We start from the raw sequence: 72,089 nt of genomic DNA on the forward strand, positions 1-72,089 counted from the left end.
TTTTAGCTGAACTGTACTTTGAGGCTAGAGTCAGACAAAATATTCCCCCGATTGCAGCAGAATTGCAATCTTCATCTCCTGACTTCACTCTAAATTCTAGTTTGTAGAACGATTGCAAATTTAGAAGTTACTGAAATAATTTAGCTTTCCATGTTCCCAACTGCCCTGTTTCTTAATCCATGATGGTTAACCACGTACTTGACATTCTTTTGCTTCAAGAGAATATTGTAAGTTTTGGTCACTTCTAAATTAGAAGTGACCAAAAATCTCTTTTGAAATATCTATTCTTGTTCATTTCCTCCATGCATTGACTAATGCAGCCACTTGAGGTCAAACAAGCTTCAAAATCTTCAGGTTTTTTTTTTTTTTCCTCCTGTTTTAAAAATACTCAATAGCCCCCCGGCCACTATCAATAGACAAGGAGTTTACAACAGATTATACAATGATTTAGTCTGTTTGCTCTTGCCTTGTATGTCAATGTGAAATGAATAAACCAATACCAATTCGTTTCTTCTCACCATTTTAGGGACTGGATTAATACATATTTGATTTGATTGAGTCACCCTTGATGTGGTCTAATATGTATCATCTTTAATTGGGATAAATGCTGTGATCTATTATATCTTGTTTTTAAAAATATTTTATTTATATATTTATTTGAGAGAGAGAGAATGCAAGAGAGCAAGGGGAGGGGCAGAGGGAGAGAGAGAATGTTAAGCAGACTCTGTTCTGACTGTGGAGCCCGACTCGGGGCTTGGTCTAATGACTCTGAGATCACGACCTGAGCCGAAATCAAGACACAGATGCTTAACTGACTGAGCCACCCAAGCGCTCCAAAGAAGTTTTATCAGTAAAAATTTCAGTGGGCAAAAGCCTTGGCTTCTTATATATGCTGTTTTTTTTTTCCTCCCTCAGAAAACCTTCTCTTTTTAGAATTTGATGATAAATGATCTTCCTAAAGACATGGTCTTTAAAGATTTATTTATTTATTTATTTATTTGTGAGAGAGAGAGAGAGAGCGAGCCCCACTTGGGGCTGGATCTCACAACCCTGAGATCATGACCTGAGCCGAAACCAAGAGTCAGATGCTTAACGGACTGTGCCACCCAGGTGCTTCTAAAAACGTGGTCTTTAAATGCAAATTTGAAAGTTTAGGCATCTTAGTTTGCTTTTATGTAATCTGAAGTTAAAAAATGTAATTGTCCATTTAATTTGCTATGAGATTATATACTTTTCTTGTGCTTTTTGTTTGTTCATTATGTGATATGTTTTTGTGCCTCCTTTCTACCCCCCCATTTAGTGTATTTTTTATGATCCCAAAAGAACAGATGCATTATTGAAACGTGGGACATTTTACTATGAAAATGAAAACTGGATTTCAGCCATACAAGATTTTACAGCTCTATTAAATATAGATCCCCAAAATTCTCAAGCCAGGTAAGAATTATTTTAGATGTGATTTTTGAAATTATTATTTTTAAAAAATACCTTCCCAGGAAAGAAAATTGCTTGAAATACATCAGACAGCTCTTTAGAAATAGTGAAGTCAATTTTCACTGCTACCAGTGAATGAAAATCTTTACCTATATCCTAACAGTAGTGGGTAATTTAATAGGCATAAAGTGACAATTTAGAGTTGTTTCATTTATATTTCCTAAATGCTAGTTACATTATCAATTTTTAAAATATTGGCCTACATTTTTTTCTTTAAATTTCTTTTCATATCCTTTTTATTAGCTGAGCACAGAGATTTGTTTATATAGATTTCTGTAATATCTTGTTATAACTTCAATAATAAACTTTGTTTTTCCAAACTTGTGGTGCGTAATACAGTTCTCATTTTGTTGCTTTTCCTTTCATCTAAGTTTTGTTTTGAAGAGATTTAAAATGTGTATATAGTCATACCTGCTCATTTTTTCACTCACAATTTGTTCAAGATTGAAATTTTTTATAGTAACATGAAACATGAATCCAGAAAAGTGTACAAATGTACAACTTAATGACTTATCACAGTGTAAATACCCGTGTAACGATTACCGGGTCAAGAAGCATTTCCAGCAGCCTAGATACCCCTTTGTGCCTTTGCCTCCCCCAAAGAGTAACCACTGTCCTGGCTTCCATTTTAATCATGTCCTGGTAGTTCTTTATAGTTTCATCACATTAGTATGTGTTCCTAAACACTCTTAGTTTAGTTTTGGCTGTTTTTTTTTTTTTAACTTTATGTAAGTAGAATCATGTGGTGATACTCTTTTTATGTCCAGCACGCTTCTTCACCTTGCACTTTGATGTTATGAAGATGACTTCTCTCCTAAACCACATGAACTGACCTCTGCGAGCTTCAGATTTTTCTTCTGCAGCTTCCCACCTCTCTCAGCCTCCACAGAATTGAAGAGAGTTAGGGCCTTGACCTGGATTAGTTTTAGCTTAAGGGAATGTTGTGGCTGATTTGGTTTTCTATCTAGACCACTCAGATTTCTCCATATCAGAAATAAGGCGTTTCACTTTCTTATCATTCATGCGTTCACTGGAGTAGCACTTTTAATTTCCTTCAAGAACTTTTCCTTCGCACTCACAACTTGGCTAACTGTTCGGTGCTAGAACTCTTGCACCAAACAGCATCAAATTAGTTGGAGAAGAACAAGAAGATTAATTCAAGGTATTGTAAGATGGTACAATCTTATGGAAGACGTTATATGCTACTTTAAAGAACTTGGTCTCCTTCCATTGCCGATAGGGTTTTGTTGAAAGTTTTTGAGAAAAGAGATCTTTATTACCTGATGATAGATTTTATTACTCTAGAGCTAGGAATGGAGTAAAATAGTAGCACGGGTGTGAGCTGATGAGGATCTGACGTATGAGGCAGTGGAAACAAAATAAGATAAAGATGTAAAAGTCAGTGTGTTTGAAGAATTGACATGACTTAATGGCATCTTACAAAAATATTACTAAAGGTTCATTCTGTAAATTTTAAGTTTGGAATTATGTATATGCTGAAAAATAATTAGGATTATTCTTAACAAAGAGAAATAATTAAAAATAAATATAAAATTCTTGTATTCATTAGAAAATAAATAAGACATCTCTTAAAGACGGGGCAAAAAACTTTTTGCTGCAGGATAAAATATCTTGGGTTTCAGGATGTTTAGGTTTTTTTTTTTTTTAAGATTTTATTTATTTATTTTAGAGAGAGAGCATGAGTAGGGCAAGGGGGAGATAAAGAGGGGCAAGCAGACTCCCTGCTGAGCTGAGTGTGGAGCCCAATGTGGGGCCCCTCTTGGGGCTCGATTGGAGATCAGGATCTGAGCTGAAGTCAGACTCTTTTTTTTTTTTAAATGTTTTTTTATTATATTATGTTAGTCACCATACAGTACATCCCTGGTTTCTGATGTAAAGTTCAATGATTCATTAGTTGCGTCTAACACCCAGTGCACCATACAATACGTGCCCTCCTTACTACCCATCACCAGTCTATCCCATTCCCCCACCCCCCTCCCCTCTGAAGCCCTCAGTTTATTTCTCAGAGTCCATAGCCTCTCATGCTTCATTCCCCTTTCTGATTATCCTCCCTTTCTTTATCCCTTTGGAACATAAGAACTAGGAAGATCGGTATGGGAAGAAAGGGATAAAGAAACGAAGTCAGACTCTTAACTGACTGAGCCACCCAGGTGCCCCTCTGGATGCTTAGTGCTTTTGAAAGACCTTTGTTACCAATCTGCCAACATACTGGCCGCACTCTTTTCTCCAAATTATCATTGGTTTCATAATATAACTTTCTGGAACATCTCTTTATCTCCCCTTCTTCCCCCCTCCAAACTGGATTTAACTTCTTCACAGCAGATAACCTGCTAGCTTATTATGCCTGTTTTTTCCTTAATTGTCTATTTTATTTCTAAAAGCTGATTTGCTTTACATTATTAAATGACTGAAAATAGAATTTTCAGGAATTGATATAGGTCAATGATAATTTCGAAATTGGAGTCAGAAGTTAATAGAGATAAAACCCAATCACACAATTGATGAAATACATTTCATCCATGTAAAGCAGCCTCCCATTTATTTGGGTGTATCTTCAGTGCCAGGGAAAAATCTAACAGCTCCACTCACTGAGACCCATTTCCTTCAAAATGAATTACTTGGTTTTTCTAGCAAACAATGTTATATAAATTAAAGTCTAAGATTTTGGGTACGCAAATAATAAAAATAAACAAATCTCATATTTATTTTATTGACACACCTCCCTGCTAAGTGCAAGAAATATAATAAAGTTACTAAGCATATAATTAGCATATAGCATGTTATTAAGCATATAATTATATATAAATAAGCAAGTATAATTGATTTATTTATAAAAAGTTTTTTGGTTTTTTTTTTTTTTTGCTCTTAACATCATCACAACTTTTTGGAAAACAAGTGGAAATAATCACAACTTGTTATTCAAATACAAAATTAGTTGTAAATGTTTGCCAAGAAGAGAAAATGTGTATTTTGCAATACATAGTAAAGTGAATTTTTTTCTTTTTCTAGGACATACAGAGGAAGAGCATATTTTAAACGGCAATTTTATAAGCAAGCAACTCAAGATTTTTCTGCTGCAATTCACTTAGATCCTAATAACTGGTTAGCTTTGTATTATAGAGCCTGCTTATTTAGAAAGAGCAGCCCTTTTAGAGCGCTACAGGATTATAGCGTTTCAGGTGCTTCACCTTCAACTGCACATACATAGGAATTTGATCTCAAGTTCAGCAGTTCACTTTCATAGAATGTAATACTAACATGGGGTGATTAATATGCTATGTATATTTTCATGTGGTTATATGTTAATACATATTTATATAATATATATTTTCATATATATTTACAAGCTACAATGGTTTAGCTGAAAGTATTCCTGTATGCCCTCTTAGTGAATGTGAATGTGTTTGTACTTACATGTGTGTGTAAATTTGGCAATGGGAGAATATCATATCAAAGACATCTCTTTCTATATTTTGAATTCTGAGGTTATTTCTGGAAATCCAGGTCTATTTTTTAGTTGGCTTTCTAAAATGGCAATGAATTTTCCTGGTGGGCTATGTCCTATTCCATAGGTCCAGCCCACCGATTAGTCAAATTCAGAGTTTTTTAACCCTTAAACTAAAAATGAGCTTTGAAAATCCTTAGTGATAGGATGCCAATAGTTAGAAGTGGCCATTTCCTCTTTACCCTATATCAGTATATTCTTGGTATATAAATATGCCCAGTACAATTCCAGGCATAGAGTAAGTGCTCAGTAAACAGTCCCCAGCTGAATAAATCAGCCTAATGTGATGGGATAATTCTAGCCAGAGACCAAGATTCCAAACATGGCTGTGTTCCCCTGGGTACAAAGCGCTAGACCCCATCATTCTAGGTGGGGCAGTGTCTAGAGATTAAGAGACAACTAGACTCTTATAAAGAGAATTGCATGGCTCCTCAAGGAAGGCAATATAAGGTGATTGCCTTCTGAGGCCACCCTTCCCATGAATACTCAAATAAGATAACTCTGAAAGTCCATTTTACGTGCTGAGAGGAGTCTGGTGCTCTCCCTTCTATTTCCAAGGATTTTTGGAAGGGAGGACTAAGTTAATTTTTTGTTTAATACTCTTTTAATCTTTGCGTCTAGTTTCTGCTCTCCCATTGATTCTCCATTTTTGCTCATCCACACAATTCTGTGGTTACTGTTCATGAACATCTTGGGGTTCGAAGGATAAATTTAGCAGAGACAATTTAAATTTGAAAGGCAGGCACGCCCCTATTTCCTTGAAGTTTATTTCTCTCTGTCAGCCCTGTCCACCTGCCATCTGGCTAAACACCTTTCTCTTCATTCATCTCTAAAAGCCTGTTTCTCATACTTCCCTCTTCTCCAAGTTGTGGACTCCTCATTCCCTCTTTTCTAGACTATCACAATAATACAAAATCCCTATTATTTAATTATTCAGAGCAGACAAGCTTGATTTTTGGCCTTAATCCTTTTCTATAGGCTAGCCTAAAGAGTTTTATCTTCCACAATCAAAAAAGACCCCTAAGATATTTTTCCAAATAATAATAATATCTAACATTTATTGGGCATTTTATTGCTTGCCAAACACCATTCTAAACGTTATATATAGGGTGTCTCAATTAATATGCAGAATAATGCTATGAGGTAGGTAGGTATTTCCATCCCTGATGAAGAAAAGTGAAGCACAGAGAAGTGAAGTAATTCTAATATTTTTTTCCTTAGGAAGAATTTTTTAATTTTCCTAGAGTAACCACCAAAACTGCAGCTGACTTGCTCCTTGCTGGCCAAGCGTACTGTGACTGGCGCAGTCAGATTGCCGTCATGTGATTATTTAATCTGCGTGATCATTGCTTACACTGGATATGCTTCCCAAAATCTAGTACTGTGACTCTTTGTGTCCCAGACTGTGAGCACTAAGCTCATTTTTGGCAAAACTTTCTTAGCCAGAAAGGGCCTGAGAAGCTTAGAAGACATGGATCAAATATTGTGGAAAACCCATATAATTCACTAACATGCTTTTGAAAGTGAAGGGAAAATTAGTAAGTGAAGAGACATGAGATGAACTCTAGACCAGTTACAGATGAGAGACATACATCTGGAGAACTGAGAGGAGATTCTTTTTGCCCCACACTCCTGTTATTTGGGACATGCATAGTCAAGTTGCCTGTCTTAACTCCAAGTTCTGCTGGCCTTGGAGTAGCCTTTTTGAGCTTCCTTGTTGATGGGTAGTATCCCGATCTCTGCCATTTGCCCCAGTCTGGAGTTGTACCAGAGCCTGTTTCACGGCCAGTGGCAATGCCCTCCTGATAATTAACAGGCCATCAAGGGCAAGGATGTCCTTCCGACTGCCATCACTGAAGTGAATCAGAGATTAGATTCCATCTTTGCCATTGACTTGCAGCATGACTGTGGTCAATGTACCTAGCCCCTTTGCACCTTAATCTCTCCATCTGTGAAGTGAGTGGACTATTTTAGATTACCCTCAGGATTTCCTCCAGTTTTAATGAGTTTTTGAACGTTGATAGCCACATTGCTACTTATAAACACATACATTTTTTATGTGAATGCAATTTCTTACTCACCAAATAAATACACTCATCATAGACGTGTTTTATAAAATGTTAAAATGTAAGAATAAGCAATAAGGGTGAAGACTAAAATATAACTCAGATATTTTTGTTCAGAACCTGAATAAGCTATATATTTTTATTTTTAAGCTCTCATAAATGATGGCTATGAGAATCTTGGTTGTTTTCTACATCGGGGCATACTCTATGCAGATCTCAAACTTTGGTTGCTGGCAATCTGTGACTTTGAAACTGTTATTTCTCTAGAAAGGTATGTTTTCCTTTTATCCTTATTGATTTCACTTTTGTATAAAGTTAAGAAAAAAATGAAAGAAAAAGCCCTTTCCCCTCATCATTAATAACCTTGTAAAACAATTGTAAAGCCATCTTAGAAACAGAATACTACCTCTGGAAATAAGACTACTTCTAAAATAAGACCTGTTCCCAACATCAGTTTGCCTCAGATACTTTTGCAAATTTTAGAGATTGAATGCATTTGAGAGGAGTCCAATCTGCAGATGACAACGTGAAGTTATTAACTACAGTGTGGGGATATCCAGGTTAGGGCTTTTTGAAGTTAACTTCATGAAAAACTGTCACCAACTTTTAAAATAATGAGAAAATATTCTGCTTGATGTTGCTGTGCACAACACATGACTCTATAGGAAGAAACTCTATTCGGAACCTCTGACTTCATTTTGCATAGTATAAAGCAAAAGAAAAAACCAATTCCATTAGAACGTAGGTTCAGGAAGAAACAAAGACTGAAAATTGCAGACATTAGTCAGAAACCTCAGCTCTAAAACACAGAATTAATTAATTTCCTTTCTTTTCAATGAAACATTCATTAAAATGAAAGGTGTCCAAAAAAGTAGCAAAGCATGACAATTACATGCCAACCAGCGGACTGTTTACCTAGCTTATATAAGGTAAACTTCAAGCTTGACTCAGGAAAGACGTGGAGAATGGCTCCGTAATGGCCTCAGTGGTTTTCTTTTGGGTATTTTTGAGCCAGTAAGGGAAGGAAAAGAGTTTCAGTTGCAAAAAAGCCAAAAAATGGGCACACGAACTTTGATGTCTTTTAGGCAAAGGGTCCAGGCTCCTAATGAAGCTGGGCTATAGCATATGCAGTTTTCCTCATTTTGAAATAGAGGCATCAGGCAAAGCAATTTCTAAGACCATTTCTATATTGAAAATTTTTTGATTCTAAGAGAAAAAATATAGCTATTCGACATAGAAAAGATGCTGGGTTATACCTATGTGGAGAGGATTTTTAACCCCAGGCTTTGAGAATATTACTGTTTCTCTGTTACTCAGGGTAAATGCAAGATAGCCTGAAGTGAAAATTTTTAAATTGAGAAAAACTAAGCTTGTAATTCAAAATAAGTCAAGATTAAGTCAAGGAAGGGTAAAGTATTGCCTGGGACTTCAGGAATTCTGTTCCTGGCGTCGACTCTGCAAATGTAGATTCTCTACTAAGGATTTTATAAAGGTGTTTATCCTTTTTAATAGAGAATAGTTCATCGATTTACTTTGCTTTAGTAAAACATTAAAAAAAACCCTGATATATATTGACGTATGTATTTCACTAGGTTCATTCAAAATTGAAAAACATTTGGAATAATTAAAATGTCTAACAAGATTTTGCTTTCTCATTTATTTTTAGAACTGTTATTTTGGCTTACATAAATATTGGCCTCATACATCTGCTGTACTTGGATAACTACTTCGAAGCTACTTGGCATTTTTCTGAGGCTATTAGACTTGATCCTTTATATATTCAAAGCTATATTTGTCGAGCAGAAACCTATCAGAAGGTATTTAAGTTTTGAAAACTTTGATTTTCTTAAAAAAAGTTCTAATTTTCTGGATATCTACCCGTTCAGTATAATTTTAGTTTATTAATGTATTTGTTTTCAGTTAATTATAGAGACTAATGCATTTTCAAGCAATAACTATTAAGTAGATATAGTTAACGATAATTACCTATGTATAAAGCCTCTACTTATGAGGCATGAATTTTTGTCTTTCAATTTTGAAAAATAATAACTTTTTTCCTTATTCCAAAAACAATATATATTTTTTTCATGTAATATATGTATCCAAATAAGTTAAAAGCCATCCATAATTTTATTCTCTAGAGACAACTACTGTTAACGTTTTACAGTCTATTGGTTTTGACTGTGTGTGTGTGTGTGTGTGTGTGTGTGTATAGTGAGCAGGTGGCTTTGTGGAATGGGATCCATGCATATAATAAGATCCTACTCATTCCACTTACCTTTAAATTTTGTTTAAATTTTATAAGTTATTGGGGCGCCTGGGTAGCGCAGTCGTTAAGTGTCTGCCTTAGGCTCAGGGCGTGATCCCAGCGATCTGGGATCGAGCCCCACATCAGGCTCCTCCGCCGGAAGCCTGCTTCTTCCTCTCCCACTCCCCCTGCTTGTGTTCCCTATCTGGCTGGCTGTCTCTCTGTCAAATAAATAAATAAAATCTTTAAAAAAATTTTTATAAGTTATTTAAATTAAAAAATGTAATTTATCTTTAGTGTTGTAAAGTCAAACAATGCAGTAAATAGTGTAAGTCCTCCCTGATTCCAACCAAATCTGACTTTCCAGAGATAAATACTACTAACTCTTCTTTCTCCCTTTCAAGATAGATATCCCTATTTACCGTTCCACCACTAATCATCCTGTCCAAGACACTGTCATTCCTCACCAGGATTATTGCAGGGAACTCTTGGTCTTCTTGCTTCTGTTCTTTACTACTTTTTGGTGGATTTTCAATACAGCAGCCATAATGATCCTGTTAAAACATGTCAGATTATTCCACTTTGCCCCAAACCCTTTGATAGCTTCCCTTGTGCTCAGGATAAAAGCCAAATCCTGCAAAAGCCAAAGGCCTACAAGAGCCACAGGAATGGGCTCCTTAATACCTTTCTACCCTTGTCCTCTATTTGTCCTCTAGTCCCACTGGTTTCAGTTAGGATAGTCTAGTTTGTGCTGTGGTTAAACACATACACATACACACACTAACACAAACACACACACACCCCAAAAAACTCCAAAACACTTAAAAAATCACTGTAATAAAATAACAAAGGTTTATTTCTTGCTCACACTGCTTGTCCACTGAGAGTTGGTTAGAGGGTCTTCTCCATTGTCCACATCTCAGGACCCAGTGTGACTAGAGTCCCTCCCTGATGATGGAGGTAAAAGACCCAGGGCAGACTTAGTATTGTCCCCAGGGAAAGTTTGCTCTTGACTATTGTTGGGGAAGGGATGGACATACTTGTGGTGTGTGGTCCTTTTGCTTAACTCTATGTTGATGGAGCTGAGGGCTTCTGGGGAAGTTGGAACTCCCTCCGGGCACACTTACAAACCAAAGCACCAGCATGATATCAGGGTATAAGGACATTATTCAAAGTCTCATTATTCTGAGGAGGAAAAAGTCTCTACGCGATAATGGTTGAATAAACTGTGCTGTATTCACACCATAGACTATTATGTAGTAAATAAAAATAGTAATTAGAACAATACCAGTCAACTCAGAGGGGTTTCCATGAGATATTGTTGAATAAGAAAAGCAAGATTCAGAAAAGAGTGTTAAGCATGTACAATATGATCCCATGTAAATAAAACAATTGCAAATCAAACCCTGTGCTTGTATATAGAAGAACGCACATTCCTACTATGTGGGTTCAGCCTCCGGAACGAACCTAATCTAAGGCTGCCTGGAGAAGTCCCACCCCAGGACAGCTTATAAAGATCAGACAGTGAGCCTCCATCTTTTCCAAACAGGGGTTCCTCAATGTGTAGGTTTCGGAACAGGTGGAACAGTGCAGACATAATAAGACTAGATGGTCTATTAATTACATCAAGCAGAGCAGGGTCAGCTTGAGAAGCACTGAAGTTCCACAGAAATTCTCAAATTTATTTAAACACATTTTAAACTCTCTACTTTTGGATTCCTTCTTTTTTTTTTTTTTTAAAGATTTTATTTATTTATTCAACAGGGATAGAGACAGCCAGCGAGAGAGGGAACACAAGCAGGGGGAGTGGGAGAGGAAGAAGCGGGCTCATAGCGGAGGAGCCTGATGTGGGGCTCGATCCTGTAACACCGGAATCACGCCCTGAGCCGAAGGCAGACGCCCAACCGCTGTGCCACCCAGGCGCCCCTGGATTCCTTCTTTTGACTCCATCCACTATTTCCTCCAAACAGCTTGTACATTTCAACAGACACTGCCTGCTTCTATGCACAAATGAGTTCTGTGCATTCTCCTCTTTGTATCACTATGTCAGTATTGTAAGAGGAGTTGTTGATGTCCCAGGTTCATTTTGCTGGAGTCTCTAATAGTCTTCTTTCTGTGATATTCCCGATGATAGTAGGTTTTTGTTCCCACATTTGTACAAATCCAGATTATGCTCCTGTGACCTGTATTAAGGAAAATCAATGTTTACTTTTCATTACGTATTGATTTTAAACATATAATTTCCATTCTTTTATTTTATTTTATTCATTCATTTACTTATTAAGCGCAAACTTGTTTTCCCTCACTTATTTTTTTTTAAAGATTTTATTTATTTACTTAGCAAGAGAGAGAGCACACACATGCAAGCAGGGGAGGAGCAAAGGGAGAGAAAGAATCTCAAGCAGACTCCATGTACTGAGCATGGAGTCTGATGCGGGGCTCGATTTCATGACCCTGAGATCGTAACCTGACCTGAAATCAAGAGTGGGTCACTCAACCAACTGAGTCACCCAGGTGCCCCATACCTCCCTTATTTTTAAGTGGAATTTACTTTTAGTTTTTATTTTACCATCTTTTGCATGCTAGTTTATTAACATAAGTAAAGCTTAGGGAAAGGTATTCTGGTTGAAGGAGAAAAACCAAAAAGCTAAATGAAAAGGGAAAACAAACTAATAAAGTATGATATAATCACATTTATGTAAAATTATATATATATAGATGTGTGTGTGTGTAATCATTCTTCAAAATTAAAGATAAATGGTTTTAAAAAACCAAAGACTTTGCATCGTAAACTTCTTTTTAACTTCTCTGTATCCTATTTGCTTTGATGATTCTTAAAAAAATATGTATTAGGAGATGTTCTTGAAAAATTTCTGTACTGAAGGGTGGGAGAGAAACATCAGAAGGGAAGCAATCAGTATTTATTATAAGCAAAGTTTCTGTTTATCACTCAACAGTTGCATAAACTGAAAAAGGCAGTAAGAGAGTTATCTCGTGCTATCCACCTTCAGCCAGATGGAATCCAATTATATATAATAAGGTATGAACATAGAAATGGAGTTCTCTTGGGATAACTTAGCACATGAGCTAGCTATTGGGATCTTTACTTCCCTCTTGATCCTTCTAGGGTCCTTTTTTTACATTTAGTCTCCCAGCAATGGCCGTCTTCCAACTAGCAAGTCAGATATAGCTATTGTATTTGTTAAATTTTAAGATAATTTACATTATAAAGTAACTAAATCTTTCCCTTTGCTCTATCCTTGCATCAAAACACAACTGTTTAAGCTATGCTATGGTCCAGTAATCCCACTACTGGGTATTTATCCAAAGAATACAAAAACACTAATTCGAAGATCTATATGCAGCTCTATGTTTATTGCAGCATTATTTACAACAGCCAAATTATGGAAGCAGCCCAAATGTTTCTCGATAGGTGAATGGATAAAGAAGATGTGTATATATACAGTGGAATGTTACTCAGCCACAAAAAAGAATGAAACCTTGCCATTTGAAACAACATGGATGGATCTAGAGGTTTTAATGCTGCAAAATAAACTAGCCAGTCAGAGAAAAACAAATACCATATGATTTCACTCATATGTGGAATTTAAGAAAAAAAACAAAGGGGAAAAAAGAGACAAAACAAAAAAACAGACTCTTAACTATACAAAACAAACAGAGGGTTACCAGAGGGGAGATGGGTGGAGGGGATGGGTGAAATTTTTATGGCTGAGTAATATTCTTTTGCACATATATACCACATCTCCTTAAAAATTTAAGTGCTGTTGACACACGTTACATTAGTTCCATGTATGCAACGTAGTGATTCAGTAACTCTATACCTTGTTCTATTCTTCCCACAAGTGTAGCTACCAACCAAATAATACTATTACAGTACCATTGACTATATTTCATATGCTGTACCTTTCATCCCCATGATTTATGCATTTCATAACCGGAAGCCTGTACCTCCCATTCCTCTGCACCTGTTTTGTCTACCCCCACCCCCTCCCCTTTGGCAACTGTTCTCTGTGTTTATGGGTCTGTTTCTGCTTTTGTTGTTTGTTCATTTGGTTTTTGGATCCCACATATAAGTGAGATCATATGGTACTTGTCTTTTTCAGTCTGAGTTATTTCACTTAGCATAATACGTCTTCTTTACCTATTCATCTACTGATGGACACTTCGATTGCTTCCATATCTTAGGTATGGTAAATAATGCTGCAATGACAAAGTGGTGCATATATTGTTTTAAATTAATGTTTCATTTTCTTTGGATAAATACTCAAAAGTAGAATTTCTGGATCATATAGTATTTCTATTTTTAATTTTCTGAGGAACTTCCATACTGTTTTCCATAGTGGCTGCATCCATTTGCATTCCTATCGACTGCACAAGGGTTTCCTTTTCTCCACATCCTCAATACTTATTATTTCTTGTCTTTTTGATAATAGCCATTCTGACAGGTATAAGGTAATATCTCATTGTGGTTTTGATCTGCGTTTTCCTGATGATTAATGATGTTGAGCGTCCTTTGGCAATCCATATGTCTTCTTTGGAAAAATGTCTGTTCAGGTCCTTTGCCCATTTTTAATCAGATTATTTGTTTTTTTTCTGGTATTGAGTTGTATGAGTTCTTTATATATTTTGGATATAAGCCCCTTATCAGATATAACATTTGCAAATATCTTCTCCCCTTCACTAGGTTGACTTTTCACTTTGTTAATGGTTTCCTTTGCTGTGCAAAAGCTTTTTATTTTTTAGTTCAGTATAGTTCCATTTGTTTATTTTTGCTATTGTTTCCTTGGCCTGAGGAGACAGGTCCAAAAAAATATTGCTAAGACCAATAACAGTTTTTGGTCTATGTTTTCTTTTAGGAGTTCTATAGTTTCAGGTTTTATATTGGATAAAGTCTTTGATCCATTTTGAGTTTATTTTTGTGTATGGTATAAGAAAGTGGTGCAGTTTCATTCTTTTGCATATAGATGTCCAGTTTTCCTAGCACCACTTATTAAAGAGACTGTCTTTTCTCTATTGTATAATCTTGCCTCCTTTTTCATAGATTGACTGACCATACAAGTGTGTGTTTATTTCTGGGCTCCCTAATCTCTCTTCTGTTGTCTGTTTTTGTGCCAGTACCATACTGCTTTCATTATATAGCTTTTTAGTATGATTTGAAATCAGGGAGTATGATACTTCTAGCTTTGTTCTTTCTCAAGATTCTTTGGCTACTTGGGGTCTTTTGTGGTTTTATAAAAATTTTAGGATTATTTGTTCTAGTTTTATGAAAAAAGCCATTGGTATTTTGATATGGATTGCAATTGAATCTCTAGATTTCTTTGGGTAGTATGGGCATTTTAATATTAATTTTCCATCTATAAGTGCTGAATATCTTTCCATTTATTTGTGTCATCTTCAGTTTCTTTCATCAGTGCCTTATAATTTTCAGAGTCCAGATCTTTCACCTCCTTGGTTAAATTTATTCCTAGGAATTTGATTCTTTTTGAAGCAATTGTAAATAGGACTTTTAAAAAAATTTCTCTTTCTGATTGTTCATTATTTAGTGTATAGAAGCAACAGATTTTTGTATATTCATTTTGTATCCTGTAACTTTACTGAATTCATTTATTAGTTCTAATAGTTTTTTTTTTTGGAGTATTTAGGGTTTTCTATGTATAATATCATGTCATCTGCAAATAGTGAGAGATTTATGTCTTCCTTTCTAATTTGGATGCCTTTTATTTCTTTTTCTTGTCTGATTGCTGTGGCTAGGACTTCGATGTTAAATAAAAGTGGCAAGAATGGGCATTCTTGTCTTATTTCTGATCTTAGTGGAAAACTTTTAGTTTTTCACCACTGAATATGAAGTTAGCTGTGGGTTTAGAGTATAACATTTAAAATGCAGATCATTGGAAAAAGATTTGAGTATTTTTCTTTCAGCTTCACTTTTTCTTAATTGTTTTCACCACATCTGCATGTTAATTGGTCTATTAAGAGTACATAAAATGTTCATAATTTTTGCATTGTTTTTATCATACATATGGAAGTATGAATAAAAGCATTGTAACTGTAAAAACTTTAGTGACTTGTTATAAGGAATTTTATTTAGAAAAATTATTTTTAACTGCTTAAAATTAAAAAGGTATTATTTCTTCCAGAGGACAGTATCTTCTTATGATGAAATGTTATGATCTTGCAAAGTTTACTATTTATCAAGTAGCAGAAATGAACAAAGGTAAATATAATTAATACAAAATTATAATTGTCTTAATTTTAAAATAAATACCTCCTAAAAATGTTTATACTGCTTGCAGTAACTATGTATGGATAACATGAAAGGTTTACTTCATCAGAGACAGACTTTGAAACTTTATATCTTCAGTTTCACATGTACATAGTCAACTATTAAATGCTTCATAATGAAGTGAGTTTTGTGAGAGATTATTATAGGAGATGCCAGGGTTATACTTTTTATACTTTTATTTTTTTGTTTTTGTTGTTTATATTTGGAATGTCTTATTGTTTTTTGGTGGTAAACAGATTTTAGTATTGTATTGTTTTATTAATCTATATTTAAAAGGTAAATTATTGAATTGCTTGAATTCTTTAAAATAATTATATTCTAAATCCTAAATACTTGGCAAAGATATTAATAAACTTTCTTTTCCTTTTAGGTCTCATTGAGTTGAGTCCTATTCAGCAAGCACTCATTTATTCATTTTGTGAAAACCATGACAAGGCCATTCAGGTCTTGGCTGGGATCACTGTGAACAGGCCTGAGCTCATCATGTATACCCTATTAGCAAAAGCCCAAATGAAGGCCAAGAGAAACAAGGTGAAAAGTTTTGCATAACACTCACTAAACCTACTAAGAGAGTTTTTCTATTGTGCTTAGAATGATGGCTTATGTGCTTTTTTTTTATAAAGTTAAATTATAACATTTATTTATTGATTGTCGTGTTAACATTTGGGTTATTTGTTTTCCTCTTAAGGGTAGGACGGCTATAAATATTCTTTTTCATGTATTCTGTTAACATGTGAGATAGTTTTCTAGGATATATCCCTAGGAGTGGAATTGCTGGTATGTAGAGAATGTGAATATCTAACTTTCAAGAAGTGACACATTATTACATAGGGTTTTACCAATTTATTCTCCTACTGTCACGTATGTGTGTGCCTGTTGATCTCTATCCTCCACTGTAAATGGTTATCAGACTTTATTTTTGTCAATTTGGTAGATAAAAACCGATGTCTCATTGTGGTCTTAATTCACATTTCTCTGTTTGAGCACAGATTGAATATCTTCTTATGTTTGTTAACCACTCATATTTCCTGTCCCATCAATATCCTAAACATATTTTTTGTTTGTTTATCTTGTTCTTAGTGATTTTAGGCATTAAAAAATAAATGCTGTATATTAATCGTTTGTTGGTTGTTAGGTTTGCCATGTATCTTCTTGCAATTTGTGGCTGGTTTTACAGAGGTTCTTAATTTTAATGTAGTAGAATAAATATATTTTTTGTTTTATTGTCTTGGCTTTAAAAAAATTCTTGTTTAAGAAGTTTTTCCCTATCCCAAGGTCATATGGATATTATTCCATATTTTCTTCTAAAAAAGTTTTGCTTTTTCCATTTAAGACTTTACTCTAACTTAAATTGATTTCTTTGAGTGTGAGATAAGTGATAAAATATCAATTTCCCCATATGGATATTCAAGTGTTCTAGTATCATTTATTGAAATGTCCTCTCAACCCAAAGATCTGAAGCGGTGCATCTATCATATTATAAATATTCATGTACATGCAGATCTGACTTTGGGCTTTCTATTCTGTTCTTTTAGTCAGTTTTTCTATTCCCGGCCCCATAGTGCAAGGTTTTTATTTTTATTTTTTTAAGATTTATTTCTTTATTTTTAGAGAGGGAGAAAGAATGAGAGAGAGAGAGAGAGAGAGAGAGAGCGCGGGGGGAGGAGGGGCTGAGGGAGAGAGAGAAAATCTCAAGCAGACTCCCTCCTGAGCATAGAGCCTAATGCAGGCTCATGACCCCAAGATCATGACCTGAGCTGAAATCAAGAGTAGGATGCTCACCCACCTGAGCCACCCAGGTGCCACTACAATGTCTTAATTACTATGATAGTTAATTATTATAGTTTTTTGTAATTCTTGATATCTGGTAGAGCTAGTCCCTACACCATATTCTTCTCTAGGAAATTCCTGGTTATTCTTGGGCTTTTACTCTTCTATATACATTTTAAATTCAGCTTGTCAAGCTCTGTTAAAAACTCTGTCAGAATTTTGACTGAATTATATTTAACCTCTAGGTTATTTTAGGGAGAATTGACACCTTTATGATATTGAATTTCTTTTTGGAATACTCTTAGATTTACTTTAACCTTCTCTCCCCCTACCCATCGCTCTGTAGAAACCTGGAGTTACCTTTGATTGCCCTCTTCTGTCCAATCAATAGTGATGTTCTCTTGGGTCTTTCTAAATATCTCCTAATACTACAACCTTTCTCTATTTCTATGGTCATTATTGTAGTCCAAAGCATATTTTTATTTTGCTAGAACGATAGCAACAGCGTTGTACTTTTCCAAGCTTTTATCCACACAACAGATGCTGTACTCTACTTAGAATGTAAATATGCTTTACCTGTAAGCCTCTCCAGAGCTTCCCGAGGAGTCTTTTTTAGAGTAATGAAGAAGCGACAGGTAGGACATCAGCTGCAAGAGGAAGCAGGAGGAAGTGAAGATGTGTTCACTTTAATTTAAATGGGATGGAAGACTTTATGGACTCAAAGAGATAGTGAAGGGACAGTAATCCAGAAGAGGAAGACAATAACTTGTGTTCAGGCAGGGCTGAAGGAGTTGAGGTCAAGGACACAGCTTGAGGAATTAGCTCTGAAAAGGAGAAGAAAGGAAGCCATTCAAAGACAGGAGAGAAAAAAGGTGGAAATGAAGGAAGATACAGATACATTGAAAAATAAAAAGGAGGGAAATGGAGAAAGAAGGTGATGTCTTCTTTCTACTGCAAGGTCATGTGCTTGAGAGTGAGGATGGAAAGATGGACGTTGAGGTGGGCTGTAAATATATGAAGTAAAACCTAAGTGGGGGGCACTAGGACACTTAGCATATCCAAGCTAAATCTCATGGTGTCTTTAGTAATTTAATATAATTAAGAAAATGGGCTAAAGAGTCACAAATATTTGTATTTCCATATAGATAAATATATAAATAAATACATCTATTAGTTTATTATGAAAAGTCATTTCTATCTGGAAAAATGAATTTTTTTCATTAATGAGTTTCAACTATTTTTTTTTTTTTAAAGATTTTATTTATTTATTTGACAGAGATAGAGACAACCAGCGAGAGAGGGAACACAAGCAGGGGGAGTGGGAGAGGAAGAAGCAGGCTCATAGCGGAGGAGCCTGATGTGGGGCTCGATCCCAGAACGCTGGGATCATGCCCTGAGCTGAAGGCAGACGCTTAACCACTGTGCCACCCAGGCGCCCCTGCTATTTTGACTAAATAGTTTAAATAGGTGATTTTTGATGTTAGTTTATTTCCTGGTGCCAGTGAAAACCCATTAAGAGCACAGTAGGACAAAATAAACGTTGATTAAAACCACATCAGATATTATCATTAGAAATCCCTTACTATCTAATAGCCGTCCAATATTTCTTCCAGGAAAATTACTAAAAAATTGGTCATAAACTAGTCTATAAATTTAAGTTGATTATAGACTACAAGAAAATAACCTTTAGAATTTAGAAATTATAGTTTCAAAAGTGCACATGTATAAGCCTGCTTAAGCGGATTGTAGGAGAGACACCTTGGTGGGATTCCCTGCCATCAGATTCCCCGCCTGGGTCCTCGTCTGGTGCTGCACTGACAAGGCCTGTGTCTTTACCAGGCCTGTGTGCCTAGGGTGAAATGAGAGTCAGGCTGTGTACTCAGGATTCCCTTTACCATTTAAGCTGTCATGTTTGTCATGTTGAATAAATACTAGAGAGAAACATTCTCGTCTTTTTTTTTTTTTTAATCATTCTAGGAAGCTGTGAGAATGTTTAAAAAGGCATTGGATATCTTTTCTCATTCTGATAAAGGACCAAATGCCATAGAAGCTTCAGCAGACTGTCTGTATAACTTGGGTCTTTGTTACATGGAGGAAGGCAACGTACAAATGGTATTTTGTATATTTAGAGCATAGATTATTTGTGATTTTAGAAAATGATTGCTTGCATTCAATTGTTTCTGACCTATACAGTGAGTGACTAGACCAAATTTCTTATAAAGGTTGGTTTATTACAATCAGTGTACACTCTGCAATGCCTACTATATTGTCTTATTTATTCAACACATTTTATTTAATGCTTGTTTGTCAACAATTTTCCAAAGACTAATGTCTGTTTCCTACCAAAACAATGAATCTAGCTGTAAGAAATTATTATAGCAGAATATTTTCATCACATTAGCATGAATTTACTTCTTAAATTATAAGTACTTTATTTTTTATTTTTATTTTTTTTCAAGATTTTATTTATTTATTTAGAGAGAGTGAGTGAGTAGGGGCAGAGGGACAGGGAGAGAGAAAATCTCAAGCAGACTCCATTTTAAAATTGTCAATGATGTGATAAATAAAATAATTGCTATTTTATAATGGCTAATACTGGATATTTCATAATTTAATCTCTCTACACACAGACATAGAGACATAGATACACACAGGCACACACAGACACACACACAGACACACACAGACACACACAGATACACACAGACACACACACACACACACACACACACACCCCATTCCAGTCTTTGTATTCATACAGTCTTGCATCTCCATAAACTTGGAAAAGAGTTGCACTTGATTAGTTGTTCCATTAGGAAATCCCAACAAATGTAAGATTAATTATAAATCTTTTCTGTGTTTTTAGCCCTTTTAGAGAGCCAGAGCAAACCAACCTTTGCTTTACAATGTTGGGGAAAATGTTAGAGTTCCGTTGTTAGGAAATGCCATAACTGTGTATCTGCTATGGTTCTTGGGCCCTCATGAAAAATAAATGTACAGGTTGTACTTTCTTTGAATAAACACAATATGAAGAATAACAATTAAAATTATACCTCCAGAAGTACTGTTATCAACAACATGGATTATGTTGACATTAGTCTGGGAGTAAAGGGACCTATAAATTATAGTAATAAACCTACCTTGTTTATATTACTTTTATTTTCTTCACAAAGTTCAGTGGGAAAAATGTATTTAAAATGACCAAAAATAAGTGAAAACTTTTCAACAATTGTTACACACTATAATTTATTAACATTTTAAATGAATATATTCTATTCATCGACATATTCTACTCACTAATGCATTCTACTCGCTATATTCTACTCACTACTGAACAAAATACTCTTCTAGGCTTTTGATTGTTTTACAAAAGCTGTGAAAGCAAATCCTGAATTTGCAGAAGGCTTTTATCAACGTGGGCTTTGTAAAGTAAAACTCCACAAGGATAGCTCGGTCCTGGATTTTAATCGTGCAATCACCCTCAATCCAAAACATTACCAGGTATTTAAACAAACAATTTCAGTGATTTGGAGAGTGTATCAAATTTGTTAAAACTATTAAATCTTTATATGTCTTTGTTATTAGTTAGCAAGTATCGGTTACTTACACCTACTTTTCAGCTGTGTTTTGATAATTCGTCTATCTGTGTTTCCCCTTGAACTAAAAATTTTGTTTCCAACAGTGATACTTTATGTAGAAGTGCTTCATGAATTGTGATGTTTATAAATATTGTTAATATTTTATCGTACCTATGAAAATTATAATTTTATATACCATGTTATTAATTTTATTTACTTCATATTTTGCTATCACATTTATTCCTGCCTTTTAAGAGACTGTAGAGACAACACAAAATTCAGTAGGTGAAGCTTGATTGTATCCTGAGTTTAAAAGCCTATGAAATTTGAATATACTAAATATTAGATGATTTTAGAGAATACTATTAATTTTCTTACGTATATAATGGTAGTGTGCTTATGGAGGAGAATGTTTGCATAATGGAAAACCTGGGGGTGAAATATGACGATGTCTACAACTTATTTTCGAATAGTTCAGAAAAAATAGATACAACAAATACTGCAAAATAATAATTATTGAATCCAAATGGTAGTCATATGGATGTTCATTGTACTATTTTTTTCAGTTATTCTATATGTTCAAAATATTTTCTTTTTTTAGAAAAAGATCGATTTATTTATTTGAGAGAGAGTGTATGCATGAGTAGGGGGAGGGGCAGAGGGAGAGAGAGAGAATCTCAAGCAGACTCCCCACTGAGCACGGAAGCTACTTGGGGCTTGGTCCTACCACCCTGCCTGAGATCATGACCTGAGCTGAAACCGAGAGTCGCATGCTCAACTGACTGAGCCACGCAGGCGCCTGTTTGAAATATTTTCTAATTAAAGAGAGTGGGGGAAGAAAGACTGTATATTATACCATCTTTGGATGGCATGGACTTGTTCAAACCACTATATATTTTGGGAGAATCGATGCTTTTACTAAAATATCCTTTCTCTGAAAAGGCATACTTAAGCCGAGTAGCCTTCTACGGTTTGAAAGGGAGATACTCCAAAGCAATCCTGAATTGTAACGAGGCCATCAAAATTTACCCTCAGAGCGCGCGCGCCTATATCTACAGAGGAGTTCTGAAACACTACAACAAGGTAGGGCCGTGTCCTGCCTTGTTAACTGAGATGGTAGAGCGGGCGGCGCTCAGATGCCCAGCCGGGACTCGCCTCCTTGTTTTCTCTGTGGGAAGAGCATCACCGTCGTATAAAGGGCAGACCTGCGTAGAACACTTGATACTTTTACATCCGAGGGATTTCAAGTCATAATTTTGCACAAACTAGTGATATTTATTTTTGATATTTGTATTTTAAATAGCACTTACTGTTTATCTTAATAAGAAAGTAGTGTATATTCATTGCAAAGGATTTGGAAAATACGTAGGGGAATAAAGGAGCAGATTAAAATCACCTATTATCCCCACCATCAAATGACAATTCCTGAGAGCATTTTGGTTTATTTACTTTTAGTCTCTTTTTCCCTGAAAATAAGATATGTATTTTCCAAAATTGGGATTATGCTACTTATAACTTTGCTGTGCCTTGCTTCTCACAATCTTTGAAGATACCATTTTTAACGACTGAATAATAGTCTACCATATTTTTTTTGTTGGACATTTGGGTTGTTTTAAATGTTTTACTATTTTACTATCTTAAATAATACAGTTACACACCCTGAGAACAAGGTCATTGCCTGAGTTTGTGATTGATTTCTAACCAGAAATTACTGGATCAAACGGTGTGAGCAGCACCACTGATATCTGATACTTCAGGGAATACTTTGTTTCTCCCTACTTTTCTTTTCTGACCTTTCTTTGTAACTATTTCATATGAAATATTTTGCAAATAATACCTTTAAGCAAAGGTAAGACCTTGTAGAACATGTTAATTCCATGAAAATTACTGTCTACAGAAATGAATGATTTAAGGTATCAGCGAAGCATGGAAGAGGAAGTGAAAGAGAACGTGGATAGAAAACATGACCATTAGGTTACATAACAGTATGAGTGACAGAAGCAAGTGAGGTTTGGTGAATGTTTGCTGGATGAATGTGGCTTATTTCTCTTTTACTAATAAGAAGCATATCTTCTTTTTGCTTTATAGCAATAGTGGCAATAAGATAATCATCTAAGTTAAATTATATGTTGAAGTTTACTTGCAGGTAGGAGAAACATTATTATAACAATTCCTACCAAGAGATCTTAATTCACTCTGTGAGAGATTAGCTTAGTTGTCTTAATTTCACAGATGATGCGCTGAATGGGTAAATAAATGTTCCAAAAATTCTGATAGAATTAAGAATTTATTTTGCAATTAAATTTCAGTCCATTATGATTAACCCTTCTTATCTAATTATTTTTTTTTTCTTTGTAGACTTATAAGCTAGCAATTACAGATTTAACTACAGCTATCAATATGGACAAAAACAGTTACGTAGCATTTTATAACAGAGCATTATGTTACACCAAGATAAATGAACTTCGAATGGTAAGATGACCATTTTAGTAAACTACACGTTACAGCATTTGTAAACACATTTAAAGCATGTGTAAAGCATTTCCTTATTTCTGTTATAATTCTGAGAAAGGATTCCTGTGGAAATACACACACAGACACACGCACACACACACACACAAACTTGAGAAACCAAAGAACCATTTCAAAGAATATTTAATGTTTTGTTGGTATTCAGCAACTATTTTTATGTAATCTTTGGACTGTCACATGAAAATTGATTTTACAATGCTCTTAGAAGCACTTAAAGGGATTTATAAATTAAAATATATTACACAATTCTCATTCGAGAGAATGTTTCTATGATGTACTGCTTGGAGAATTTTTAAGCAGTGATCACCAGCAATATTGTTGCTTCAAAATCTCAACACCAGCTAGAACAGTTTGTCCGGGGATTTTTTTGTGCGGTACTCAGACCACAGGCACAGCACAGAGTTTTCCATGATGGTTTCCAGGTCCAGAACCAGTGACGAGTGTTTCCTGTGTATTTTAAAGCCCCAACTGATGGCTGCAGTCAACCTTTTTCTCTATTTGTCCTGATCCACCTTCTACCTGAGCAAACCCTCTTTTCTGTTTTCTAATCTTACCTTTCTCTTCCCTACCCTTGTAGGTTTGGTCCTTTTCCAATCAAGATCCCTCACTGGCCAGCTGGTCTTAATCCTCTCACTCTTTTCTCTGTCGTCTTCTCGTCTTCTCTTCTTCTTTCTCTCTGTTTCCATCGTCAGTGAAGCTTTGAGTGAGAGACTACATCATATTCCTGCTGTTCTGTGCAAACATACTCCTCCAACCTCCTTGAAATTTGGAAAGTGAAATCTGTTTAAAACATTTGGAGATTTAGAAAAGTATTTGCTGTGGAAGGGAAGAAGTTGAGAACCGTTGTTTCTACTTAAGAGACTGTAGAATTCCTGGTAGCCAGTCTGTCAGGTTTCCTCCAGAAATGTTGACTAATGAATAACTAATTTTTCACAAAGGAGTTGTTAAGATTCTAAGAGCTAATTAAAGGGTCATTTATCAAGTAACCTGCACAGCAGGTGTCTTTGACGGCTCCCTCCCCACCCCCAGTCCCGCCTTTTCTGGGTAACTCTGAAGCCACAAACAATGGACTGGGTGGGGGCAGGGAACTCCCATTTTTGTTATCTCTGATATATATATAGCAGAATCAGTACTCTATGAATAGGGAAAATGAAAAGCGACCTAGAGATCTAACTAGAATAATAACTTATTGGTTATTTTAGAGCCGCCAGGTACTGAGCACATTTCCTCCAACTGAGTCACTTTACAGAGGAGGAAATGGAAGCGGGGAGAAGTTAGAAACACATCCAAGCCACACAGAGTAGAAACCTGTATTGGTGTTCACAGGTTTGTTTGCTTCTGGTTAACAGTCTTTAGGTGGCTTTGTAAAACTATCTGACCTCCAGTATGTGGACCGGATGTCATTTAACAGTGTCACCTCCTCCCTTTTTGTCTCCCTCCACCTGTTTCTCAGCATTCCTNNNATCACTAGAGTGAGAAAACCCAAGTACGTTTCTGCAGAAAATGTCCTTAGGCATTCTTCCAAGATATGGTTTCATAAAAAATTAAGAAAAGGTGAATTCTGCTTCCTACCACCTCATTTTAATAGAAATAACAGTTATGACTTACTTAGGGCTTATTGGGTGACATGCACTGAGCTAAATGCTTTACCAATATACAATCAAAATATTTTTAATGGATGTTTGCAACAATATGATAAGTTATCAATATTCCAATTTTATAGATGAGGAAACTGAGGCTTAGGGTTAAGTAATTTCCCCAAGATTGGAGAGGTAGTAATAATAGCGGAGGCACGATCCAAATCCTGCTCATTGACCTTCCCGACGTCTCATTTTCCACCTTTTGTTTCCTCTCGTGTCACATACTCAGCTGCTTAGGGGATCTCTAAGGCGTCTGACAGGAACATGTACAAAGCACACACAGTTCTGGGAGTCTGTGACAGGAGAATTGCGAACATTCTGGGTTTGTTTTGTTTTATACATATTACAAATTATTTTTGCAGCCCTGGCAGAGGTTTGCTTAGAATTACGTCACTGCGCACATATGGGATCTTTAATTGGACAGTGCTGTTAGACACTTGAGTGTCAGGGAATGAAACACTAGAGGAGGACCAGTGAGCAAATAGTAAAATACTTGTTTGCGTTTTCGGTTAGCATGTGCTGCAGGCACACACGATTTGGCCCTTTTCTGATGAAGCAGTAGAGGCCGCTTTCCCGGGGGCAAACAGGCTTGCAGGATGGAATGTAGTACGGGCCCACAGCGACCCCCTGGCAGGTGACCCCCCTCAAAATATCCATAGACCCTAACTACCCAATGGGCTTCTTACAACCAGGCACAGTTACCAAAAAAAGGGAAGATTCCATACTCGGCATACCTCTTCACCTTCCCCCTTTAAACAGCCGCCACCCACTACCTCCTTGCAGACAGCTCTCCTCGGCTGTCCTGCCCGCCACCTGCCACTCCCTTACGGTGTATTCGATAAACTTCTCTCTCCTTTGTTCTGCTTCAGGTGGAATCTATCACTGCCCATGCCGCCAGTTTCCACCCCATCAGTGCCGTACATCTGGGGGCCCCCATCCAATCGAGAGACACCCCATTGAAACACCCCAGAAACCCATATGGCTCTTTTGGACAAAATGTTCAGTAGGAAAATGAGTTAAGAGATTCAGCTCCAACCCAAATTTAGAATATTCCCAGTACCTGGCATAGAGTAAGTGAATAAAAAAAAAAAAAAAAAAAAGATGAAAGTAATGGAGAAAGATCCTATGAGTTGATAATTCTTAGTTTAGTGCCTTTCAAAACACGAGTATGCTTATCAAACATTTTGAAGTAATTTTCCAATGAGTGCTTATTTGTTAGTGTATTAAAATCCATTTTCATTGTTCATGATTTATTCATTCAACAAAAATTTATCTACTGCCTATTATAGGCAGGCACTGAGCTAATTATTGGCTTTACAATGGTGAACAAAATAGATCAGCTCTGCCTCCACTTAGGTTTCAGTGGGAAAAACAATAAAACACTAAGAAGAAATTAAATTTTAAAAGGTAACAAGTGCTCTGCTCTAATGTCAACAGTCATTTGGTGAAACTCCTGAGCGGGGGAAGGGTATTGCATCCTTCCAAACCGTACACAACAAAAATGCTCAGGATGATCCAAAGATAACCTGCGAAAGCCGAGCACAGTGTGGACCATTTATTAAAACATAGCAGTGTCTGTAATATTTAGTTAAATATCCTTTAAATCTGAATGATTATTTTTGGCCATAAAAGTAAGTCACATTAAAGAATCCATGTTAGGGCCTAGTTTGGGCATAAGCACATTTGTTCATAGCCAATGTGGTAAGGCTCTAAAGAGTTAAATCTATGTTGAAAGTGATTATTTTATTTTTAGGCATTAATGGATTATGGAATTGTGCTGCTTCTTGATGCTGGAGAAACTGTGACGTTAAATACTTTCATTAATCGTGGGCTCATCTACGTAGAGCTGGGGCAGCATAGTTTCGCATTGGAGGTGAACCTTCCTGTTTACTTGTAAAAATGAACCCACTTGATTTTGCACATTCTGCTCTGAACACTAGCGAACAAATTTTTCTTGGTATCAAATGGCAGTGTTAATCAGCAATAACGATTTTAGCAAGAATTGTATTGAAGTACTTTGAATGAATAATAGAATCTTTGCCAAAAAATGTGTATTTTTACTCTGTTTTGATTACAGGTAAATAATTAATTTGTAAAAGTGTTTCTGATTTGATGAAATATCAATACACTCACCTTCTCTCAGGGAGTATCTTGGCTACACATATGATTTATGTATCGATTTATTTTGCTGCTCAGTGCTTATTCTTCCTCATTCAAAATTTTCCTCATTCCCCATTGAAAATATATCAAAATAAATCTGTTTGTTTTGCATAGGGCAGAAAATGGCTGCTCAAAATAGGCTACTGGGAATAGACTTTTAAGTTAGTGGAAACAGGCACTCAGAATTGCAATAAAAGAGCATCTGCAGTGTATCAAAAGAGAAACAGTTTGTTTAAAATGTATTTTAGTAATTAATTGTTATTAATTATAATTAAACAAAATTCACCATTCTCATTTTTATCTTAATTGTATTGTTTATTTTAAATTAATTTTGGAATTAAGATGAAGAGATATGAGGCAAAAATCAAATAGCAATTTGAAGTTTGCAGTTAAATAATGGTAGTTTTGTTTTTGTGTTTCTGAGGAATGACAACAGAATACTGTGCAATGAGTGTTCCCTAATATTTTCACCTTTAGAGATGGCTTGTATTATTTTTCTGTGCCCTGGAGTTATCTTTTGAGATTTTGCCCCCACAGAAATACTTATTATTAAGGAAGTGTCTGGGAAATCTTATTCTAGGCAATTTATACTATGATGAAATGTAATTTCAGGAGTTGAACTCCTCTAGGTCTTGGTTTTGAGTTATACCATTCCGAATTCCCTCAGGTAGGAGAAGCTAAAGAACTTCTTTGTTTGGAGTAGGCAAGTGAGCTATAGAACTCTGGGCTACAGTGTTGGGGTGGAACAAGTGAGGAAAACGGGGGTTGGGAGCAAAAGACCTCAGCTGTTGGAGAATTAAATACAGGGCCTGTGTTATCTAACAAGTGAATACCATTTAGTACTTAATAAAATCTTTCAGCTAGGAAGTACTGGGGCAAGATTTGAACTCAGATCTTTCTCGATTCCAAATCCCATGTTCTTTCTCACAAGGCAAGTAACCTGCATTGGCAGTAAAGTCATGGAGATCATTAAGACAGAGTTCCAGTCCTTGAGGAGCTCATGGTCTGGTGGGAATCATTATTAACCCTTCCCTTTCTTTTTTTTTTTTTTTTTTTTAAAGATTTTATTTATTTATGTGACAGAGAGAAAGCCAGCGAGAGAGGGAACACAGCAGGGGAGAGGGAGAGGAAGAAGCAGGCTCCCAGCCGAGGAGCCCGATGTGGGACTCGATCCCGCAACACCAGGATCACGCCCTGAGCCGAAGGCAGACGCTTAACGACTGCGCTACCCAGGCGCCCCAACCCTTCCCTTTCTTTACCCCACATCTAACTCATCAGCAAGTCCAGTCAACTTTACCATCAAAGCATATTTGGAATTCATCACTTCTCATTTTTGCCACTGCTGACCTCCTAATTCAGGCTCAACCATCTCTCCCCTGGAGTAGTGTAATAACTTCTTAACTGGCTTCTCTGCTTTTGCTCTTGTTCCTCTGCATGCTGTGCTTTACACAGCAGCCAGAGAAACCTCTTAAAAACATAGAGAAGATCGAGTTATTCCTTTGCTCAAAACTTTCCATTGGCTTCCCATAACATTTAATATAATATCTGAATTCTTTTTTTTTTTTTAAAGATTTTATTTATTTATTTGACAGAGATAGAGACAACCAGCGAGAGAGGGAACACAAGCAGGGGGAGTGGGAGAGGAAGAAGCAGGCTCATAGCGGAAGAGCCTGATGTGGGGCTCGATCCCAGATCGCCGGGATCACGCCCTGAGCCGAAGGCAGACGCTCAACCGCTGTGCCACCCAGGCGCCCCTAATATCTGAATTCTTGACTATGGCCAGCCAAGACCGCACATGTTCTGACTGTTGTCCGCTGATCTGACTCGTTGTCAGATATTCTTTTTTTCTTCACTCAGGTCAGTCCACTCTGGACTTTTGCTATTCCTTGGAAATGCCAGACTCCCTTCCTGCCTCAGAGTCCTCATACAAGCTATTCCCTAAGCATACAACACTCTTCCCACTGATCTGTGTATGGTTCATACCCTCCTTTCCTTTCAGATTTCTGCCCAAATGTGGCCTCCTTAGTCAAAAAGACCATAGATTGATTAAAATGGAATTTTTAAAAAAAATTAAAATAACTCAAAATATGTCTGGAAAGGAAAACAAAGGAACAGAAAATAGAGGAAACCAGCAGAAAACAAAAAATAAAATTTAGACCTAAATCTAACTGTATCAGTAGTTACATTAAATAGAAATGGTCAAAATATACCAATTAAAATAATGAAGATGTCAGATTGGAATTTTTTAAAAGCCCTGACTATAGGGGCACCTGACTGGCACAGTGAAGTGTCTGACTCGATTTCAGCTCAGGTCTTGATCTCAGGGTTGTGGAAATTGAGCCCTGAGTCAGGCTCCATGTTCTGCTTAAGACTCTCTCTCCCTCTCCCTCTGCCTCTCCCCACCTCTCTCTCTCTCTCTCAAATAAATAAATAAATAAATAAATAAATAAATAAATCTTTAAAAAAAGCCCTAGCTGTATTCTGGTTGTAGGAAACATACTTTAAATATAATGACATAGATAGGTCAAAGTAAAGTCTGGGAAAAAAGCATGCCCTGCAAACACTAATTAAAAGTTAACGATTTTTTCCTCAATGTAAAGTAAAAAAAATATTAATTTGAAACATTAAATTAAAAAAAAGATGCAGGTTGAGGAAGAACCAGTGAAAGAATCTAAGACTTAACAATAAGAGCGCTAGGTAAAAAACCAAGAGAAAGCAGTGTCTTAAAACCTGCCTAGGGAAAAATTTTTCGTGGGAGTGACTGATAAATAGTGTGGTTAAGTAGGACAAATACTGAAAACCTACTAGTTAATTGGAAGTTATATGTCCTACCGTCATAGGAACACGTTGACCAGGAAGTAGAATGCAGCATTTAGGCTGGCATTGTTTAGGAAGTTAATGGTTAAGCTGGCTGGATTGAGAACATTTGTTTATCTCTTTGTCCTCTTGAAAACCTACCAGGAAAACAATAAAGGAATAAAAAAGATGTAATGCCACAAAGTTAAAGATAGTGGAGAAGAGCTGTTCAGGGCACCCAAAACTATCACTCAAGATTTTAATACCTCAAACTTAAAAATAAATGGGTAGCCAAGGATCCTACACTTGAGGGAAGTGAAACAGAGACTAAAACAAACAAGTGCATTGCTGTAGGTATGGGATGGTGGCAGAAGGGGAGGTGCATGGAGTGGTGTAAGACAGCTAAATATTATCCAGTTTCGGAAGTTAAACATGATACAATACTCATGTTATTTAGAAATGTGAAGGTAAATAGCAGGACAAAACCCAGCAAGCTGTCAAAACAATTGTCTTTAGGGAGTAGACTTGGGTAAGGAGAGGGGGAGCAAGAGGGGAAGTGGGGGAGGTACATTTTCTAGTTTTATTGGACCCTATGCATTGTATAATAAAGGTTACTTTGACAAGAATAAAAATCAATAAACAACAAATGCCTTTAGAGGCAGTTTACAAGTTACAAAACAAAATTGGCCTTATTAAACAAGAATAATGAGTTGAGGGGATATGGCGACATGGCCGCTGTGAGTGGTGACCATGCGTTCGAGGAGATTGGTAGTGACAAGAAGTAGAATGAGAAGGCCATACGTAGTTTTCCGGGAGGGAAGACTGAGAGGAGGCACATTAGGCAGGGCAGTGAGCCAAGGCTTAAAGATACAGAAAGCAGCAGGATTATGATGGAGCACGTTTTCAGGGGAGATAGGAAGGAATAAAGGCGAGAGTCCACGCTCTGACACAGAAAGTGAGACAGTGTGGGTGAAGGTCTTTACAAATAAACTCATCAGTGGAGGAGATGGGAGTTGGGATTTCGCTTTGTAGATGAGTGGCTTTGTGTGGTTTATAATTTATGATCTCCGTATTAGAGAAAAGATTCGTGCGGACAAGAAAAATCATAAAAATTCTGTTAGCTTTATTCTTTTTTTTTTTTTTAAGATTTTATTCATTTATTTGACAGAGAGAGACAGCCAGCGAGGGAGGGAACACAAGCAGGGGGAGTGGGAGAGGAAGAAGCAGGCTCCCAGTGGAGGAGCCTGATGTGGGGCTCGATCCCAGAACGCCGGGATCACACCCTGAGCCGAAGGCAGGCACTTAACGACTGAGCCACCCAGGCGCCCCCAGCTTTATTCTAAGTAATGCCAACAGTCATCATTTATGTCTATTGCTGATAATTAATGCCTGATTACCATGTAGCATAACAATGGTTATGTATATAAAGTCAAGTTGACATTTGTAAATTGTATCTGATTACAAAATGAAACTTGGTATTCTCAGGCTTTTAAGTTTGTGGTCATTCCCCACAACTCCTCAAATTAATAAGAATGTTTGTAACAAATCTCACACTTGTAAATTTGCCTCTCTTTTAGCAAAACAATCCCTTTAGGGGAGTTAATTGGCAGCATATCTGATTAGATTATATTTGAGTAGACAATAACTTTCTTATTTTCTGCTTAAGACTCGATCCCAAATATTCTCCCAAATATTTCCACTTAATATCAAAATATAAAATGGGGAGTCCACTTTCACAGATTGGTCTACGTAACTAATACCTTCCTCCCCCAGTAGGATCCCAGAGTGCTCATTTGACCCTACTGCTCCCTCTTCCACCCCAGTATTTGCAGAAAACTCATTCTATCCCCGCAAGACAGCCAGCTTCCTCCCTGTGGCAGAGTCTGGGAAGTTTGTGGAAGAAAGAGGGGAAAAGAGAAGGAAAGGGGAAGGGAGAAGGAGAAGGATAGCGAGACCATCTATTATGGTTAACTCCTCTCCAGTGCCTAAGAGAGGCCAGTGAGCATTAGGGCCAAAAGTTCGGGACCTTTTGCAGGCTTAGCTCGTGTAATTCTCTTGACAACCTCTTCCCCTGGGCCATGCAGGTCTATCCTAGCTGACTTCTCTAAGTCAAAATCTTGGGGTTAGAATTTACATTGCTCCCTCTCAGAGGCTTCTAGGATCCCTGGACAAAACAATACACGTCTTCCCAGCAGTGTGGATTCCACAGGTAGGAGCAGCCTTAGCATATCCACACAGAAGGCCCAGTTACACACTTTCCCTGGGCCTATGTGCCCGTTGTCCTATAGACCTGTATTGCCAAAGCTTCTCTTCAAGTGAATTTCCATTTCTATCTAGATGGGGAAGTCTCTGATGGTATGCACTGGGGAAAAAACAATAAAATGAGAGCAAATGAAATATCTCATTACAGAGAGCAGGGAAAAGCCACGAGAAAAGTGGAGACCAGTAACGTAAGATTCTGAGTGAGTTTTCAGTTATGGGCTTCCTCTGCTCCATCCATTCTCACTAGCTGTGATACCAAAAGGAAAAATTAAGTTTTAGGAAGATGTATATTTTAATGCTTGTGTTAAGTATATTCGTGGTAGAATCAAAGTTAGAAGGAAGTTTAAGAAAGCGCAAAAGGTAATACTGCAAAATTAACAAAAACCTATAAAACTGTTTCAGGATTTTAAACAAGCTGCACTGATAAGCAAGACTAATGTGAGCCTTTGTCAAGCCACTGCCATGTGCCATCACAGGTAAGGAGTGCAATTTATGTTGATGTGAGAGCAGGTAGAACCATCCTATTTATAATGATAGAAGAATAGAAGACACAGAAGGAAATGTTGTGGAACTAACAGTACAAACATGGGGAGAGACACAAAGATTCCCTGTAAAGAAGTGGGGAGCATACCTGAATGTGTCATTACAATAAATGATTAAGCCAACTCTTTAAGAAAATACCTGCATCATGGCATTGGGGTACCCATCTGATACAAGCCCATTTACTGGAAAGGACCTTGGTAATATACAAAATAAAATCATGCATAGCTTGAAATAGCTAAGAACAAAATTAAGTTAATTAATTTTGTTCATAAAATGGAGCTAACTTTTAAAAAACCTGTTTCCTGGAAGAGAGAGTGATTTCAAAACAATATATTTTCAAGAAAATTTTGCATTTAGAAAACATAGTTCTAAATATAGAACTAATTACAACAATACCGGTAAATATCCACAAAGTACAATAAAATCTACAAGAAACATATTACTTAAAACATTATTACCTGTTTCTGGGGTTATTATAAAAATAAGTATTGGGACACCTGGGTGGTTCATTCAGTTAAGCATCCTGACTCTTGATCTCAGCTTAGGTCTTGATCTCAGGATTGTGGGTTCGAGCCCTCTGTTGGGCTCCACACTTAAAGAAAAATAAAAGTAAGTTATAAAAGGGGAGAAAGCAATAGGCTCAAATACAGATGACAATCAGTTTAAAATTTACCCAGATAATATTAGAGTAGGTAGATTTTGTTAACTGTAGTGTTTACATTTCTATATATACATTTGGCACCTAAAAATTAATTTCTGCAGAAGGGGGAATGAAGCATGAGAGACTATGGACTATGAGAAACAAACTGAGGGCCTCAGAGGGGAGGGGGGTGGGGGAATGGGATAGGCTGGTGATGGGTAGTAAGGAGGGCACGTATTGCATGGTGCACTGGGTGTTATACGCAACTAATGAATCATCGAGCCTTACATCGGAAACCAGGGATGTACTGTATGGTGACTAACATAATATAATAAAAAATCATTAAAATAAAAAAAAATACTAAAAATTAATTTCTGGTCATTTTGCTTTTAAAAGCATAGAGATTCAGCACATGAAGATTTTAAGGTAGGATAAGATATGTTTGATTAAGTAATAGTTTACAGCATTATTTTTCATGAAACAACAGCAATTAATTGGAGGAGAAATTTGGATGTTCATAAATTATGTAGGCTAGCCTGTATAAATATCCAATTTAGAGAATAGAACATAGTTTGAATTATTTAGGAAATCAGCATTCTTTTTTCCCCCTTTAGGACGTATATAGTACAGCTACATTTTCCAACGAGAGACTTTTTATTTTATGAACATAGTGATATAATAACTGGTACTTGTGAAAAGTGTCATTGAGGTAAAAAGCCTAAACGGGTCTCAGACATCTAATTTTATATAGAAAGCAAAACATAGTCACACTGTTGTCTATGTTAATCCAGGAACCTTGTACAATTCATCTCTTTAGGAAAAAGAGATGGAATAATGATGACTGACGTGTTTGTTTTGGTGGGTGAGTGAATGTTTGAGGTCATTGTATTCTCTTAAAATTAAAAAAAAAAAGACAGCAAAATTTCTCTCAACCTCATTCCTATGTTTAGCAACTATTAGAGACAGTAAAGTTCTCTCTGTGTCAGTTGCTGATCTCTTTTATGAAATGTAATCACTGGGTCTATATGGCGGAGCCTCCTTAAGCTGATACTGCTTTGCAATTCCAAATAACCCAACTTTCATCAGCTGACTGGAATCTCTATTGTCCTTTAATAAAAGTAGAATTTAAATCAACAGTAAAGCCCTGATAACTCACAGTCCCAATTCCATGTGTTTTGAGTTTTACTGAATTTAGCAATAAGGCATGTTTAGTGATCGGTTATATTTATTTCAGGAAAAGTATTTTTGCTTTTCAAGGTAAGCTATAACATACTTATACCACAGCAGCTTAGTTTCTAAGTACTGAGATTCATTATTGATGTCTTATAGTGGGGAAAGTAAAAATTTTCCCATTTGGAAAAATTAAAAAAAAAAAGGAGTAAATCTTTAAATTTTAGGACTTTGATCTTTGAACTCATGGGGCTGCAGACTTTTGAAGTATGCCTTTGTGTATCTCTGGCTCTCACTCTTGCGGTTGCTAGGAGACAACATTCCTTAGGCTGAATATCCTACTTGTTGTCCAATTTGGTCACTAAGAGTGTTATGGTAGAGTTAATTTTTAGATCTCTTTGAGAAAGCCACCTTCAGATTAGAAAAAAAAAAAAAAAAGCCACAGAGGGAGAGCCTGATTTACTCAGTTACATGTCCTATCCACTTTTTATCCCAGAACATCTATTTTACTATTCTTATATTTGCATAAAATATTTTTGAATCTTTGACTCTGCAAGCCACATTCTTTAGTTTTGGGGTGTATTTATGATTTATTTGTACAACTCAGTAGGGCACATCTGGTCACGTATGTGATTAATTTGGAAAATGTAGTGGGCCTTTGTGTCTGTGGCCTCGTCTGCACACTCAGCACAGGGTCCATAGTTCTGGACACTGTAATGAAAATCAGGCACCTTCCTCAGTGATCATATTATTTTAGATTTATAAAAACATTTAATTTCAGAAAAACAAATTTAATATACTTTTATATTTGTAATTGATGCTTAACAATTTATGTCTTGCTGAATATGTATCCTGATATAGATACTTTACCACATTCTTCTGTTGTTTAACTGCCATGTGATTATTTAACAAAAGCTTCAATCTAGGATATTGTGTGATATATACATATTCAAAAAAATGGGATTGCTATTTCTATAGTGGTATCTCTTTCTTTCCTTTTCTTCTTCTTTTTTTTTTTTCTATTTGTATGGGGCCTGGGAAGTCTCTGGTTTTGGCAATGTCACCTCCTCTGGACTTGATTTTTAGTCATTGTCAGCTTTGAAGAGGTTGCTAGGTGTCTTTCAATGTCTCTTTCTAACTTTAAGGTTTAATAATTATTTACTTAGTCTGAATGGATTAGATGCTCATTAAACTTTAGTGCTGGTAGAGGAGTTAGGATGGCAGAGGAGTAGGGGGACCCTAAGTTTGTCTTGTCCCTTGAACACAGCTAGATATTTATCAAGTCATTCCGAACACCCAAAAAATCAATCAGAGGTCTGCGAAAACAAAAACTGCAAGTCTACAAGTAGAAAAGTGATCACCTTTGGAAGGTACTCCTACCCGTGGAGTTGACTTGGGGAAGATATAGCTGTGGATACATTGGTGGGGAAGGAGCCTGCTTACGGAGGCTACCACAAAGTATTAGAAGCCACGGAACACAAAATCTGAACTTTTAGTAGTCCGCTGCCATGGAGGATATGCCTGGCTTAAAGGTGTTCAGGTGGCAAAGTGGGGCGGAATCCCAGGACTGAAAGTGTGGTCTGAGGATCCCCTGCGTTGCAAGAATGGGTGGCTCCAACGTGCTGCACTGTTCCCAGGCATAGAAGTGGGGAAGCTTGGACACAGGCAGCATTAATGCAGGGTTCTGAGAGAAACTGGGGACGCCAGAGGGGTGATGGATTGCTTTTCTGTGAGGGCTCGCTGAAGAGAAGGGGGTGCATAATTTCTGCTTGGAGGCTAAAGAGCAGGGCGCTGCCCTACTCATCCTGCCCATCAGCACTATAAGCCTTCAGGGATCAAAACAGTGCCACCCAGAGGAGGCTGGAGGTGCTTACACCAAGTCCCACGCCTCTGTGGCCTGGAGGCGCATTTTCACTGAAACAAGTCAGCCTGAGAATCAGTGCAACAGGCCCCTCCCCCAGGAGACCGGCACAAACAACCGGCTGGCACAAAATCTACTGATCCTAGAGTGCTACAAAGCTTCAGCTCTAGAGGAAATAGGATCTAACTTCTGTTTTACTTTTATTCTTTATTCTTTTATTATTTTTTCATTGGTTTTATTTTTTCAGTTCCTTTTTAAGTTTTTTATTATTAACTTCTAAAAAATGTTATTTCTATTTATTATATATGTTTTACTTTTTGTTTCTTTTCTTTTCTTTTTCTTTTTCTTTTCTTTCTTTTTTTTTTTTTTTTGTATTTTGGGATCTGAATTCTTACAAGCAGACCAAAACACACCCAGGGTCTAGGCTTTTTTTTTTTTTTTTTTTCCTGGACAAAATGATGAGGTGGAGAAATTCACCCCAAAAGAAAGAAGAGAAAGTAGAACTCAAAGCCAGGGATGTAATCAATACAGATATAAGTAATATCTCTGAACTAGAACTTAAAACAACAATTATAAGGATACTATCTGGACTTGAAAAAAAGCATAGAAGACACAGAGAATCCCTTACTGCAGAGATAAAAGAACTAAAATCTAGTCAGGCCAAAATTTAAAATGCTATAACCGAGGTGCAAACACAAATGGAAGCCACAAACATGAGGATGGATGAAGCAGAGGAACAAATCAGTGATATAGAAGATAAAATTTTAGAAAATAATGAAACTGAAAAGAAGAGGGAAAGAAAAGTAATGGATTACGAAAGTAGACTTAGGGAACTCAGTGAATCATTAAGACTTAATAATATTCATATCATAGGAATTCCAGAAGATGGAGAGAAAGTGGGGCAGAAGGTTTATTTGAATAAATTATAGCTAAAAACTTTCTTATCTGGGGAAGGACACAAACATCAAAATCCAAGAAGCACAGAGAGCTCCCATTAAATTAAAAAAAAGCCAGCCATTGCCAAGGCATATCACAGTGAAATTCACAAAATACACAGACAAGGAAAGAATCCTGAAGCAGCAAGGGAAAAAAACAAAACAAAACAAAAAAAGCCCTTAACCAACAAGGTAAGACAGATCAGGCTCACAGGAGACCTGTCCACAGAAACTTGGCAGGCCAGAAGATAATTGCAGGAAATATTCAATGTGCTGAATGGAAAGAATAGGCAGCCAAGAATTCTTTACCCAGCAAGGCTGTCATTCAGAATAGAAGAGAGATAAAGAGTTTCCCAGACAAACAAAAACTAAAGGGATTTGTGACTACTAAACCAGCCCTGAAAGAAATTTTAAGGGAGACTCTTTGAGTGGAGAAAAAAAAAGACCAAAAGCAACAAAGACTAGAAAGGACCAGAGAACATCACCAGAAATACCAATCTATAGGTAACACAATGGCACTAAATTCATATCTTTCAGTAATCACTTGGAATGTAAATGGACTAAATGCTCCAATCAAAAGACATAGGGTATCAGAATGGATAAAAAAACAAGATCCATCTATATGCTGCCTACAAGAGACTCATTTTAGACCTAAAGACACCTGCAGATTGAAAGTGAGGGGATGGAGAACCATCTCTCATGCTAATGGGCATCAAAAGAAAGCAGACAAACTAGATTTAAAACAGATGAACTATATCAGACAAACTCGATTTTCAAACAAAGCCTATAACAAGTTAAGGAGTCTATCCAACAAGAAGATCTAATAATTGTAAATATTTACGCCCCCAACTTGGGAGCACCCAAATATATAAATCAGTTAATAATTAACATAAAGAAACTCATTGATAATAATACAATAATAGTAGAGGGGTTTAACATCCCACTTACAGCAATGGACAGATCATCTAACCAGAAAATCAACAAGGAAGCAACAGCTTTGAATGACACACTGGACTGGATGGACTTAACAGATATATTCAGAACATTGAGTGCACACGGAACATTCTGCAGAATAGATCACATACTGGGTCACAAATCAGCCCTAAACAAGTACAAAAATATCAAGATCATACTATGCATATTTTCAGACCATAATGCTTTGAAACTTGAACTCAATCAAAGAGGAAATTTGGAAGGAACTCAAACACATGGAAGTTAAAGAACATCCTACTAAGAATGAATGGGTCAGCCAGGAAATTAAAGAATTAAAAAAATTCATGGAAAGTAATGAAAATGAAACACAACTGTTCAAAACATGATGTTTGTGTCCTTTCCTGGATTGGGATAGAGCAAAGGCAATCCTAAGAGAGAAGTGTGTGTGTGTGTGTGTGTGTGTGTGTGTGTATTTTTTAAAGACTTTATTTATTTTTCAGAGAGAGTACAAGCAAGGGGAGTGGCAGGCAGAGGAAGAAGCAGGCTCTGCACTGAGCAAAGAGCCTGATGCGGGACTTGATCCCAGGACCCTAGGATTGTGACCTGGCCTTAGGCAGATGCTTAACTGACTGAGCCACCCAGACATCCCAAGAGGGAAGTATATTGCAATATAAGCCTTTCTCAAAAAATTAGAAAAATCTCAAGTACACAAGCTAACCTTACACCTAAAGGAGCTGGAGAAAGAACAATAAATAAAGCCTAAACCAAGCAGAAGAAGAGAAATAATACAGATTAGAGCAGAAATCAATCAAATAGAAACCAGAAGAACAGTAGATCAATGAGACTAGAAGTTGGTTCTTTGAAAGAATTAATAAGATCGATAAACTCCTACCCAGACTTATCAAAAAGAAATGAGAAAGGACCCAAATTAATAAAATCATGAATAAAAGAGGAGAGATCATGACCAACACCAAGGAAATACAAACAATTTTGAGGACATATTATGAACAACTATGCCAACAAAATAGGCAATCTGGAAGAAATGGATGCAGTCTTGGAAACTTAACAAACTACGAAAACTGAAACAGAAAGAAATAAAAAATCTGAACAGACCCATAACCAGCAAGGAAATTGAAGCGGTATCAAAAACCTCCCAAGAAACAAAAGTCCAGGGCCAGATGGCTTCCCAGGGGACTTCTACCAAACATTTAAAGAAGAGTTAATACCTATTCTTCTGAAGCTGTTTCAAAAAATAGAAATGGAAGGAAAACTTCCAAACTCATCCTGTGAGACCAGAATTACCTTTATCCCAAAACCAGACAAAGACCCCATCATAAAGGAGAATTACAGACCAATATCCCTGATGAACATGGATGCCAAAATTTACTCACCAAGATATTAACCAATAGGATCCAACAGTACAAGAAGAGGATTATTCACCATGATCAAGTGGGATTTATTCCTGGGTTGTAAGTGTGGTTCAACATTCGCAAATCAGTCAACGTGATACATCACATTAATAAAAGAAAGGACAAGAACCATATGATCCTCTCAATTGATGCAGAAAAAGCATTTGACAAAATACAGCATCCTCTCTTGATTAAAACTCTCCACAGTGTAGGGATAGAGGGAACATACCTCAATATCATAAAAGCCATCTATAAAAAGCCACAGCGAATGTCATTCTCAATGGGGAAAAGCTGAGAGCTTTCCCCCTTAGATCAGGAACATGACAGAGATGCCCACTCTCACCACTGCTGTTCGCCATAGTGCTAGAAGTCCTAGCCTCAGCAATCAGACAACAAAAAGAAATACAAGGCATTCAAATTGGCAAAGAAGAAGTCAAACTTTCACTCTTCACAGATGATGTGATATTTTATGTGGGAAACCCAAAAGATTCCACCCCAAAATTGCTAGAACTCATACATGAATTCAGCAAAGTTGCAGGATATAAAATCAATGCACAGAAATCAGTTGCATTTCTGTACACCAAAAATGAAGCAGCAGAAAAAGAAGGCAAGGAATTGATCCCATTCGTGACTGTACAAAAGCAATGATACCTAGGAATAAACCTAACTAAAGAGATAAAAGATTTATACTCTGAAAACCATAAAAACACTTCTGAAAGAAATTGAAGAGGACACAAAGAAATGAGAAAGCGTTCCATGCTCATGGATCGGAAGCATAAACAACAAACATTGTTAAAATGTCTATACTATCCAAAGCAATCTACACATTTAATGCAATCCCTATCAAAATACCACGAGCGTTTTTCACAGAGCTAGAACAAACAATCCTAAAATTTGTATGGAACCACAAAAGACTCTGAATAGCCAAAGCAATTCTGAAAAAGAAAAAACTGGAATCATCACAATTCCTGATTTCAAGCTGTATTACAAAGCTATAGTCATCAAGAGAGTATGGTCCTGGCACAAAAACAGACACATAGATCAATGGAACAAAATAGATAACCCAGAAATGGTCCCACAACGATTTGGTCAACTAATCTTGCACAAAGCAGGTAAAAATATCCGGTGGAGAAAAGACAGTCTCTTCAACAAATGGTATTGGGAAAACTGGACAGTCACATGCAGAAGAATGAAACTGGACCAGTTTCTTATAACGTATACAAAAATAAATTCAAAATGGAGGAAAGACCTAAATATGAAACAAGAATCCATCAAAATGCTAGAGTAGAACACAGGCAGAAACCTTTCTGACCTTGGCCATAGCAACTTCTTACTAGACATGTCACTGGAGGCCAGGGAAACAAAAAAACAAAAATGAACTGTTGGGACTTCATCAATAAAAAGCTTCTGCACAGCAAAGGAAACAGTCAACGAAACTAAAGGCAGCCTATGGAATGGGAGAAGATATTTGCAAATGACATATCTGATAAAAGGTTAGTATCCAAAATCTATAAAGAACTTATCAACCTCAACACCCAAAATACAAATAATCCAGTTAAGAAATGGGCAGAAGACATGAATAGACACTTTTCCAAAGAAGACATCCTTGTGGCTAACAGACACATGAGAAGATGCTCAACATCACTCTTCATCAGGGAAATGCAAATCAAAACCACGATGAAATACCACATCACACCTGTCAGGATGGCTAAAAATAACTCATGAAACAATAGATGTTGACAAGAATGCAGAGAAAGGGGAACCCTCTTACACTGTTGGTGGGAATGCAAACTGCTGCAGCCAGTCTGGAAAACAGTATGGAGGTTCCTCAAAAAGTTAAAATAGAACTACCCTATGACCCAGCAATTACACTACTAGGTATTTACCCAAAGGATACAAAAATACAGATTCAAAGGCATAAACCCCAGTGTTTATAGCAGCATTATCAACAATTGCTAAACTATGGAAAGAGTCCATTTGTCCAGCGTCTGATGAGTGGATAAAGAAGAGGTGGTATATATATATATAATGGAATATTACTCAGCCATCAAAAAGATGAAATCTTGCCATTTGCACAACGTGTATGGAGCTAGAGTGTATTATGCTAAACAAAATCAGTCAGAAAGACAAATACCACATGCTGTCACTCATATGTGGAATTTAAGAAACAAAACAGATGACCAAATGGGAAGGGGAAAAAAAAAGGAAAGAGGGAAACAAACCATAAGAGACTCTCAATGATAGAGAACAAAGTGAGGCTTGATGGAGGGAAGTGGGTGAAGGATGGGCTAGATGGGTGGTGGGTATTATAGAGCACTTGTTATGATGAGCACTGGGTGTTGTATGTAAGTGAGGAACCACTGAATTCTACTCCAGAAACCAATATTGCACTGAATGTTAACTAACTAAAAGAAACAAAAAACAAAAAAAAACTTTAGTGATGATAACTAGATAGATATAGAAAAATAGCTTCAATTTATTGCCTCATTTTTTCTTTTAAAATTGGTTAATTTATATTAAAGGTGAGATTGTATTTTATAAGCCATATATTGGTGTATGTCCTCACAAAGGATTTTTAATTTCCTTCTGGGTATGACTGGGGCAGTGTGTATGGTGCAAATGGATGTCAAAATACTAGAAGCATTTCAATGATATATAAGAAAACTACGAGAGAACTGAGATTGTTGTGGAAATTTCAGTTTACATAATCACGATGGGTATGCACCATAAGTAAATAGTTTGTTGCTACCCAGAGATAGAAATAATGAGCACAACAACCTATTAACTAAATGCATTTTATACAGAATTACTACTGTCTAATTATTCTTGATAAAGAATTTGTTATCCAAAGCAATCTTGAGAAAGAGGAACAAAGCTGGAGGTATCACAATCCCAGATTTCAAACTATACTACAAAGCTGTAGTGATCAAAACAGTATGGTACTAACACAGAAATAGACACGTAGATCAATGGAACAGGATAGAGAACCCAGAAAGAAACTCATGTTTGTATGATCAATTAATCTACCACAAAAGAGGCAAGAATATACAATGGGGGAAAAGGCAGTCTCTTTTTGAGACAGATCCTCATAAATGCTGTTGGAAGAACTAGACAGCTACATGCAGAAGGATGAAACTGGACCATGTTCTTACACATACACAAAAAGGAACTCAAAATGGATTAAAACCTAAATGTGAGACCTGAAACCATGAAAGTCCCAAAAGAAAACATAGGCAGTAATCTGCTGGACTCAAGCCTTAGCAACACTTTTTTGGGTATGTCTCCTCAGGCAAGGGAAACAAAAGCAAAAACAAACTATTGGGACTACACCAAAATAAAAAGTCTTGCACAGCTAAGGAAACCATGAACAAAAAGAAAAGGCAACCTATTGAACAGGAGAAGATATTTGCAAATGATATATCTGATAAGGGGTTAATATCCCAAATATATAAATAATTTATACAACTCAACACGAAACCCCCCAAATAATTGGATTAAAATGGGCAGAGAAACTGTATAGACGTTTCCAAAGATAACATACAAATGGCAACAGGGAGATGAAAAGCTGCTTGACATCACTGATCATCAGGGAAATACAAAGCAAAACCACAAGGAGATAGCACCTCACACCAGTCAGAAGAGCTAGTACCAAAAAGACAAGAAATAACAAGTGTTGGTGAGGATGTGGAGAAAAGGGAACCTTTGTGGTGCACTGTTGAGACTGTAAATTGGTGCAACCGGTGTGGAAAACATTAAGGAGTTTCCTTAAAAAATTAAAAATAGAAATACCGGGGCGCCTGGGTGGCTCAGTCGTTAAGCGTCTGCCTTTGGCTCAGGGCGTGATCCCAGCGTCCTGGGATTGAGCCCCACATCAGGCTCCTCTGGTGGGAGCCTGCTTCTTCCTCTCCCACTCCCCCTGCCTATGTTCCCTCTCTCGCTGGCTGTCTCTCTCTCTGTCAAATAAATAAAATCTTTTTTTTTAAGATTTTATTTATTTATTCAACAAAAAAAAGGATTTTATTTATTTGACAGAGAGAGAGACAGCCAGCGAGAGAGGGAACACAAGCAGGAGGAGTGGGAGAGGAAGAAGCAGGCTCATAGCAGAGGAGCCTGATGTGGGGCTCGATCCCATAACGTCAGGATCACGCCCTGAGCCGAAGGCAGATGCTTAACCGCTGTGCCACCCAGGCGCCCCCAAATAAATAAAATCTTTAAAAAAAAAAATAGAAATACCGTATGGTGCAGTAATTCCATTATTTTACCTAAAGAAAACAAAAACACTAATTTGAAAAGATCTATGCAACCCTATGTTTATTGAGGCATTATTTGTAATAGCCAAGATATGAAAGTAACACAAATGCCCTTGGGTAGATGAATGTATAAAGATACGGTACACACACACACACACACACACACACACACACGCATGCACACAATGGAATTACTCAGCCATAAAAAAGAATGCGATCTTGCCATTTGCACTTAGAGGGTATTATGCTAAGTGCAATAGGTCAGATGGAGAAAGGCAAATACTGTATGATTTCATTTAAATGTGGAAATTGAAAAACAAGACAAATGAGCAAACAAAAACAGAAAAAGGCTCATAAATACAAGGAACAGACTGGTGGTGGCCAGCGAAGACAGGAGTGGGGAATGGGCAAAGTAGGTGAAGGGGACTGAGAGGCACAGAGGAAAAGATCTGTGTAAACAGAACACAACCTCAAGCATTGTTACCCTTATTTAGCGAACTCTCACCTCTCCAATAGTGCCAGGAGAGAAGCACAATTTCACTGTAAGCTACCGAGGGAAGTAAACCTGTATTTTCTTAGTAACAACCCACAGAGAACTCAGTAGATACAACCGACTCGTATATGTGAATGTTCACTTTTTGCCTGTCTGAATTATTAGAAGCCAAGTTTCCTGGTATTTCACCGCGGATTCGTTTACGGTCTTCTGGCAGAACACTCGATGCTCCAGTTTTGGGTAGTGTTTGCCAAAACATGGAGTAAATATCTTAAGAACCTCAATTATTCTTCATGGCTTAGACAGGCATTAAAAAATATTGAATCACATTGTGAGAAAATGAAGTGCTTTTCCATTTCAAACTGAATTCTTTCTCAAACCTTCTGAATACATCAAGGAGAAAGTCTCAGCTAAAAGTTAGACTTTCCCATCTTTCCAGCATTTTGTAATAGATGGCCTAGCCCTCAGGTTCAGTTTCCTGCAGGCTACGGTAGTATCCAGCTCCAAAAGTTGTTTATGTTTATGGCATGAAATATTAATTTTCTGTTTATGGGATTGAAACTAAGTTGTCTTTTGAAATAAATCAAGTTAAGTAAAACAGTGATTTGACTTAAAGAAAAATATCCAGTAAATGATAGTGCAGGTAGGACATAGGGCACCTGTCACCAAGGAGGTGCTGAAGTTTGGGAAACACTAGGAGTTGACAGTCCCTAGAATAGTTTCCCTCGGTTCCATGTGTCTTATAAAGGAAAAATTAGCGAAGTAGTGATGCATCTTGTTAAATTTTGGAAACTTTTTTGAGAAACAATGAAGAGGATGAGAGGAAGATGATAATATTTATTGAGCATTTCTTTGCTTAATAATTTTCACATGTGCTCATTTGTTTCTCATAACGACTTTGAAAAATTAGTATTAATTTGCACATTCAGGTTTAGGTCTGAGCGTCACGGCTTCCTTCTGCCTACGCTGTTGTGATATCACATCTTGTGCGTCAACTGTAGGTAGGGTAGGGGTGAAGAAGGTGAGGTAGAGATGACTGAGTGAAAAGTATCCAGTCTGGAGTTAGGGTTTACCTGAGTCTGAATCCTAGCTGCGTACACCAATGAGCCTCACCACTCCATTTACAATGTTATTTACTAGGCGCAAACTTCTCTGAGCCATTCTCTTTTAATCTATAAAATGTAGAAAATTATAACCAGCTTAGGAATTGCCGGACGGATTGAGTGACGTAGCATCGGTAAAGCATTTAGCACAGTACCTGGTAAGTAAGCAGTTACTCAACGTTAGCTCCCTCATTCTAGTTTTTTTAAAAAATCCTCGATGTTCTCCCTGTCAGTTGAGACTGAATGTAATTATTAGATATGCATATGAAATGGAAAAGTGACTCTCTCTGCCCATAAACAAATATCTGATTCATTCTCTAGCCCTCACCCCACCACAAGAGAATGATTAAGGATGAGAGATAGAGTTATCACTTGGTCACATCTATTCACAAGTTAATAAATCAAATGCATTTGACCTTTTTTCTTTTCTCCTTTCCTGGTGTCCACAAAAAGTGTTTGCCTTTATAAAAGCTCTGAAGTAAGGCCTCCCGTGTAATAAAAATGTGTTCCTTTCATTGTATGAGAAAATATTAAATACATAAATAAATTATTTTAATCTGATTTAAATAGTGTATTGCATCAATAACAGCATATGTTTTTCTGTATTGGCCACTGATAGCTGTTAAAAACAAGTTCAGGAATGCCATTCAGACATTTGTTGTTGTGAAAAAAGAACTCTAAATCATCCCAACATATTCTGTTGTGAAAATGGCTCTTACCTTTCTCTTTCCTTTCACCAAAATCTTCAAAGACCCTGTCAGACTTTCTTAGGTTATATGAACTTAACTTCCTATGATGGATAATTAAAATGAAAAGTTTTTTTTATAAGGGTTAGTGCAAATCTTCATGAATAAATTATATCTAGAAAAGCACTTCGAAAATTCACTAGGAAGGATCAATATTTTCATTTATTTTCAGAAATAAGGAGTTTGAAGAAGCCGTTGATTTCTTCACCTGGGCTCTTAAAATTAATCCCTGTTTTCTGGATGCTTATGTTGGACGGGGAAATTCTTACATGGAATATGGCCACGAGAAAGCCACTGAACAAGCACAGAAGGACTTTCTGAAAGCATTGCACATTAATCCAACATATATGAAAGCCAGAATTAGCCTAGGCTATAATTTGCAGGTAACGTTATATAACAACGTTTTAACCCATAAAAGCACCTTTTGGACCAGAAAAGAATATATTTGGCCCTTTACTGGTGGTTGGGATTTATGTTATTTTTTGGTCATGTACATTTTACCTTTTCCTTACTATCAGTATCCAGAGCAGAGCTTCCGCCAGGGTTTGTTAGTTACAGGGAGCCTGCCTGGGGACCACACCCAGGGACCTGGTGTGCTAGTGAGATGTGGACCCTTTGAACCTGAGCTTCCTTAATGCCTATACCCCGCCTTACTTTACCCCCACACTTACAGACAACTTTTGAAATTTGCCTGATGAGTTTCACATAAGAATGTGACTAACATTTGTTTCACTAACTGATACTTGGGCCCCATAGGTATTGTCCTGTTGAATTAATGACAAGCTACACAGAATAAACACTGTATGAAAGTTTTGAAGTGGACTTTAGCCATGCAGTGGGTCAGACAACCACTGTATAGGGATTTAGGTCATCTTCCAAAATGGGAGAGTGTTAATCTGTCTGTTACCAAGCAGGTCTCTGAGTGATTTCTGGAACACTCTGACCTGACGCATGCACTCACCAACCTATTTGCCTAATAAAATATGTAGTGACATTCTTGGAATAAAGTGCTAAGTGTGCTATATTTTCCATGAAGAGGAACTGAGTGATTTTAAATTCTTTTTTTTTAATATTCAAAATTTTAGACAATGGGCAAAAAATGTGTTCAAATTATCATAATCTGCAGAAATTCTTGTTAATCTGCAATTAAAGTTGATTTTTTAAGGTTTGAAAATGAGTATGGCTGATCTAATAATATTAATAATATTGGAGGTGATTGTTAGGGTTGGTGGTTATAGTGAGGTATGCCCAAGAACCCATTAATAAGGGATATAAGATTGCCCTCTGAGACTTAAACATAAAATTAGCCATCATTGGATCACAGTAGAAATTTACAAAGTTAACTTGCAGAGACCAGATGACTCCCAAAGTGGCAAGAGCTGACTGCAATCCAGTGAAATGTGTTAACATCATCATTCATTGCATTCAATAGGCATTTTACTGAGCCCCTAATATAGGACAAGAACAGCTCTAGGCCTAGGGATACAGCAGTGAACCAAATATACTTGGTTCTTCTTATCGAGTTTACTACCTAGTAGAGAGATGAGTATCAAACAATCATATGAGTAGTTATTTAATTATACTCGTGAAACAAAGGAAAAGGATGTATTTTAGGACAACTTATAACAAGGAAACCTAGATTTGTTCAAGGCGTAAGAAAGGACTTTTTGAGAAATTAACATTTAAATTGAGTGTGAAAGACTAGTAATCAGTCAGAGTTAAGAGTTGGGCTAGGACACAGGGAACAACCCATTAGAAAGTCTTGTGAAAGGGACAGAGGGCCCAAGTGGATGGAGTGTTATGACAAGAAGTGAGTGTTGTAGGACAGGCTAGAGAACTGGAAAATGACTGGAGATGAAGGCCTTGCAGGCCAGTTACAAATGTTAATATAATTAACCAAACCGATGGCATCAGATTTTTGTTTAGATCTCACTTGGTGTGTATCAACCTGAAAGAAGATTGAGAAACACATCAGTAGGAAGAAGGATTGAGTCAGGAAAGAAAGGACTGAGAATAGAGAGTTAGAGAGGTTCATCCAAATTCTGCCCAGGGGAAAGAGTAACCATTTGTTCAACAAATACGTCCAGATTTCCCTACTAAGTGCCTTGCACTGCAATATCGCGGTTAGCCGAATCAGATTTCAGGAACAGATGACAGATATCGCATTGTGAGGCTGTTTGCAGCTTAATATTCTTATATTCCTAGTTTCTCCAATGAATTTGTTAGGACAGTGTTGATTTTCACAGAATTTGCCCAGATGGAGAAGAATTGCCAGTTAAAGAACAGTGTGTAGCTATCTTATTAGTTTAACGCAAGAGTCACTGGGCTCAATTTGGTTAATGTGAGTCAGCTTCTCAGCTTCTGAGATTCTGGTAAGTTGGATTTTTAGCCTATGCAAATAAAGGACAGACTCTGGACTCAGTGGATTACTCAACTCACTACCTTACACTGATGAGGTATTTAGTTGCTAATTGGTCTTCTCTAGGAAATACGCAGATACCTTTCAATTAATAGCGCCCCTCGCCTAACTTTTTTCTTGTTTTCCAGTTGGTGCTAAGTTTTATAAACAGTTTTATAAACAGAAACTTGGTAGATTTGAATGCATTTTCCATGGAATATGTATAGTGACCCTAAAATTCCAGATACTGGTGCAATTTATCGAAATAGGTTTCACACCATTAGTTTGTTCTCTTATTTATTCAACACATTTATTTTATTGTGTTCGTTATATGTGTATTATGTATAACTGGAGATTCAGCGCCAGGCAATAAAGACAATCTCTGCCTGTGGGTGTGGAGTTCAGTGTAAACTTTGTGGTGATGCTTGTCGGAAGCATTGGTGACCATGATTTTATGTTGCCCAAGGTTGGCATAAGAGATGACTGACAATTGGATTTATTTTAATTAATTAAGATGTTAGCATAAATACTCAGAGGTAATTTAGTCAATTGAATGCACTTAGAGTACAATCTACTTCCTTGTTTAAAATAGGTTAGATTTAGCACAATATAAATTTACCCTTACTGAAGGCTTTATCTGATTAAGTTAGAACCATAAACATTTGTCATGTTTTGGACAATTTCCTACTTCATGTAAACAAAATTTTTTTTTAGGCCCAAGGAAAATTCCAGAAAGCGTGGAATCACTTTACCATTGCCATAGAAGTGGATCCAAAATGCTACTTAGCCTATGAAGGAAGAGCTGTGGTCTGTCTTCAGATGGGTGATAATTTTGCTGCAATTCAAGACATTAATGCTGCCATAAAGGTAAAAATCCACTTCGATGATATTATCATTAGCATCAGTTAACACCATTAATGAATAGGGTCATGTAACTTGTCTGTAACTGTTTAAAGTAATTTGTAGGGAAAATAATATTTGTATTTTTTTTTTCTCCCAGGAGCTTCCTAGAGTAAAGAGTTTCTATGGCTCGCCAATTTTATAACCTAAGTACATTTAAAATCCAAAATACAAACTTACGATAAATGTTGATTTCTCTCAGTAAATGCAATTTATAGTTTCATGGGACATCAATATTATTTTGTCATAAAAAAATGAATGTAAAACATAAAATAATGTTATGAGTTCAAAGGAACTAAAGAAAGAACAATACAAATCCCCAGATTCTTCTGTAGTGAAATTGCAAATAAAAACCTCGGGTTTTGTATACAGTGACAGAAAATCTTCTTTTCTTCTAGTTTTTGGATTCTGTTTCTGTAGAAACAGGCAGATTTTGTAATCTTTGAGATGCGAAAAAAGGAAAGCATTGAAAGATAATTGCTACTACCTAGTACAAATAAGCAAGTTAACTATTTAATTTATTTTCCGGTGTAACGGAGTCAAACAGATAAGCTTCCTGCTCACCGGGTCTGTCCTTTGGAAAGGAACTGAGTAAAGCACTAAGATTATTTGTTTTATTGCAACCAAATCAACCAAGGGTTGACACCGAATCAACTTCATACTGAGTCCTTTCTCAAAATATTTGCTCTAATGGGGTTTCACCTGCACTATAAAATTACTCGTTTCCCATAAGTAGATTTCATAACATTCATTTTTACAGACATGAAATTGGAGACAAATACTGTTCCCAGATGCTAAGTACTCATACTATTATATTGCAGATCAATACTACAGCAGAATTCTTAACAAATCGTGGTGTGATTCATGAGTTTATGGGTCAACAACAGAATGCAATGAAAGACTATCAAGCAGCAATTTCTCTAAACCCCACGTATTCACTGGCTTACTTTAATGCAGGAAATATCTATTTTCACCACAGGCAGTTTTCCCAGGTAATGCATTTTCCTGAACATTTTCTTTCTGACACTAAATGCTTTCTTTGTTATATATAATTTCAAAACGCAATCCTTACATCGCAGGCTAATCATTCATTAGCTCTTTTTACGAAAGTTCTCTTTCATAAGAATGTTTGTAATTATTTATTACAAGTCCACATCTCTATGGATTTATTCTCCTCATTATCATCAACCATTCAACGCTCGTCCAGTAAACAGTGTTCTGGACTTTCCCCAAGTGTGGGCCATTGCCTTGCTGTCCATTATTGCCAGCTTCTGGCCTAGAATCCTCTCTCTGCCCCCACTCAGACAAATCACAGACTTGCTTCAAGACTCTTTTTCATTGATGTGATTATCTAACTCATCTTGCTACCTTTCCTAAATTTCAGTCACATGAGCATTTGACTGGGAATGAGGAGATAAGGATATCAGTTCTGGTTTTATAACATCTTAATCTCTTCAGGACGTCTGAAATGAAAGTGTTGGGTTATTAGATGATATTTTTTATATTTTGAATTTATTTTATTTGAACTGTAACGCACTTACACAATTCAAACTCAACCTTAACTTTTTATTTATATTCACTCTTTTGTTCTTTACCTTCAACTTATCTTGTTGTCTATGCTTGAGTCAGAAGTTTACTTCCTTTATTGACACCCTTTAACTTAACACTGATGAGTTGTCAAGGTTAGGCCGTTTCCCTAAGTACTGCTTCTAGCGGTACCCTATGTATTTCAGTCTGTAAATGTTCTTTACTTTTTCCTAAATGTTTTACGTTTTCCTAAAATGTTACACCTGAAATGTTATTTCCCCCTTGACTGAAGAATAAATTAATAGGACACTTAAAATATCCAGGTGGAAGGGCTTTATATTTTCTAATTTTGGAGTTTATCGAGTTTTAGTATGGTCTTATACATGCCAACGTAAAAAAAAAAGATACTCCAGGGGCCTTTTTGAAAAAGAGTTTCTACTATAAGGATAATAGAGTTAAAAATATCCATATAAGATCTACCTTATAAGTTATATTTTTTAATTTAGACCATATCCACACTTGTTTTTCATTTGGTTTATTTTGGAGTGAGAAAGGTCTAAGTGTCTTAAAATCGGTGTGCCCTCTGTAGTTTTCTTTACATCTCTTGTAATTTCTGCTTCATGAAAATTGCTGCCACATTATTATTTTATGTACAGATATTCATACACATTACATATGCATCGTGAATGCATTTCAAATGCCCTTTGTTTCTTTAAAATGCTCTTTGGAATAAATTCACTTTTATCTGATATGAAGGCTGTAACCTCTGATTTCATTTGGTTTGCTTTTGCCTGGTATTCCTTTGTCCTTCCCTTTATTTTCAGTGTTCAGAATCCTTTATTTCAGGTTCGTGTTTCTTTTATACAGCATAGCGTTAGATTTTGCTTTAGATGGCAACTTGAAAATACTTAGCTTTTAATAATAATAATAATAATAACAACAAATTTTGGTATGGCTGATCTTAGTTCTGTTATTTAATGTCATATTTCCTGCATAGATGTATTTGATATATTTTATTCTGTGGTCCACTTTATTAAATTATTTTCAAAGGTTTTCTGATATTTAGGAAGGTTTACAGTTTTGCTTTAGTGATTACCTTTATAAAAATACCTTTATACTCTTCGTTTCTTATTTCTTTAGTTTCTCTATTACGAACAACAATAAAATTACCATTTAATCTCTTCTTCCCTTACTCCTCCCTCTTATCCATTTGTTGATTTTAGTTAATAGTGTTCTCTTTTTAAGAAAATATCTATGTTTTTATTCTTAAATGTATGTACGCTTACAGTGTCAGCTGGTGCTAGCCTTCCACTCTGTCTCTAGTCTCCCATTTTGCTGTGAGTTGCATTATTCCTCCACTGCCAAAGGGCTTAATATTTGCATACTGTTTTGTTACCCTTATTTCACGTTTTAGTCTTAGTTTTCCAGTTAAGTATATTTAGTTCTCATCACCAGGCTTTTTGCCAAAGTTTCCCTCCCGACCACTCATTTCTTAGTTGCCTGCAATTGGTCTTCTAGCAGAGTCCTGAGAAAGGGCTCATGAGAACAATATTCCTTGAATTTTTTTAATGTTCATAGCTGTTTGCCTGAAGCGTTTACAACTTAAGGCAGCTTGTCTGGGTTTAAAATTCTGACTCACTTTTTCTTTCCTTGAGTGTCTTACGCGTTGTTTCACTATTTTCTGGTGTTGTATGTTGGTGTCAAAAATGATCTTTTTGATGCAAACCTGATTTTCATTCTTTTATCGGTGACTTCTTTTGGTCAAGATCACCAAAGATTTTTAAGTAAAAAGTTTTGCCAAGGTACGTCTCAGAGTTGACCATTTGGAGTCAGTTTTAAAATACACAGTGTGCATTTTCAGTATGTAGATTTCAGAAAAGTTTTGTTGAATTCAGTGTAAAAAGTTTTTTGTTTCATTATTCTCTTCATTGGGAATGAATGCCAACTATTATATATAAGATGCCCCTTGACTTCTATATACCAATTATTTTTTCTCATGTTTTTTATTTCTTCGCTTTTGTTTCATTTTCTTTGCCTTTTTCACATCTGTCTCCTAAATCTTTCCTTGTTCTCTGAAATCTCTGTTATCCCCTGTGGACCTTATAGATCAGGTTTCTTTAAAAAAAAATTTTTTTTTTTTTTTTTTTTTTTTTTTTTTAGTTTCATCTCATTCCCATGTCATACCTTCGTGGCCACCTCATTTCTGAGATCCTTCATTTCTGATTTATTTTTTCTTAAATTCAATTGCTCCCTTAGCAATTTTTTTCTAGTTCATTTTGAAATGTCATGTTATAATTTTTATCTGCGTTGTAGCAATACCTTTTTATCTGGTGAGTTTTTATTATCTTTCCAAAAATTAAGCTATTTTTTTTCATCCTTGTTTTTACAACGAGGGCAGGCAAATTACTTTTGTGTTACTCACGTTTGGATGAGATAGATTTTTTCCTTGACTAGTAGCAGAGATTCTTATGGGAAGCAGGGTGATAAGCCACAGTAACTTGCCAAGTTGTGCTCCTTTTGATGCTATGACAAAGGACTTTACAAGATGTCCTCTCTAGCCCGGCTGGTCTGGGAAGGCTTCTACCTACCACAAGCTTTGTGTTTCTCAGAACTTTTCACAACCCTTGCCTTCTAAGACGACGTACTCATTTTAAGAAGTTGTTTTTATTGCTTGCATTTTCTGAGACCTGTAACCTCTGTGTTCTCTTGGCCACCTAATACTGCCACCGTATCCCTTAATAAAATGATCACTGGGTCATCTTTATGTACCAAGAGGCTATGGTTCTTGTCTTTATTTTTCTGGAAAAGTTGAGCAAATATTTCCTTATACCACTTAGCTCTTCATTCCTTCCATCTCCGTATATCTATGATACCTGCCATGTATGAGGCATTAATAATACCCCGAGGAATGCAAAGCTAAACAAGATAAGAAGGGTTTTTTTCTGATGGAATCTACTTTTATTGGTGGTAGAAATGAAAATAAACAAGAAAACATTAGTAGTGATGAACATCGAAGACAGTCTCACGTAAGCATTATTCTATCAGTCTGAGCATATGTGTGGGACTACATGAGATCGAGATTGCCTGGATAGGTGGTATAGGTGGAGAGAAGGGGTTTAAGGAGCAAGGTCTGGGGTAACACCAATGTTTAAGACTGAAGCAGAGAGGAGATGCCAGAGAGTAGACTGAGAAGAGAGCATCTAGCCAGGATGATGGGAAGAAAAGCAGGAGAGTATGATAATACCTTGCGAATAATGTGCTTTAAGAAGGGAAAAGTGTCTTGTGTCAAATGCTGCTGGGAGAGGTCAAGGAAGAGGAGGTTGGAGGAAGTCACTGATGATTTTGGCAAGAACAGTGCTGTGGCAGCGGTGAGACAGAAACTTAAATAGGTAAGGGTTGTGGAGGAAGTGTGAGGTGAAGAATTAGAGCAGTTAACTGGTTCAGGAAGTTCTGTGAAGAGAAGTAGTGAAATGAGAAGTAGAGAAATGAGGTGGAGTGGGGTAAGGAGTTCTTTTTATTTTGTAAATATGAAGGATAGTGATTCATGCTCCTACGTTAATAAAAAATGTAGTAGAAAAGACAAAATTTGGGGCAGGAGAAAGTGGCAGGGATAAGTAGGATCAAAATCTTTGAGAACTGGGGGTAAGTTTGGAAGTTTCTGGGTTGGCCTTTGAAGGGAGCAGAACACACTATCGATTATGTCATGAGGGAAGGCAGAGAGCGGGGGCACAGTTGCATGCAGACAGGCAGATTTTGAGAAGTAGGCATTTCTACTTACTGATTATATTTTCTCTATGGAATACGAGTATCAGTTATCAGTTGAGAGTGGGGTGGACTCTTGAAAAGGGGGACAGGGTGGCTAGGAGCCCTGAGAAGAAAAGAGAAAATGTGAAATAACTGTTAGAGAGAGTAGCAGGGTGAGCATACTAGGGAAGTGTAGTAGGATTACCAGACAACATTAAGCTCTCATTTTAGGCTCATGGTTATGACATCAGCGGCAACATATCTTTCTCTTCCTCACTTCTTTCATCCATTAGTCATCTAATCCTGTCAGTTTTGCTTCTTAATTTTTTTCTCAGATGTGTGCCCTCCATTCTGTCCTACTGTCATTGTCTTGAGTTAGCTCTTATTCTTTCCCAGCTTAGATCATGCCTCCAGGCAGCCAGCGCTGTGATGAGTTTAGTTGACCTCAGCAGGGGAGCTAAATGCTGGGACAGAGAATAATCTAGAACAATTCTGTAAGGCATGAATGGGATTGTTGCAGGTCAGACCTCAGTGGACAGTTGGCAGGCTAATGTTTTCCCAGGTGGACAGGCCAGGGTCAATGGCCTTAAACTTCATGAATCTTAGACCACCTCTGGTTGGGTCCTAGCAATGTTTCCCCGTGTTGTGGAGTTAGTTAATGAGATAAAGACAAATAAAATGCCCAGGTCAATTTTCTGTTCCCATAAATGTTTAAGATCCACACGAGAGGGAGACTCTCACCTTTTAAACTTGTCTTTAATAACTCCATGGGTATCATGTATAAAACTGGTTAGATTTAAAGTGTATTTGAACTTTGATTTTCTTTTTTTTTCTTTTTCTTTTTTTCTTTTTTTAGTGTGGTTCTATTTCCCTGGAATTTGGGAACATATTAATTGGGCAAATATTTCATCTAAAATGTGTTCTGTCGGGGCGCCTGGGTGGCACAGCGGTTAAGCATCTGCCTTCGGCTCAGGGCGTGATCCTGGCGTTCTGGGATCGAGCCCCACATCAGGCTCCTCTGCTATGAGCCTGCTTCTTCATCTCCCACTCCCCCTGCTTGTGTTCCCTCTCTCGCTGGCTGTCTCTCTCTCTGTCGAATAAATAAATAAAATCTTTAAAAAAAAAATAAATAAAATAAAATGTGTTCTGTCCTCTGTCTTGATATATACTGGTTGCTTGGGCTTCCCAGTGCACACCCCCTCCAGAGTTAAGAAGACTTTGCAAGGAGTTATGCAGCTATGCTATATTTTTGTATGCTCGAGGCCTCTTTGTGGAGAAAATGGCTTTTGTCCCCTGCTCCCCTACCTCCTCAACCTTTGTTTCTCACTGTTCTGGAAGGAAGATTTAGGGGCAGGAAGAAGGGTCCCTCAATAGATCAAATAATTTCTAGAGGGTTCAAATTTATATATGTTCTGGCTTCTTTTATCATTAGTTAGTGACTTAATAATTGTAAATCACTTTTGGATGAGCTGTGTGCATGCATCATGAACTAGGGGTGACTTTAAAAAAATAACTGGATCTGCTTTTTAATTAATTACAGATATTAGGACATTAGACCAATTGTTAAAAAACGAAGGCCATCATTTTAGTAGGAGTCTTGGGCCTTAATTGTTTCAGAGCCATTACTCCTATACTTCAAGTTACTTCTTTAAACGTATAGGCTTTTATTTTCTAAGCAATGTATTTTGGAAGCTATAATAGAAAGTTACATTGCTCACAGTTAGACACATTATTTTGTGTTACTGAATTCTTTTATCTTAGCTGAGATAGGCATTTGCTCCTACCTGATTGAAGTCATGTTTTTGTGATGTAGAATAGTGTGGCCTTTATTGATCATTTACTGGTTAATTAAAATGAAGCCTAAATTACTTTTTGAAGAAAGTCTTGGCCCTGCTTGGAGTCATTTCCTTGCCTCATTTCTGATGATTGTGAGTCCAGCCTTCTGTTCGGGAGTGAATTCTCTTTAAGCTCTTCACAGAAGGATGTCAGTTCTGCCACCATCTTAACAGATCCTTCTACCACACTTAGCTGCCACATAGAATAGTTCCATCCAAAAATGAGACGGGTTACACAATCTTGATTAATTGCCTCTTGAAAGTCAAAGGCAGCAAAATTCACGGAGAATTGCCTTAGGGCTATGTTGTCTCTCCATTTGTAGACACCGGGAAGAAATGATACATCAATAATAATTGAGTTGAAATAAATCGATATTTTGAATATATATGGATATTTTGTACATACTTTACCTATTAACCTCACTTAATCCTAAAAGCAACACTGGAAGAAGAGTTCTATTTGTTACTTCCATTTTACAGAGAGGAAAACTGGGGACAAAAAGAACTTAAGTTACTCACCCAAAGACATGGAGATAACAGGTGGAAGAGCCAGGATTTGAACCGAGAAATCTGGCTCCATGGGTTGGGCTCTTGGCCACTGGGCTACCAGTGTTCCATTTCACTCATGATGGAAGTGAATTGAAGTCAAATCCCTGGGAAACATAGAGAAAAACAGTTCAGTGACAGAGACAGAGAAAATGACCAGAGAGGTAAGAGAAAAACCAGAGAGACTCTCTTTCCTGAGGACAGAGAATTTATAAAGGAAGGAGAGATCAAGAGTGTCCATGCCCCAGAAATGTCCTGTGGCAAAAGAACTAGAAAATGTCCGTTGTGCTTGAGGACATAAGAAGCCTTAGCAAGAGCAGAACTCACAAAATAAGGGGAGATGGATAGAAGCAAGATTGTAGTATGTTGGGAAAAACTGAGTGGTAAAAAATTGGAAAACAACCAGTACTGTTAAAAATGACTTTTCCTTTAAGTGAAGTAAGTTTTAAAGTAGGAGCCAAATTTTTAGTCATCACGGAATTAGAGAAGGGATTCCTATCTTGAGTAGTAGGATATCTAATCAGCATCTGAAGCTCTTTGTGGTGAAAGACCATTTAAAAAACTTTCTAACTTATTATTCATCAATATGTTGCTAAAACAATATAAACAAGTTACTAGAAATATGCTCTTGTGCTGGAATGTCGTAGCCACGTCCAAGTGCTCTACAAGTTACTAATGATTTACTCTAAGTTTCTGTACTTTAATCTCTTTATAGAGCTGTAGTTAATGATTTCTCGGGCTAAGACCCCCAAACCAGTCTACAGACCACACTTCGAAGGGTTCTTTTCAGCTCGATGATTAGTAGAGAGTAATCTGGAGTCTTTCTTCTTCTTGACAAGTTGATTTTTCCCCTCTCTCTTCCTTCTTCATAACTTTCATAGTATCACTAAGTTTTTATCCCTTTTTGGTATGGTTTAGAATCTTATTTGGAAAATTCATTTAACTTTTTAGCTCTTAGAGACTCCGCTTTTATGTGAAGAATGTTAATTTTCTAACGTATTTTATCTTGTTGTGACCTTCTTTTCTAATTTATATTTTACCTTTTTTCTGGTGCTGTATAAGGATGGGGGATTTAAGGGGTAAGTAGTGGAGCCTTTCACCTCAGGAAGGAGTAGTATTGTATCACTGACATCCTTGAGATTTGCCAACACATGGTGATAACAAAAAGCAAACTGACTTTTGGCTGGTTTTATTATTGTCTTTTACACTGTCCACAGACAATGCACTTCTTTTTCAACTCTACCTGGGATGCCGTGCTGCCACTGCCCCCTTGGCTTGCCCATGTCCTTATTTTAAATTAAGAGCAAAAGTGCTTCAGATTGCTATACAGCTGCCAATTAAAATATATTCAAATTATCATCGTCTTCACCCTTTCCAGGCCAGTGACTACTTCTCGAAGGCTTTAAAGTTTGATCCAGAAAATGAATGTGCTACCATGAATCGAGCTATTGCAAATACAATATTAAAGAAATACAAAGAAGCAAAAGAAGATTTTGCACATGTGGTTGAAAGCTGTCCCTTCTGGGCTGCAGTATATTTTAACAGAGCTCACTTCCACTGTTGTTTAAAGCAATATGGATTAGCTGAGGAAGACCTAAGTAAAGGTATTTTTGTTTTATAATTTTGGGGTAAAATCACAGTATGTTTGTTTTTAGACAATAAAAAGAAGGAAATCATCAGGTCTATCTGTCTAGGTAAGCTTACCTAAGAATTAATTTTTTTTTAAAGATTTTATTTATTTATTTGACACAGAGAGAGGCAGCCGGCGAGAGAGAGAACACAAGCAGGGGAAGAGGGAGAGGAAGAAGCAGGCTCCCAGCAGAGCAGGGAGCCCGATGCGGGGCTCGATCCCAGAGCCCCTGTCTCCCTGAGCCGAAGGCAGACGCTTAAGGACTGAGCCACCCAGGCGCCCCTGAATTAATGTTTTTTATATATCATATCTTTAATGCCATCAGTATAGATTCCTTTATGGAATAACTTAAAGCGTGGATAAGCTGAGATACAGAAAATCACTAGGGAATCCAGACAAAAACAATGCCAGCCTTTCAAGGAAAGACACTGTACTGTGTTCCTCAAGTTAGTTTTCTTAGAAAGACTTAATATTTTTAATTTTACTAAATAATTTCTTACATTTGAAGAAAATGCTTTCAAATAAGCAATGCTGCAGTGCTTATAAAATTTTCATTTTTAAAGCATGAGACTGTTTTCCAGTGTTATCATAAAACATATCATGAAATGTTTTTCTTTTACAGCCCTGTCTTTGAAGCCTGATGACGCTCTAGTCTATAAGCTTAGAGCAGAAGTCCGCGGTAAAATCGGTCTCGTCGAGGAAGCTGTGGCTGACTACGTTCAAGCGCTCAACCTTCAAGACTCTGCCTCGGTGGTATGATTACAGGGACCATGGTTTCTGCAGCAGTCCACACAGCTCTTCTTCCAGAAATCGAAACTTATTTGTTGTTTAAAGGGTTGCACTATCTTCATTATTGCATTCATTATGTTTTCTTATCTATATAACCCTTTAACTCATTTAAAAAATATACTTATATATTAATTCTAAAACTTCCAGGTCATTTTCTGCATATTTGAAAAAACTAAAAATAATTTCTTCTTAGGGCGCAGCATTTAAATGGCAATGTTTCTTATGGAATGTTAACATTTAAAATATTTTCTTTAAAGTCAAATAATTCCTTTTGAAATAATATAATCTTCATGATTATAGAAAAAGTGTCATTGACCTTTCATCAATACCTCCTCAAAATGTATTCAACAGTATCCAGGTCTAAAAAAAATTAACACAGAGCTGATGGCTATAAAGAAATTAAGTACATTTCTTCTCCCTTCCTGTAAACAATGTCTACACAGGCCCGTGTTCTTCCTGGTAGTTCTATTACTCCACCAGATAAACATGTTTCTCTTTTACATGTTTCCTCCCTTCCAGCATAGCACCTTTAAAAATTTTGACCTTCCCGTTTCCTTGATATAGTTCTTTTTGCCTCTTTGATGCAAGTTTCATAAACATATATAAAAACTTTGTATACACTTATAATTAGTGCTTCATAGAAGTTAATGTGTAAAATTTAAAGGTAGCTAAAAATTCTGTATAGAACGTCTCCAAAGGATCCTTGAGTGAACCAGAGAACCCCTTTTATCTTACTGATAAGAACAAGAGTTCATTCACATTTGCTTCACTTACTCACTCTCCTTCTTCATTTCATTTTTCCGGTACATCTCTAGCTCCTCAGAGACTTGTTTTCGCAGAGATCAGACATTTGGGAAAGAATACCTCTATCTACTCAGTTTCCTTGTTTTTAGTTTGATGTACCAGATTCTCACGATCGATGGTTGATTTTCATTTGTAAGCCACTGTGGGGATGCTTCACACTATTTCAGGATAACCTTCTAGGCATGATATGTGGGGTCCATATGAGGACTGGGTCACCCCAAGCGATTTGTTTCGGATGGTCAGTCAGACACATCTAATAAGCCACTTTGGATCTCTTGCCTTCACTTGTCTCCAGACGGTTTTGCCCCAGCCCAGGCCACAGGTGAGATTCAGACCGAGCTCATGTGCCCACAGACAGCCCCTTGCGTCATGCTTCGCGTGGCCCTGCCCCAGGGCACCTGTGTCGGGTGGCTGCGGGGTTCTGCCAGTGCTTGCCCAACTGTACCATGGCTGTACAGGGGCCTAAGTCCCTGTCAAATGAACCTCTGATGATGGGAGAAAGAAACTAGTAGGTAGATTCTTCTCCCTGCCTTCTCTTGGCGTGGTGTCCTGAGACACTCAGTGTATACAGTCTCCCAGAGGACGCTCCCCGCAACAGTCTTCAAAACCTACCCGTGTCCCCGCTGCTACATTCCCTGCCTCACTCCCTCTTGTCACCGCTCCTACTTTCCCTGGTTTGCACGTCTTGATAAAGTCATAGCACAGAAGCATTCGCCTCTGGTTCTGCTTTCTGGGGTAACCCAGGCTGAGACCATGAGTAATTTAATATTTTTTCTGATTACACACAAATACTTATAACGTGAGGCAGGACTGATACAAACCAAAGGCCATAATAGTATAACTGGTGCGAATCATGTCTAACTTGACAAAATGCTACATGTCCCCCTGTCCACGTCCCGTTGGCACCCAGTTTCTGTGCACACTGGCCGTGTCCGGAACACACCAGCACTTTCCACCTGAGGCATTTCTCTCGGTGCACACATAGGCCAGGTCGGAACGCCAGGGGAGTCCACGTCACTAGGAGCCACCTTTAGCAAGCACGGGTGGAAGGTGGGGAGTAAACGCGCTCTCTTGACTTTAGGGGCATACTGGTCCCTGACTTCTCCAACTGGCTTGAGCCCCCACCCCCATTCAGTTGCCCACCATACAACCTCCTCAATACATACCCCTTGTCGGCTTCCCTCTTCTTGCCCTCCTCGCTCCTCCCCAACACCAGCTTGCCGGAACCTCCTCCCAGACAAACCTCTGGTCCTCAAACCTGGTGTCGGGGTCGGCTTCCGCAGGGATGGATCTAAGACAGCACCGCCGAGGAAGAGGCGCTGCAGCCGGATCCCGAGCAGAGGTCAGTGCCTGTGGCTGTTGGATTGAAAGGCCCTCCGTTCAGACTCAATGTCAGGACAGAGATAGAAATGGGAAAATAGGGGCTCTGGGGTGGCTCAGTCGGTTAAGCGTTGGCCTTCGGCTTGGGTCATGATCCCGGGGTCCTGGGATTGAGCCCCACATGGGGCTCCCTGCTCAGCGGGGAGATCTTTTTTTTTTTAATTTTTATTTATTTATTTGACAGAGAGACAGCCAGCGAGAGAGGGAACACAAGCAGGGGGAGTGGGAGAGGAAGAAGCAGGCTCATAGCAGAAGAGCCTGATGTGGGGCTCGATCCCATAACGCCAGGATCACGCCCTGAGCCGAAGACAGACGTTTAACCGCTGTGCCACCCAGGCGCCCCAATAAAAAAGATCTTAAAAAAAAAAAAAGTAATGGGAAAGTAAAGCATGTTTGGAGAGTGGCTGGAGCAAAGTCTTTGTGAGGAAATGGTGTCAGGAAAATACGCTCACGTAGAGTAAGACATGAAGAATCCTTAGTGCTAGACAAAGGGGCCAGAAGGAGGAGTTAAGGCCTAACTATGAGTGGGGTGTAATGTGGACGTGGGGTGGGGAGAGTGACCGAGACGTTTCTATCCCCTTCATTCCCTCCATTTCCCTGCAGCCTCACACTAATGGACTGGGGACATTTTATCATCACCAGATGGAAACTGGCTTATGAAAACTGATCAGGGCTCTGCAGAGAGAGGTTTGCCCTGCATGTTTGCTGTATGTGCTCCACTCTGACTGCAAGTGAGTCTGTCTTTTCTGAGAAGATCCAAGGCAGGTAAAGGAGGGACAGTAGGGTACAGGAAGGATGGAGAGAGGATGCAGACCAAGGGAGACAGTGATTTCCAGGAAACGATGGGAGTTAATCAGGCACAGAGGACCCCAAGGGAAGAGGAAGGAGACGTCTGGATTCTGTCTTTTTCTTATTAGCTTGAGTAATGTTGATGTCTCCAGCCGATGAGCTGAGATGTATCCTTCCCACCATCAAGGGACTTAGTGATCACATCCAGCTTATTTATAATACATATGCAAGCACACACACACACACACACACACACACACACACCTTTTACTAATGGTAATCTCTGGGAAGTAAAATTGGAGGGAGAAAAGGAGATTTTTTAAAAATCTTTTTTGTCGTCACATCAAACTAGAAGGTAGTAGGATTACAAGTGGCTTTTACTTTCAGTTTTACTTTCAATTTCTGTAATTCAGTGTTGGTTTTTTTTGTTGTTGTTGTTCATTGTTTTTTTCTTCTTTTTCTCTACTAGAATCTAAGCTCTATGAGGACAGGGACTTAGTTTTTTTTGTTTAGTGCTGCATCCTTAATGCTTACACTGACCAAAAAAGAAGAGATGTTCAAGATATATCTGTTAAAATAAAACAAATTACAAATGCAATGAATCAATATTACTGTGTAGCTATTGTGGTGAATTGTTTGCTTGTCATATGTTCTTTTGCATTTCTCGCATGCCTGCCATAATGCAGAGAATGAAAAGCTAAGAATTATGTCTCCCAAATGTCCTTGCGGCCAGAGTTCCTAATGTGATTTAGTTTCTGCCAACCTGACTCAATCTCATGAGACTGAATTGACGCAGCATCATGCAAGACACCCTTCTGCTGATATTAAAACCGTAGAACACGGGTGGCTCCACAGCAGAACTCGAGATTTAGCAAATAAACAGATAGGACACCTGGTTGAATTTTAATTTCAAATAAAGAAGGGGTAATTCAGGATTCTTACTGAAACACATGAGACCTAGTTAAATTTGAATTTCAGATCAGCAAGAAATTTTTTTTTCTAAGTATGTCCTGATTATTGTATGGAACACACACTAACATTTTTTTGTTGTTGATCCAAAATTCAAATTTAAATGGGTGCCCTGTGTCTTATCTAGCAACCTTATTTTGCAGCCAATCCTCATGGCCCTGGCTTTCTGATGCTGGGTGAATTGTACATTTTCCTGGAGCCAATAGCTGCTGTGCCCGTTTCTTGATTTTCTACTTTTCTTGATTTCTTGATTTCCTACTTTTCTCTTTATGGCAGAACAGACTGCCCAGGTTTGGCCAATTTTGTGTTGCTCTTTCAATGGCTCAGTCTAGAACCTGCCTCATTAGACCTTCTAACAATGACGTGAGTACCCCTTCCTTTGTATGAAATCTCTTTCTGCTTAAAATTACAAGAATGGCTTTTGTTATGTATAGCCGAACTTTGATACAGTTTCGAAGATTTAAAAGAAATGAATGTAGAGCTTGTCTTTTCTCATGAATGGAGTCAGAGTAATCGCATCTTTTCTGCAATGAGGTATTTCTATAGTTTGGCCATGGGTCAAAGTGGGTCAAAGTTGAAAATAATAACTATAATAATCATGAGTTTTAGCATTTAAATAAGGTGTATGCCTCGTCTCTGTCTTCTCAACAGTCTTGCAAGGTAGTAGGTTTCATTAGATAAGGAAACTGAGGCTCAAAAAGATCGGGTTTTATGATCAAGGTCATATAGCTGTAAATGGTGGGGCTGAGAGTCAATCTCTATTCTACCTTAAAAGCCACTGCTCCTTGGGGTGCCTGGGTGGCTCAGTTGGTTAAGCATCCAGCTCTTGATTTTGGTTCAGGTTATGATCTCAGGGTCTTGAGACCAAGCCCTGAGTTGGGCTCTATGCTGCACCTGGAACCTGCTTGAGATTCTCTCTCTCTCCCTCCCTCTAACCGCCCCCACCCCCCCAAAGCCACTGCTCCTCCTGCTTCTTTTCACTAGAGAGAAGTAAAACAATATTAACTTATAGTCTGGTAATCTTTTTCATCTCGATATCAAACCTTTTAGTGCAGAAAAAGGATCACCAGTCTCTAACATTTCCTTTGTACTGGCATATACATGGATATATCCGTATCTATGTCAATGTGTCTATGTATCTGTGTATCTAACTTAGCCTTAGATAAATGCATGATAGTAGTAAGGTTATCTTGAGCTTTTAATTTGAAATATAGTCAATGGGCAATATCTTTCATTTTATCTTTAATATTGAAAGTCAGGTAGGAATGACAGTAGACAGTTTAATATGTAGGCAGTAAGAACAGGAAGAAAAAGGCAATCATCATTTGTTAAAAACCTATTATGTGCCGGAAACTCAGGTATGGCTTTAAGGACATTTTTATTTCACCATCATCACCGAGGCAGGTCTTGTTATTCCCATTTATAGAAGAAAAATATGAGGTACAGAAAGGTTAAAGAATAATTTAGAGTACCTCTAGTATACAAACTTTGTTTCATTTTTATCCACTCTATATATTTCTTTAAATAGACTTGCTACTATTAGTCCAATGTACTTAAAAAGAAGGTATTTGCAGAAATAAATGTGTAACTAGTGAAAAGATTGTCCTTGTTCTACCTAAAAGAATCCGCTCTTATGCCAGTATTAGGCATATTACAATTTGGGAAACACTGTATTCCACAGTATTGGTGTTGATGAGTGCATCCGGAAGAGTGATGGGAGTGAGGGATGGGAAAACAAATAATGCCTATTGAGCTAGGGGAGGGAAAGAGGAAGAACCAGAAGGAGAAGTTGATTGGTGCCCAGACAGGCAGAGCAGAACCAGAAGCAGTAATCATGTGCTTTGAGAGTCTCAGTCTATATTCTGAGTGCATTTTGTGATAACAAGGTCTTACTCCAAGAGGTTCTCCAGTGGCGTAAAATATGTTAGTCAATGTTTTAGAATCACTGGTCTCCCAAAATAACAGGCATTTTATGACCATCTATGTTGAGCTCCCAACGTCCAACATCTCTTCATCTCCTCACCCACTTTTGCCTGGCTAATTTATTCTCAGGAAGAGACTTTTCCCCCTCCCTGGGGGGGGGGGTGGATTAGACCTTTTTGTTCTACCCTTCCACAGCCCTGATACCTACTCTTTGGAACATGCTTCGTATCTGTCCACCCTTGTTTAATAGCTGTCTTCCCCACTAGTCAGAAACTCTACATGGGCAAGGATTAGGTCTACCTTGTTCGCTGCTCTATCCCCAATGCTTACCACAGTTCCTGGCATACAGCAGGTGCTTCATAAATATTTGATGAGCTTACTTAAATAAAATAAACATTGTGTCCTGCAGGACATTACGACCCAACACCTATGGCTACGTTCGACTCTTCATTTCTATGATAAAGGGAGCATCCCGTGAGATTCTAGGCAAACCCAGACTCTTCAAAGGTCAAAGCAATGACATCAATGCTATTCGTACTTAACACTTCCTGTGAGCAGCAAGGCCCTCAGCATCCACAGCTTTTCAGTGCCGAACTCACACATCCATGCACGGCACCCTCAAAACCCCAAGATGAGATGAAAAACGTTAGAAAATAAACTTAGAAAACCTCCAGATGTAGTGAATGAGATCAGTCTTCTGTAAAATAACAGGTGGAAAACAACTCTGTCAAGGTGATGAGGGCAAAATGTCTGAAATCATCATGTGTCAACATCTCAGGCTGATCATTGTAATTTTTATAATTGGGTGATGCTATGACATAATCAAGTTATAAACCAATCAAGGATAATGAATAAGAGACTATAACAGATTTTAAATTATGATTCTTCTGTGAGGAAGTTTGTGCTAATCAAGGGGGTACGGTGCGCTTTGAACCTGGAATAGGGGGAGGGAATGGTCCGACTGCAAATATTTACATGTGTGTTTTTGGCTTTGTCTGGGGAAGGGGTGCTCTAGAGAGTGGGCAGGAATTTTCTGATCTTTTGACATTTTTTTATAATAATTTTTTATTATATTATGTTAGTTACCATACAGTACATCCCTAGTTTTTGATGTAAAGTTCCATGATTCATTACTTGCGACCTTTTTCTTTTTTTAAAGATTTTATTTATTTATTTATTTATTTGAGAGAGAGAGAGAGTGCGTGAGCCTGAGCAGGGGGAGAGGCAGGGGGAGAAAGAAAGGGAGAAGCAGACTCTCCGCTGAGCAGGGGGCCCAACCCTGGGATCATGACCTGAGCTGAAGGCAGACACTTAACTGACTGAGCCACCCAGGCGCTCCTTGACCTTATTAATTGGCAAATTCCCATGAAGTAAATGAAGCATACCGCTGTTATAGCTTTAATCCGCTAAACCACTGCGGCGATTTAACTACTTCTTTTCTTTCAGATTCTGGTCTAGCAAAGACAGCTTCTAGTGATAATCTGGCTTCCCATGTGGACATGTAGAACATTGATAGTATCATTCCATTGTATTGTAAAATTGTACGTTTACAAACTTTACCTATTGCATTTTCATAAAACTCTTAAATGACTTGTTTTTACACCAGCCTTTAACAGTGAGTACCTGTGGAGAGTGGATTGCTGGTGTCGGGTTTGTTGGTAGAAGGTATGTGCGAGGTTTAAGAGAACCTTGATTGGTCACTTTTGATGCTCCTGCATTCTTGGATTTATTTTTTAATCATTTTTAGACATCGAGCATTCTAGATTTTATAGTAGGAAAAATATACAGTTATGTCCCCGGCCCCCTAGGTGAAGTAGCTTATTTGAGGCAACAGTTGAGACTAGGAAAGATGCACATTGCTCTTTTCCCTGGGTGCCCACAGGGGCCTCCGAGCGAGAGCTGCCAGGCAGGTCCCCTTTAGAGGTCCGCCTGCATCAGGCAGGTCCCGCCCGCAAAGCTTCTCAGCCCATGTTTGCACCATGACCATCTCTTCGAAAGAAACTTAGCCTTAAAAAAATCTTTTTCTAAAATATATAGTGTGGTAATCATAGTTACTTAAATTTCCAAGAAAATATAAAATTTGCTTTTCAAACCTGTGATTCAGTTGAAGTCTTTTCTCTTCCCAGTGCTACAATTTTAACTTATCTGCAAAAGGAGAAGGTATTAGTGTGAATGTACTCGGATGGTGATTTTGCTTTGAGATGCTTCTCTGCAAGTAGAAAGATCTACAAAGCCTCTGATGAAAAGAAAAAAACCGTAGTGACTGAAGACTTTGCCTCAACGTATTTGTGTCAACTTCATGACACAAATTCTAATAAAGAAAGGAATCTAAACTGACTAGTGGTTTATGCTGATGATACTTGTAATTTTATAACCATCACTTACAATGAATAAATCACTAACTCGAAAAAATCATTTACATTCCAGATAGAAAAATTCTCCTTAATCTTACTTCAATTGGTTGTAGGTTAGACGATCCCATTTACTGCCTATATATATATGTATATATAATTTGACACCTTAAGGTATGATTTTTATTTATGTGGTTCTAAGGCCTAAGGAATAAATCCCTAATTATATTTCATGAAACATTTCTTTTTTCCTATAACCTTCCCAAAGGAGACCTTTGTAAGTCTATGAATCAACTTAGCTTGACTTCTATTTAAAGAAAGAAAAGGTAATTGGGAATTTAACTTCATAATTTATGGCATTATGACCATTACACAGTAGTAAGTTATTTTAAAAACTTGTTATAAATCACAATACTCTGAATTTATTAGACAGGGAGACTGCCATTTAGGTATGTTTGCTTTATAAGCTAGGAACAAATTTCTCTTTTGAATTTGAAGACCAAGATAAGAATTTTAGTGTCGAAGTTAAGGTGATTTATTACACAAAATCTAGAGATGAGGTCTCCTTTCCTTAAAAATAACAGAACAATGATTTTATTAAAGTCTTAGAGCCCTAGTCAGAAAATTTGCAAATTCCATAGTACAACTCTGTGCCTTTGAAATGTGGGAGACATCTCAACACAATTTTTCTGGATGCAATTGACCCTGAATAATGTATGAGCTGTGTAATAGCCCTGCGGCACATTCTCATCTCCGAGGGACGCTGGCTTCTCTTGTATTGCACCTCCTGCTTTCAATTCCTATGCTGTACGTTTACTATATTGGATCTTTGATGGGGAGTCGTCAAGGTGGAGGAAGAATGTTTGAGAACCGAAAATCCATCGCAATCCAGAAAATAGCTTAATAGACTAGACTTCTCCTTGCAGCTTGATTGTGAAAATGTGAGTTTTGAATAGAACTTTCCCCTAGGGTTCTGAACCTGGGATGTTTTTACCACGAGGGAAATAAGTGGGTAGCCAAAGGATATCAGTTTTACCTGGGGAGTGTTAGAGGGAGAGAGGAGAGAGAAATTAAAGTAATTCAAGGGAAAGCAGTTTAAGCGTTTTCACATAAAAAGATACAGCTATGTCATTGGAATAGAACTTTAAAAATTCACATGAATCTTAACAGTAAAGCACAAGACTTTGGAGACATTTCTCCCCTTTGAATGACTGCTTGGGGATGTGCCACAGATCCGTAGAGGTCAGCATTCACTCTGTGTTCCTGGGGACCATGAGGCAGCAGCAACTGCTGCCACCACCACAACACAGCAACATTGTTTCTGAAAATCCCTCCACAGCAGGTGCCCATGAGCCCATTTTACAGATGGAGAAATTTGGGTCCAGAGATATTAGGTGGTCCATTGAGGTCCCACATTTAAGGAAGGAGCCATAATACAAACCAGGCAACCTGAGAAATTTGAGAAATGCTGTTTTGGGAATATTTTGGAATGAAAAATACCAAGAAAGCCAGATAAAAAAGGCTGAAGCTCCTCTGAGGTTTTTTTCTTTGATTTGTTTTGTTTTCGATTCTGATTGAAAGGTTTTTTGAGTAATTCATTTTTCAAAGAACTTTCAGTGACACCTGTATTTTAATATTTTAAGTGCTATCTTCACGTCTCCTTAGATCTGTTCTATGCTATATAAAATATGTGGAGTAATAATATTTAAGTGCTTACAAACTGTCAAAACCTTTTCTAAATGCTGTATAGGTATTATCTCTTTAATTATTACAAGCACTCCATGAAGTTATTGTGATTAGCATGCCCATTTTATAGATGAGAAAACTGAAGTGGAAACAGATTAGATAGTTTGCTTAAAGTAACACATCAGTTAAGGAGTCAAACAATCTGACTCCAGGGCCTTGGCTCTTTACTGGAGTCTAAGCTGCCTACAGGAGGACAGACACTGAGGCCCCGACTAATACAGAGAGGTTGCCTGGCAGGGGGTCTACGGGTCTCGGGATCTGTGCCCTGGAAACACTGTCTCTTGACACCCCAGAAACTATACAGTTCCATGAGGACTTCAGGAATTCCATGTCTTATCTTCTGTTTGGAATAACCTAGACCCAAAGTGGCAGTACGATTTTTATTGGATTTTTTTCTCCCCTTTTAAAATTTAAATGCAATTAATTGACTAATAGTATATTATTAGTTTGAGAGGTAGAGGTCAGTGATACATTAGTCTTAAATAACACCCAGTGCTCATTACCTCATGTGCCCTACTTACTGTCCGTCACCCAGTTACCCCATCCCTCCATTCCCCACCCCCCAGCAACTCTCAGTTTGTTTTCTATGAATTAGAGTCTCTTATGGTTTGTCTCCCTCGCTGATTTCATCTTGTTTTATTTTGTTTTAAAATGAGGAAGATTAGAGAGGACAAATCAACCTAAAAACCTAGTATCTAACCTCACTATGCTACAAGGTTGTAGCTTCTACTGCCCTAGAAATTTATTTTCTAGATACTAAGTCTCTCTGAGATTTATCCCTGAAAGTTTAAGAGAAAAAGAAAGGATGCTCTAAGAAGAAATGGCTAATGCTGACCCAGCTTTCTAAATAGGACAAGGCTTTAAGAATAATTTCTGCCATTCAGCTCTCCTGTGACCCACAAGCAATAAATGACAGTCTTTTAAAAACAGCAGTGGCTTATCTTGGGCATCAAGCAGGGAAGAACTAGAGTGATTTCTCTACACTTGTAATGTCAAGAGGAGTCCTACTCAGAGACCTCTGTTATAAAAGAGGAATTGTTTATGGCTATTGAAAAATCCTCACAGAACTGTCCATCAAACTTTATGAAATGTGTGAGTTACTTAGGTATCAGCTTTCTGGATCTAATTTTATTTTATTTTATTTTTTTTTCCAGAGCATTCAGAATCAAACCCTTTCCTTACTGGCTGGTTTCATACTGATAAACACGGAGCTGTTTTACTTTCTTTTTCTTCCTTTTCCCCCCGTGTGTGTTGACTCTCTTCATACTTTTTTTCTTTCCTTTATACCCTGTTCTGAGACTATAACTCTGTGTTTCTCAAAATGGAGCCTGTGGTCCACATGGGTCAGAATAGGCTAGAATGCTAATTAAAAATGCATATTTGAGGCCTTACCTCAACTATACTAAGTCCGGATCTCTGGAGTGGAGCTGAGGACTCTGCATTTCAGTAAGCCCCTGAGAGAGTCCTATCTATACTGAGCAGAGAAGGCCTAACCCAGGGGTTTTCCAGCTTTATTTTGAAAGGCTTGTTTCATCAGAGTTCCAGGCCCTGATCCAGAGCTTCTGATTCAGTAGGTCCTGGGTGGACCGAAAACTTGCATTTCTATGGAGTTCCTGGGTATTGCTAATGCTGCTGGTTCAGAAACCCCACTTCGTGAACTCTAGAGTATTGAGAAGTTCTAGTCTAATCTTTGAAGTCCTGAAAAAACCTTTTAAATAAAATTTGCTCTTAAAGGTCAAATATTTTGGTCGTAGAAATAAAAATGTTAACAAAACCACCCAAATTTCTCTCTGCGCTTTTGTGTGGGACCATTCTTCACTTTCCAACTCTCTGCATGTTCAGCTCAGCTCATCCTTTGGACGGCGACTCCCATCCCCTTCAGGTAGTTTATTGATTTATTGATTCACACAACTGTGAGCTTGCTCTCTCCTCAGCCCCTCCCCAGCTCTCCACTTGTTGGAGGAGCTGATTCCTGTCTGTGTGGGGGCATAGCTAACTGTGTTTGGGGAAGATGTGAAGATGTTTCAGCTTTCCTATCACACTGCAAACCCGTCAATACAAGGCTTGTGCCCCTTTTTATTCTGTTTTGCCCGACAGATGTTTGATTAACGGATGAATATTTCATCGTGAGAAGGGTATGTTTAATTCCATCAAATGAAGGCTAGACTGTTAATACTTTATATTTTCTTTTTCTTTTTTTTAAGATTTTATGTATTTGTCAGAGAGCACAAGCAGGGGTAGCTGCAGGCAGAGGGAGAATCAGGCTCCCTTATGAGCAGGGAGCCCGCTGTGGGGCTCG

At 37.5% G+C, this 72,089-nt stretch overlaps 1 protein-coding gene across 1 annotated transcript; it reads left to right on the forward strand.

Moving 5' to 3' along the window:
- The first annotated feature begins 15,508 nt into the window (after positions 1 to 15,508).
- On the forward strand, positions 15,509 to 59,910 carry TTC6 (tetratricopeptide repeat domain 6). The gene is made up of 11 exons (XM_040620849.1): positions 15,509 to 15,569; positions 16,009 to 16,169; positions 19,386 to 19,520; positions 23,345 to 23,458; positions 26,912 to 27,031; positions 32,779 to 32,852; positions 46,632 to 46,842; positions 49,572 to 49,724; positions 50,579 to 50,749; positions 58,788 to 59,013; positions 59,662 to 59,910. Exons 1-11 carry the CDS (start codon positions 15,509 to 15,511, stop codon positions 59,796 to 59,798), a joined length of 1,563 nt encoding a protein of 520 aa, XP_040476783.1. The 3' UTR covers positions 59,799 to 59,910.
- The last annotated feature ends 12,179 nt before the right edge of the window (positions 59,911 to 72,089 follow it).

The sequence above is a fragment of the Ursus maritimus genome, unplaced genomic scaffold (assembly GCF_017311325.1).
Source record: "Ursus maritimus isolate PB19 unplaced genomic scaffold, ASM1731132v1 scaffold_36, whole genome shotgun sequence".
NCBI classification, from domain to species: domain Eukaryota; kingdom Metazoa; phylum Chordata; class Mammalia; order Carnivora; family Ursidae; genus Ursus; species Ursus maritimus.

Bases quoted from the DNA above. Each gene is read 5' to 3' on its own strand.
- TTC6 (XM_040620849.1), top strand. From the start codon at position 15,509: ATGATGAAATGTTATGATCTTGCAAAGTTTACTATTTATCAAGTAGCA. The intron at 23,459-26,911 runs GTAAGATGACCA...TTTTATTTTTAG, and splicing joins AGATAAATGAACTTCGAATG to GCATTAATGGATTATGGAAT. The intron at 59,014-59,661 runs GTATTTTTGTTT...TTTCTTTTACAG, and splicing joins TGAGGAAGACCTAAGTAAAG to CCCTGTCTTTGAAGCCTGAT.